The sequence below is a fragment of the Aphelocoma coerulescens genome, chromosome 20 (assembly GCF_041296385.1).
Source record: "Aphelocoma coerulescens isolate FSJ_1873_10779 chromosome 20, UR_Acoe_1.0, whole genome shotgun sequence".
Taxonomy (NCBI): Eukaryota; Metazoa; Chordata; class Aves; order Passeriformes; family Corvidae; genus Aphelocoma; species Aphelocoma coerulescens.
In genome coordinates, this window is record NC_091033.1 from 3,372,834 (window position 1) to 3,432,290 (window position 59,457).

Consider the following 59,457-nt stretch of genomic DNA (forward strand, 5'->3'; position numbering starts at 1 on the left):
ACCCAGACTCAACTCTGGCCATGAAGTTGGGGATACACAGGAAATGCCGTCTGAAGTTTTGCTCTGTGGACACAGGTGAGACAGACTCAGTTTCTCCCCCTTTTTCTTGGGAATGCTTCCACTTCCACCACCTGCCAGGAAGCAGCAGGCTCCTCTGGGATGCATCTCTGCAAGGTCACCATAATTCAGATGTAAAAGAAGTGGGGAGTGGCCTTTTTTAACCCAGCCTGGGTGTCCCAGCCTCCAAGGTACCTGTGAGGATGATGAAAAGAACAAGGAGGAAGAGAAGACCCCCTTCTTGTGATTCCCACTCCCAGGAGAGCAGATGGTTCAGTCAAACAGGAATTCCTTCAGACCCTCACTGCACACACAAGAAATGTATTTTGTGTCCATCCAAACCAATTTCTTTTTTGCATCCTGGCAGCTGAGCTGTAAAGGCAAAACAAACAAATGCCTGAAGTGCAGCCCTGCCATGGCCTTTGTTGGGAAATCAGCTCCTAAATCCCCCGAACGCAGGTGTTTGGGGAAGGCTCTGGGGGCTCTGGAGTTTGCCTCCCTGTGGGACAGAGGGATTGTTGCTTCTAAGGAGAACCTGGGTATGGGCAGCCCGGTGTGCCTCGACCTTCCTAGAAAGAGTGTCCTGCAAGGAGCAGCTCTTCCAGGGGCAGTGGCCGCTTCCCTGGGGAACAGGTGATTTCAGCAAGTGTAGCGATTTCCCAGCTACAAGTGATCCCAGCTCTTGTGATTCGGCTCTTTGTGAAATCACCCACAGAGAACTCGGGGACAGAGAGACAGGAGCCTCGTACAGCAGTTCCCCAGAGGCAGCTTTCATTGTCCAGCAGCCCCTGTGAAGGGGTGGCCGGGGACAAGGCTCCCTAATCAGGGCTAGGGGCAGAGGTTCCATGGGGCAGGCAGGGGGTGGGGTAGAAACCAACAGGCCAGCTGGGTACTGGGTATTACCATACAGAAACAAGGCGTGCTGGGGGTGCTTCACTTTGTCACCATGACCCAGAGGAAGGTTGCTCATCTCTGGGCAAGATCGTCTTGCCCTCAGGCCTCTTCTCCTCCAAGGGAGTGCAGAGGGCTCCTGTGCCAAGGGCTCCTGTGCCAAAGGCTCCCAGCCCTCCACAAGGGATGGAGTTCCCATGCCTGGGCAGGCCAGGGGAGGATGATCCAGAGCCTCATGGCTCTTTTCCAGTCTCTGTGAGAGGCAGGAGAAGATGAGGCAGATTTCCTCTAAGACCTCACTCCAGCCTTCCAAGACACAGATGGTTGTTTTCTCCTCCTCTGCTTCCCAGAACCTGTGTGTCCCTTCAGCTGCTCCACCCTCTGAGTGCACACACAGCCAGGCCCAAAATAATTAGAAGTGTTTTGTGGCTGGGAATTCAAAAACTACAAAAACTCACAGATGTATGTTGTGGGTTTGGGGTTGGTTGGAAAGACAGAGCGAGTTTTGGAGGGGTCTTGGTTCTCTTTGATCTTCCTGTGCCTCTGGTGACCAACCTGGACAAGTGTCCACACGGCAACACCCCCATTTCCCATTACAAGTCCCAGCCAGAGCTCCTGCTAGGGGAAGAAGAATCTCCAGAACCATGAAGTGGAGCACTCCTTTCATTCCAGCAGCAGCTCCTTGAGCAGGAACTCCACAGTTCGCCGTGAGGAAGTTCATAGCCAAATTTCACCATGAGTAGTTTCCTAACCAGAAAAAGGCACACCTGAGACTTCCAAAATGAGTGATGCCTCCTGAATAGTTCATTATCCAAGATACAATGCCTTCTGAATGTACTCCTAGCTGGGAAGCTCCCATGGGAAATACATTTCAAGTGGATACACCAAAATCCTCTCCAGCATTCCCCAGCAAGGAATCCCTCAGCTGGAATCTGCAGAGGGAGGGAGCTCATTGCTCCAACAGCTGAAATTTAATTTGACCTTAATAATTAAACCTCCAAAGAGCAGCTTTCACATGCCAGCTGAACCATTAAATTCCAGGAGTGGATGCAAGCCTTTTTGCACTGAGTGCAGTTTACTCCTGCAGAAATTTCTTGGTGCTCTACTGGACTTGTTATTGATGTAAATTTTGTGGCACTGATTAAAAATGTTTCTCTTCCCTTTCAGACTATGACAGAATCTGTGAGTTGTTTGGTTGGGTTGGTTTTTTTCAATCCATTTGGCACTAAGAAATTCCTCATTGTTTGAGCTGTGCCTCAGCGCTGATGCACAGGACCTTTTCCAGGAACCGGAGTCACTTCACGGCAGCCTCAGCTGGAGTCTGTGGGGCAGGAAAAATGGGACAGTGGTGCCTCCAGAACCCCTCGGAGAGTCTTCTCCAGGGCCTTGTCCTGAGCCTTGTCTGCCAGGATGCACCAGCCAAGAAATGCAGTGGGACCACCATGGCAACTGCACTCCCTGATAGAGTCAACCACAGCAGATGAAACCAGAGGGCCTTAAATATCGGATTTTCTCTAGTTCCTTGCTCTACTCAAATGTCGGTGGTTGTACAACACAGCCAAACACCCGACCCTGAGTTTGGCTCAGGAATCTCTCAGGGCAGCTTTGGATAAAACCACTTTGCCATCACATGTGTCAGGCCAGCAGAAAGGCTTCCCACAAGCAGCTCCTTCTGGTTCCCAACCACAGACCTCTTTGTTAAATGTAAATCATTTAAAAGGCACAACCAAGACCTCTCTAGCTGCTCACACACCCAAATCTGAGTATCTTTACTCATTGAGAAAGTGCACTAATGAAATTGTAATGCATGTGTTAATGAATGTACATATTTTCTCAGTAAATTTTGCACAGCTATAAGTGGTCAAATAAATAATGAATGCCGTGGAATAATTTATGTGAGCTCTGTTTCTTACTGTACATCTTTTAATTACTGATATGAACGCATCTCAATGAATTATTGAAAGTTGAAGAATAAATAATATTAAAATTAAAAAGTACACGAGAAGCAAAGTTCAAATAGATATTTAATTCTACTAACACGCTGTGGCGTAATCCTTGCCCAGTAATTGGCAGCAGGAGAGGAAATGTTCATTTCTTCTGGGTTTTATTTGTGCCTTTTAGTGTTGAAATTCATCAGCTAAAGCTACAGAGATGATGCTCATCATTGGACCTTCAGAAGGAACTATGTTAATTACATTAATTACGTCAATTCTTCCCTGTGAGGGTGCAGAGGCCCTGGCACAGGTTTCCTGTGGCTGCCCCATCCCTGGAAGTGTCCAAGGCCAGGCTGAATGGGGCTTGGAGCAACCTGGGATAGGAGAAGGTGTTCAGGCCCCTTTGTGATGCCCCTTGTATAAAACCAACACCAAGTTGGAGCATTGCCAGCAGCTTTTCACACTCACACAGCTCCTTCAGCAGAGGATTCCACACCACTCGGAGGTTAATTAGCCAAGCTTTACAATTCCCCCGTGGAGCTACCAATTGTCATCCAACTTCTACACAGTCACCCAAAGGACAGGGATGTTCTGGGCCTCTAAATGCAGTGGTTGCACAATGTGAGCTGGTTTTGCAGCTGGGACCAGAGGTGAGAAGCAACTGAGGGGAATGGCCAGTAATTAATGCTGCTGGTCGTTAGCACGCTTGATTGCTTGTTGCTTATGCACTGCAGAGTAATTGTGTGCAGTTTGTTATAAACTGTGGGTTCCTGAAAGGTGCCGCTGTGGCCTTTGGAAGAACTGCCCGGGATGCTTTGCCCAGGGAGATGTTTGCAGACCTTTAGCAGAAGCTGTGCCTAAAGGCCTCCCCCATGAGATGCTGAGTGTGTTTCCTGAATGGGGGGTGCAGCCACTGCCCTCAGCCCAGCAGGAAGCCTCCAGGCACAAGTGCTGCTGGCCTGTTCATCATCCCCTCCCTCCGTGCACCGTGATGGGAACTCTTCATTCCAACCCACTGCCTCTCCCTCCCTCAGCAAACCCATGGCCTGTGTCATGGTTTCACCCCAGTCCCTCTTGGCTGCTCTGGCACTCCCCCACCAGCAGGATCAGGGAGAGAACTGGAAGGGTAAAAGCTGGAAAATTCAAGGGTTGAGATAAAGACAGTTTAAAAGGGGAAGCACAAGCCACGCACACAAGGAAAGCAAAAAAAGGAATTAATTCACTGTGTCCCATGGCTGGGCAGGTGTTCAGCACCTCCAGGAGAGCAGGGCCTCCTCTCACAGTGACTTGGGAAGACAAAAACCATCACTCCAAATGTCCTTCACTTCCACTTTCTTTCCCTCACTTTATACACTGAGCATGATGCCATGAGGGCTGGAATATCCCTGGGGTCAGCTGTGGTCACTTGTCCTGGCCGTGTCCCCCCCCAGCCTCCCGCACACCCCCAGCCCCTCCCCAGCGTGGCTGCACGAGGGGCAGAAGAGGCCTTGGCTCTGTGCAAACTCAGTAACAACACAAACATCTGTATTATCAACACAAACATCTGTATTATCAACACAAACATCTGTGTTATCAACACAAACATCTGTATTATCAACACAAACATCTGTGTTATCAACCCTGTGTTCAGCACAAACCCAAAGCACAGCCCCAAACCAGCTGCTGGGAAGGCACTGGACTCTAGCCCAGCCCAAAGCAGTGCTCCATGGCACCCTGAATGATGGATTCATCCCCAAGATCCATCCTGGGCGGGATGCTGATGGTGACATTGCCTTTGCCACGGTCCAGCCGGGAAATATCGCACTGGACAGCACAGCCAAGGCTCATTTCCCCACGAGGAGCTCCGGTGCTGCATCCCACAGCTCCCCCTGCTCCAAGCTGAGCTTCCAGGCTGAACATGGGCTGCCCCAGGTGCCCACTGGCACAGCTCAGCTCTGCAGAGCAGCTTTTCCTATCAGGAGCTGGGCAGTGGTTTGATCATTTATTAAATTATTAGCACGTGTGGGAAACAGGTCAATGATCAGATCCTGCCTTGGAAATCCCCAGTCCAGATCCCTGCTCTGCACTTGTGGGTGTACCCATGGGGATCAGGAGCTGCTTGCCCAGAACTGGGCACCAAGCCCAGTCTCCAATGAGGGACAAAATTCCCTGTGCCTGCTCATAGAGAGATCCCACCCCGGCCCAGCAAACAAATACCAGGGGAGTGAGACAGACTGGAAGGGACATTCTTAAATGGTGTCACTTCCAATTAGTCTTTGTGCCTGCAGAATGAGAAGAACTATTTTTAAGTTATGTTGGAGATTTATTTTCAAGCTTTTCCAAGGTATATCAAGCATTTTCCTTTCTGAGATGTCACAGCTCGTGCTTTTGATCCTTTTTATGACTTGCTTTTGCTTTTCTGCCTTTTTTCTTTCTCCTGTTGTATCCCAAACATTCACCAATTTTCCCCACTTGTGATTTTTTAGAAAAGATTTTCCTACGGAAATTCTCAGTGAACAATTAATTCTTTGGCCAGCTCTACAAATGGAAAACACTTGAGAGAAGAGCAGTCATGTGTGGACAACTCCAACACAGACACACAAAATATCCTTAAGACAAACTAGTTTTCAAACAAAGATGCAAAAATAAATCTCAATTTGCAAATGCACTGAAGGTAAAATTCACCAAAAGAAAGATTCGGGTTGGAAGGGACCTTAAAGCTCATCCCATTCCATGGGCAGGGACACCTCCCACTATCCCAGGTTGCTCCAAGCCCCGTCCAGCCTGGCCTTGGGCACTGCCAGGGATCCAGGGGCAGCCACAGCTTCTCTGGGCACCCTGTGCCAGGGCCTCCCCACCCTCACAGGGAACAATTCCTTCCTGATATCCAACCTAAATTTCCCCTCTTTCAGTTTGATCCCATCCCCCCTTGTCCTGTCCCCACAGTTCCTGAGGAAGAGTCTCTCTCCTGCTTCCCTGCAGCCCCTTCACACACTGGAAGGTGCTGGGAGGTCTCCACACAACCTTCTCCTTTCCAGCCTCAACTTGCCCAGCCTGTCCCCACAGGGAAGGTGCTCCAGTCCCCTTGCCAACATCTCCACCTGGTTCCTCACAGGACAAAACCCATGGAATTAATTGCTCAAGCTCAGCTCATAGACAAGATCCAAGCAGCCCTGACCAGGACAACCCCAGACACTGCAATTTAGACCCAAAATGCTTGGGATGGTGAGGTTGAACATGATCCAGCACAGCCCATGTCTCAGTCAATATCCATCATTTCATTCTGGGATGGATTCTCCACTGCTGACGTCCCCTTTTTCCCATGTCCACGTGCAGGATTGAGCCAATCTCCCCTCCTGGCTGCACACTGAGGTTTCCTTTGCTTCCCCAGAGGGGAAGGAGATGGAAAACCAGAGCCCTGGAGAAGAGGGAGATGGGAAACCATCCCCTTTTCACCACCTGGAAACAACACAAAATTCTGCTGCTCCCAGCAACATCTGGGGCTCTTTGCTAAAAAGGAGGAGCAGAACTCGGGGACTGTTCAGATCCAGACCAAAAATCAAGTCCAAAAAGCAAGTCCAAGTCCTTGCCAGGCTGTCCCCTGCCCCCTGGCCAGCCAGGTGACTGTCACTGAATACTGAACTAGTGCATCTCATGGGAACTTTGCCTTAGAAATGATAAATCAAGCAGGGTTTTTTAAAGCTACACCTTTATCACAGTCTCTCCTCCAGCACCTCCATGGGAAGGAATAATTATTTTGTGCACATTGCATGTATAATGAATTTTCAGGCATACTTGTTTGATCTATAGCCTTGAAAATAAAAATCCCATTAGTCTAACAAGCTCACCAATTATTTCCTGGGATCGTTGAGCCTATTCCAGCGGAGAAAGTTGCATAAAATTGAAAGTGAACAGGGAACAGTGCAGTATGTTGTTTTACAGGGTAAAACATTTTAAAACAGTGTTTCACATCATGTTTGGGGGCAGAGGAAAGGGAGGTGGAAAGAGCAGAGAGTCTGGGTCTGCTTTAGCTGGGTGGAGGTACCTGGACAGAGAAGTTGAGCTAAAATTAGGGAAGAAACACATTTAAATTTGCCTGAATTTAGATATTAACTACTCAGGTGTCTCTGTCCAAGCTAGCTTTTGGAGGTTCCATGTTGAAAAAAAGGCTTTTCCAGGACACACATTCTCACTCATTTCAGATATCTAAATCCAGGGCAGTGAATGGCACTCCAGGAAAATTCGTTCCTTTCCCTCAGCTCCAAGGGAAGCCTCAGACACTGGACATGTCTGTACTGGAGAAGCACAAAGCTGGATGATGCAGATTTCCCCTCTCCCCCAATTTCCCCCAGTCCCCATGAGCTTCTGGTTGTGGGGGCTGTAGAGACACCCAGAGCTGCCCACGAAGCTCTCTCCAGACACCAACCTCCAAATTAGTCCTGCTGCCCTCTGGAGTGACAACCTCTCTCCACTGCCTTGGCCAATCAAGTAATAACTCAAATTGCTCTCAGGAGCTTCCTCAGCTTCAGCTGGCTGCTGGTGGCAAGCTGAACCCAGCACACAAAGAGATTCATTCACTGAAGGCAGCAAGGGGCCAAATCCAAGGCAAAGATTCCCAGGGAAGTCTGCAGCTTAGAACAAGCTGGTGGTGGGCATGGACAGGACACAACCTCAGTTTGAGCATGTGTGTCAAAGCATCAGTAAAACCCCCAACAAGTAATTTATTGTTGGAGCTGATGGGTTAAAATCAGGATTACACCCAAATCTTGCTCCTACACACATGTGGCAGCTCATGGATCAATACGTTGAGGAAGGCACCAGGAAAGAGGCTCAATGTGGTTGTTCCTCCCTTGGCAGAGGTGGCTCCAGGGCTTCCATCAGCTCTTTCCCTGCCACTCTGAGTGTTGGAAGGAGGAGAACAAATCGAAATTCAAAGCACAACCTAATTCTTGTTTGCTCTGTAGGGATGTTGGGAGATGTTCTTTCTGTGGTTCTGGAGGGGCAGAGGAGTCTTGCTGCAGCAGCAAAGGCAAGCAGTGATTAGAGAAATGCTTAAAATAGACACATATGACACTGGCATTCCTGATTTCCAGCACTTCACTCTGCACCCAGAAAGGTGGAAATGACTGCTCAAACACCCATGAAAAATACAAATTAAACAGGCCATGAAAACAGAACTATTTTGTCCTGTGGGATGGGGTCAGCAGCAAAAATGGACCTTCATGGACAGAAAGGATGATGTGACTTAATCTAACAGGACAACTGCAGCCTGAAGAGTTTGGGGATTGAGCATGAAGAGTTTTGAGGGTTAAAAGGCACCAAACCAAGCCCAGGGCTTGTCCCCCAGATGCCAGCCCAGCCCTGGGAGGAGCAGGCCCAGAGGGTGCAGGTCCCTGGCCCGGCTCACTCAAACTGCTGCCTTCTGCTTTTACCCCCAGCACATCCCCTTTTCCCGTGCTTTGGAGTATCCATCCGTGTTCCTGCCCCTCACCCTGTGCCTCCCAGCAGGTCACAGCTGCTCTTCTGTTCTTTGCAGCATCTGCCTCCTCCCAGCCCTGACACAGAGACCCAACAGAAGGAGAGGTGTCCCCAGCACCTCAGGTGGAGCAGGACGTACTGAACTGCTCTGGCTGAACAGATCCCACCAGGAATCAGGTGGGTTCAGAGCAACACCAGCACCAATGGGCTCTGTGGGGGCTGGAGCCACCCCTGCTCTCCTGTTCCCAGTGAAATGACCCTTCTGTTGGATTGATGCAAATGATCACTGCAGAGTCAGACACGCTCAGTTCCAGTACAAAAGGATAAAAAAACCATCACCAAAAAAAACCCCACACATTTGTTCCCTGTTCCTATCTCTGGAACAAGAACCACAACTCAAAATAGAACATGGGAGTATTACAAACAACTGGGAATGATGAGAGAAAGGGCACAACTTTATTGGGGTTGATTGAGCCATAAAAATGGAGTTTCAGCTTGTCACACTCAGTACTGCCTAGAGGACTCTGGAAATACTTTGCTCACTGAATCCCTTGTCACATACCTAAACTTTAGAGACCCATCCCAACAGGGCCATGAGCCACTTCTGGTTAACCTGAGGTTTGTCAAGCACTCCTCACACACACAGCAGGATGTTAATTAAGGGTTTGAACAGATGGGCACCTGCAGATCACATCTGAGGAGGTGCAGAAACCAGTGCCCCCAGTCCTCCCAGGAGCTGCTGATTCACACCCATCAGCAGCACATCACTTCACAGTTCTGCTGTTGGAGGGCTCATGGTGTGGTTTCACAGGGGAGCAGGGTTTGCTCTGTGGCTGGAGCAGGGTCGGGGTCTGGCTGCTCACATGGAAAGGTTTTTCCCAGCTGCAGGAGACCCCAACCCCAGCCTGTCTGTGTTTCCCAACCCCCCTGGCCGTGAGTGAAGTGCTTTCCCTGGGGGAGCTGGTGCAGTTTGATTCTCTTTCCAGCTTCCTTGGCTGTCTCTTACTGAACCCCTTCAGCTGAAGGGCTTTTCCTGCAGCACGTTCTGTGCAGCAGAATTGTCTCCCCACACCTCCTGGCCAACACTCCTCAAAGACTGCTGTACTAGTCTGAAAGCAAACCAGTGGGAGATCCCAAGTCAGAACTACAATTTAAGAGGAAAGTTAAAAATAAAGGCAGAAAACATTGGCTTAAACTGCCAGAGTCAGGACACAGCCTGGCACCTGCCGGGCAGGGCGCTGGCAGCAGCCCCATTAAATGGTGGCTGCAGCCCTGCTGAAGTGATGGATGTGGCTCTGCTGAAGCAGTGATCCTGTAGAAGGGTCTGGTGTTCCCCTGCAGCTCCAGTGCTGCTTATGGAGCTCTTGTCCTCTGGGAAGCCAGGAGGTCAGGGCTGCCTGTGCTGTTCCAAACCTCAGCTTACAGCCAGGCAGGAACGCTCGGTTCCTGTCCCTGGGCGCAGCAGCTCCCAGTGGGATGATGTCATTTGATGGGCCATGCAGGGAGGCTTGGTGGCCCGTGAGCAGAAGAAATGGCCCGGAGGGAGTTATCAGGGATGTGTCATGGAGGAGATAAAGAACCCTGCCCCAGCTGGTTTCAACAGCTGGTGATAGAATGCTGGATTTTGGTTACATCTTACACTGAGACACCTGGCCACCCAACAGCTCTCCTGTCCTGCAGGACACAGCCTGCTAGGAAACTTCCCTGGTGCTGGCATCACTGGCAGCTTCACCTGCTCACAGGGGATGGTCCAAATGTCACCTGTCCTGAACCCAAATCAGCCCAGGACTTTGCCCACCAGGAAGTTGCAGCTCACTCCTTTCCAAAATAGAAGCACACTGACACTACAGAGAAATTTTTGGCAGCCAACCCTGCTTCCACCAGAAAGTGGCACTGAAAGACCCTCCCTGTGTGGATGGACACCTCCTTCATCCAGTGTCCAGAAGGTCACACACGGACAAACCACTGAAGTGGAAGCAGAAATCCTGGGCACAGCCCTTCCCTGTGGAATCTGGGGGGGGGGGGGGCAGGTGCTGGCTCAGTAAAGCAGAAGGATTTTGGAAAAGTCTGCTATTGTCCCTGAAACTGGGATGACTGGTAAGGCTGGGAGCAGAGCAGTGCACCAAGAAAGGGGGACTGACATGCTCTGAGGCAGGAAACTCCACAGTGCCCAGAGAAGCTGGGACAGAGAGCGGGGACACGGCCTGGCCCAGCCCTGCAGCTCCTCTGCTCCAGCTGTCAGCTACAGCAGGGAATTTGGGAATTGCACACTGTGATCCAACTGTGATGCTCACAGGAGCCTCACTGGGCTCTTAAGGACAACTGCTGCTCCTAAGTAGCTCTTCAGGGATACTCAGCAGTGGATGAAGGAGGCTCAGAGAACAGAGGGCAGCTGAGAGGCAGGGCCAGGGCTGAGGCTCGTGCTACGCCCTAGAAAAAAGAGAGACAAGATCTTCTCTCAGAGCTCAGGGCTACAGGGAGCCTCCAAGGCATCACTTTTTAGGGACATCACACCACAGAGAAGGAAAGGGACAGAGCTCAGGAAATTGATCTGCTTGGTCTCCACTTAAAAAACAGCACTGACGGTAACTGGGGCTGAAGAGGAAAAATTACCACAGAAAGGCTTGGGTTGGAAGAGACCTTAAAGTTCTCATTGTTCCACCCCTGCCATGGGCAGGGACACCTTCCACTATCCCAGGCTGCTCCAAGCCCCGTCCAACCTGGCCTGGAACACTATCAGGGATCCAGGGGCAGCCACAGCTGCTCTGGGCACCCTGTGCCAGGGCCTCCCCACCCTCACAGGGAACAATTCCTTCCCAATATCCCACCTAACCAATATCCCTCCGGCAGTGGGAAGCCATTCCTCCTTGTCCTGTCACTCCATGCCCATTTCCAAAGTCCCTCTCCAGCTCTCTTGAAGCCTCTTTAGACCCTGGCTCTAAGGTTTCCCTGGAGCCTTCTCTTCATTTCTGCTGGCCCTACCAATTGCTCTGCCCACAGAAACTCCAAGAAATACAGCTTTTTGTCTGCCTTTCCCCATTATAAGGCTGTTTATCATTTACTCTCTATTAGGCTGTCTTCCATCATCCAAATTTATTCCTACCTGTGAGTCCAGTTGGGAATCTCTGCATTTACTCTTGCACACCCAAGACCAGAACTGGCCCCACCAAAACCAGAGAGCACAGCCCAGGCCCCTGAGCTCTGCAGCAGACTTGGTTTAAATGCCACGGTGAGGCTGCTGAATTCTGCCTCAGTTTCAGATCTATTATCCCACGCCCAAAAACTTTCTTGAATAAAACATGAAAATCCAGAATACCATCTGTGCACTATCATTGGGCTAATTAAGTTGATATTAAATACAATTTGTTTTACCCAACTCTTACATTTTCAATTTTAAGTGAGCTACAGAACATTCTGGGTGAAATAAGTGTTAGAAAAACTATTCCTGGAAGCTCCAGCAGCTGAGCTGGAAACACCTGGGCTGCACATGAGGGGGGAGTCTCAGCAGAAACCTCCTGGAGCTCTTGTTAGCAAAAGAAAAATGACAAAGCATCCCTGGTAAAAGTGACCCTGCACCCATGGGGCTCTGTGTGGGAAGAGCCCTTTGTAGCCAAAAGAAAATGATGTTTTTCCAGGAGCAGCCCCGGGGTCTGCCTGTGGGAAATCTGCCTCTCTGCATCTCCACGAGCCTGTCCAGCCTCTGCCACTTTCTTGGGAGAAAAAAAAAAGTCTAAAAAATCTTGTAATGCACTCCAGAGACAGAGCAAGGAGCCCTGAGGGTGTCCTGGGCAGGTCACCGCAGCAGCTCTTGCCCTGTGCCTTGCAAAGCTTCCTGAGAAACATCTCCATGGGCTGCCCACCCCTCAGCCCAACAGGGAAAGGTGCCAATCCCACCCCCTCACCACGCTGCCCCCAAATCCATGCTGAGCAGGGGGAACTTCCTCCCAGGAGGGCACCAAGAGATGGGGAGGAGCTGCTGAGAGGGGACAGGACTGGTGGAACAAGCTGTTGATTTAAGGACTTCCACACATACCCAGAGCCATGCAATGGCAATTCCTGCAGCCTGGCCCAGCAGCTGGAGGTGTGAGTGCCCCCAGGTCACCTTGCCAAGGCCATCCAGCCCATCCAGACACCAGCTGCCCTCTCAGTACAGGGAGTGTGTCAAGAATCCCCTTTATTCTGACACAGGGCAGGTGACACTCCTGCAAAGCACTCGCAGGTGAAAGGACTCTGGAAGCAAAAGGCTGGAAAATCCTGCTTTTCCAGAGGCACCAGCCCCAAAGGGAGTGTGAGTGAGGGGCTTTCCTGCCCCTCTCACAGCTCTCTGGGAGAGAGTGGTCTGCAACTCTCTGTCAGCAGGGAACAGCTGCCCTACCAGTCTTCATCTTCCCACTTCCCAGCCTGCATCCATCAGACTTATTTCCAGCACTTGCAGGAGATGCAGCAGCTGAGCACAGAGCAGTGTAACTGCCTGCTGCTTAATTTGAGGCAACCAATGGGATTTTCATCAAAATATATCCCAGCAAACTCCTGTAAGAGGCTTGTGAAAGACTGCAGGCAGCCTTGAGCAGATGGGGATTTTCCTGGCCCAAAACTTTTCAGTGTCACCTGCGTGTCCCAAGGGACCAAGTAACCCAGTGAACGTGCTCTGTGCAGGGAATGCCTGTAAGATGCAGTTCCCAGGCCAGGGACAACCTCATGCTAAAATTTAGGACAGCTCTAGAAAATATTGGACAAGTCAGAGGAGTGCTGCCCTCTCCCAACTTTATGGGAGGATGGAATTTTCCATGTTTTTGACCAAACAATGGAAATGCTGAGAACTCAATATTCCCCACCTCAAAAAAACCAAAACACCAAAAAAACAAAATAAAACCCAAACCCAACCAGAACAAAAAATTCAGCTCTGAAGAACAAGTTTATCTGTTACACCAATGGCAATTGTTGGTACACACTCCTGTGCACAGGCAGCAGGTTCTGACCAGGAAGAGCTTCTCCTCCAAAGCTGAAGGACCTGCAGGAAAAGCCTCCCTGGTTTTGCAGGTCTGGGAGACATTTCACCTTTTCCTTGTGCCATTGATTTAGTGGGATTCAGGCTCGCTGCTGCCATCCCACCCCTGGTCTGTGTGCTGACCCCATCCCCCCTGCTCCATGCCAAGGATCCAGCTGGGATGTGATGGAAGCCAGCAGAGCCAGGAGGCAGCAGAACCTCTGGAGATGGTGCCAGCCCTGCTGCCCTGCACATGGGCACAGCCTCTGCACGCTGCAGGAGCTGCAGGGCACATGAAGCCACCACATGTCCGTGGTCACTGGTGTCTGCCCGGCTCTGTCAGGACAGCAGGAAGGGTCCCTGCTCTTTGGCCACCACCCCTGCAGTGCTCCAGGCTGGGGCAGAATGGCTGGGAAGGGACCTGGAGGTGCTGGTGAGAGCAGCTGAACACCAGCCCAGGTGGGCAAGGAGAACAATCCTGGCTTGTATCCAAAACAGAGTGGCCAGCAGGATTAGGGGAGTGATTGTCCCCTGTGCTGGCACTGCTGAGGAACCTCGAGTGCTGTGGTGTGTCCCCAGGAAAAAGGGAGACAAGATTCAGTTCTGGGCCCCTCACAAGAAAGGCATTGAGAGGCTGGAGTGTGTCCAGGGAAGGGAACAGAGCTGGGAAGGGGCTGGAGCCCCAGGAGTGGCTGAGGGAGCTGGAAAGGGGCTCAGCCTGGAGCAAAGGAGGCTCAGGGGGGACCTTGTGGCTCTGCACAAGTCCCTGACAGGAGGGGGCAGCCGGGGGGGTCGGGCTCTGCTCGCAGGGAACAGGGACAGGAGGAGAGGGAACGGCCTCAGGCTGGGCCAGGGGAGGCTCAGGGTGGGTATTGGGGAAAATTTCTTCCCAGAAAGGGTGGTCATGCCTTGGCAGGGGCTGCCCAGGGAGGTTTGGAATTCCCATCCCTGGAGGTGTCCAAGGAAGGTCTGGATGTGGCACTCAGTGCTCTGGGCTGGTGACAAGGTGGGCATCGGGCACAGCTGGGACTCCATGACCTTTTCCAACCCCAATGTTTCTGGGATTCTGTGAAGGGGGGCTCACATCAGGTACCTCAAACATAACCAGTGTTGGTTTCACCTGTGCTTTCCCTCCCAACACACCTCTGCTCCCTGTGGCCTCTGGGAACAGCAGGGCTGTGCACAAACTTCAGCAAATCCCAGCTGTTAAATGGATCTGGGGTACCAGAGAGGTGACACAAAGACAATCCCAAGTCCAGCCACTCCCACCCGGGTCTGCCAAGACTCCAGCTGGTGAGATGGGCACTCCTGGACACACACCAGCCAGAGGGACACTCCTCACCCCCTCCATCCTACACATAACTCCAAGTTCTTAGTGTCAAAGAGCTTTCTTTGCAATGGATAGTGGGGAAAAAAGCAGGAGAAATAGTAAAAAAAAAGTGCCAACCCATGATTCCTCCCCAAACCTGTTAAGCTTGGAAAAGGACACTGAAATAGGCTTAATTTTGTGCAAAAGTCTCTCACAGCCTCTCCAGCACCAAGTTTTAATGGATCAGCCATCAGGATCCCCCATCAGGCTGAGTGAGAGCTCCTGCATTCCCTGGTACCCCGAATTCCAAGGCCAAAGGCACGCAAAACAAGCAGAGCAAACCCTGCTCCTTCCCCTTCCCACTGCTGCCCATGTGGGCAAGGGAAACCATTCCTGCTGAAATTCATTTCTGAACTGGAAAGGGCTCAAAGACTGATGTGTCCCCTGGATGAGACCACTGACAAGAGGGGGAAAATATCATTAAAATTAAAAATAAAATACATCAATCACTCCACAAATTGTACTCCAGTACGTCCTTCAGGCAGGAAGGTCCCCTGCTGGGTGCCACATTCTCTTTCTTTAGGGTTCTCTTTCTTCAGGGAACACACGGACTGCAGCAGCTGAGGGTGTTCATTGAAGTGGATCCTGCACATAACAGACAGAAAACCTGTGTGGGGCATTGCTGTGGGGTATTCTGGGAGGGATGGCAGCCATGAGCTCATCCCAGAGCATCTCTGGGCTCATCCCTGCAGCACAACACACAGAGAAAACCAGCATGGGCCGGTGGTGGGCTGGGAAGCACTGGGAGAAACTCCTGAACCACTTCTGTTCCTCCTCCCTCCCTGCAGAGGATGCACTTCCCTTCATCCCCTCAGTCACAGGGCTGTTCCCTCCATTGTCCTTCCTTCTCTGCAGCTGCATCCCAACGCTGGTGTCTGTATTTGATGTCAGGAATGAAAAATCAAAGCTTTCCTGGGCTGCTTGCAAACCCCTCACGGGGATCAGCCCGGTCTTACAAGCGGGTGCCTGGCACAGCACTCTCGAGTTAAGGATACAAACAAGCTCTGTTGTCACCTCTGCTCTTCACATCCAGGTAACTTTTCCAGCTCTTCACTATTTAAAGGTGAAACTTTCTGTATTTCGTGTCTGCCTGAACCCTTTGAGAGGGAAAATGGTTTGAAGAACATATTGTCTTTCTTGGGGAGGGAATTGAAAGATGCTTTCCCCAGTGGTTAAAAAGAAAATAACCATAGGTGCCCTTTTCAGAACTGGAATAACACCAAAAAACCACAGAAAAGTTTGAAGCTGGTTCAGTTTCAAGCAAAAAACACTTGAAAATCAGATGAATAAATCAGGTCACTTCCAAGCAGGAGCAGCTGATCTCTGTCCCTTCAGTTGGCTTCTGTGTGATGGTTTTCTTTGCTTCTTTTTGTAGAGGAGCCAAACTAAATCCTTCCCCCCTCCATTCCTCCTCTGGCACTAGTGGAAAATCTTCTCACATCCCTGCTGCTGGAGTGTTTTGCAGGAGGCTGGTGTGCCTTTGTCAGGAGCAAAAGCAGCCTGAGGAAGCTGAAAGCCTGGGAGAGGAAGGAAGGTCTGCAGCCTCAGCCCTGGTGTTGTGAAAACACTGCAAAAACTGCCAGAAAGACTGGTCATCCCTGTCCTCTCCACTGTTAAACACAGCAGGTTGCCTTCAGGAACGAGGGCTCTGCCCTCAGCTCAGCACCTGGGGACTCTCATCACCCATGGAGGGCACTCGGAGTCCATGGGATGAGGTTTGTGTTGGTACAGACCCCAATATCAACCAGAGCTGCCTTGCTGGGTTCAATAAAGCAGATTTAGCTCCAAACCCATCTCTAATATGTCTGTTCCTCATAGCCAGATGAATAATGAACAAATATAAATCACGAGGAATTTATCTGATGATGGCAAGGAGAGAAAGGGATGAATAATTTATTTGATGGATATTATCCATCCATCCATGGAGCCAGCCAAGTAATGAAAACATTTATTCACAAATCACTCTGTTGACAATTGAAAACTTTGTACAAGTAATTCATATGTATGATTTGACTCCCTAAAAACCCAAAATAGAGAGCTGACCTTGCAGAGGAGCAAGAAGTGAGTAAGCTGTGCTTATCTTAGACCCACCTCATGCTTTCCATCTCTTTTCCATCTCTGGGATAGAGATTTCCAGCTCTGAACTATGGCAAACATGATTTTCACCCACAGGGGAACCTCAGAGCTGGACAGTCACCTCCAAAAATCATTAAAACATAGCACGTGACTTTCCCACGAAGGCAGAGATGTTCCAGAGTGCAGGAGCTCCTTCCATAAATAAACCACTAGAAAGACCTAAAAATAACATTTTTTTTCTTCCAGAGGACATTCAGCTGCTTTCCAAGTCTTGTGCAGTTGATTCCATTATCAGAACTCCTTTCTCCATCCCGTCTTGGAACTTCCAGACTGTTTAAACAACCCAAACGTGTCCATATTCCCTCTAAATAACACGAGCAACAGTCAAGCAAGGTTACAGCTGCCACAGATAAAAATGTGCTATTTATGTCCCCTGAATTCCAGTCACCATTTTATGGCCTCAGCTCCTCTAAAAAGGATCACAAATCTACACGAAGTCCCCAAGCACAGCTCTGTGCATTTAGGTCCTCCAAGATATTTAAAATCACATGAAGATGGACTGCTCCCTATTGACCATCCAGACACAGAGGCACAGGAACACACATTATTCCACCATGACTATGGAATCAATTGCCATCTGCTTTCAAGTAGGAGAAGAGGGAGAATTCCTACGGCCACAGCTCTGGAGCTGCTGAGCCAGAAAACTTGTCATGGTTCAATTAATCTCACAAAAGGAATCAAAATCACGGCTGCCTCTCTGAAATAGATGCAAATCTCCATTCCCCTCTGGTGAGTGAAGCAGGGCTGGCAATCATGTCCAAGCAGGTTGCTTATGAGATTTTAGTGCTTGTGGGAAAGCACAACGGCACAAGCCTGGGCATATGGCATTTGCAAGGTACTCTCTCCTCCCAGCTGAGATCGTTAGTGCAGGAGACGTGGGAAGGAGAATGAACAGCAAAGTTCAGGCAGGCTGAGCAGATGGCTGGGGGTGCTTTGCAACAAAGACCCTGAAGAAGACCTGCATTTGTGAGGAGAAAGGTGGGAGGGATTAGAGGAGCCTGGGATGCCTTAGGACACAGGGTTGGGCTTCACAGCCAATTCCCAGCAAAAGCCCAATAAAGGCAGATGTGTTCACAGGTACGAAACTGCTCTTAGAATCCCACACTGGTTTGGGTTGGAAGAGATCTTCCCTGAAAGACCATCCAGTCCCACCCCTCTGCCATGGGACACCTCCCACTATCCCAGGTTGCTCCAAGCCCCGTCCAGCCTGGCCTTGGACACTTCCAGGGATCCAGGGGCAGCCACAGCTGCTCTGGGGACCCTGTGCCAGGGCCTCACGACCAAGAGTAAAAAATTTCTTCCCAATATCCCATTTAAACTTGTCCTCTTTCAGTTTAAAACCGTTCCCCTTGTCCTGTCACTGTCTGCCTGTATGAAAAGCCCCTCTCCCTCTTCTTCATAAGCCACTTCAGGCATGGGAAGGGGCTCTAAGGACTCCCCAGAACCTTCTCTTCTCCAGGGCTGAACACCCTCAGCTCTCCCAGTCTGTCTCTAGAGATCAGAGGTGCTCCAACCCTCCCCATCCCTACCTCCACCTGCAGCAGGACAGGATCTGAGCAGCAGGACCTCAACCAAACTCCCAGCCCAGGCACAGGCACTTGGATTTTGGTCCAAATTTAAAAACCCCTCTGGTTCCTACTCCCCAGCACCCAAATGGAGATCACCCAGTGGGACCATCCCCAGCTCCAGGGGTGACCAGCCCTCACCCCAAGGAGGAGATCCTTCCTCCCCCACCCTTAGCCAGGGCACAGCTCCCATGTTTCCATGAAAGTTTTCAGCAGCACACAAAAATGGCCACAAAATTAGCAAAGTTTCATGCAAAAAAATAACACAGAGCCAGACTTGGAGCCTTCCCCAGAAGCAGAGCTTTGGCTGAGACACAGTTCCCTGCTGCTCACAGGAACAGCTGATCTCTTCGATGGCAAATCCTGCTTTACCCAGTCCTACTCTCCTCCTGAGGGCCACACTGAACACCAGACACTCCTCAAGCAAGAGAGATACCCCATTCCAACAGCAGATACCTGGGGAGCCTCTGCACAGCCCAACACCACCTTCATTTAATAGACAATGCTTCGATTTCCAGAGCCCCTCAGTAGCACTGTACTCAGAAGGCCTACAAAAAGAATCACAGTCATTCTTTTGGAGTCTTCACAGAGGCTTTAGTACCATTTTTAAGTGGAATTTCTTGTAAAACCACTCCTGCCTGGAGAGAAGGATCTCACTGAGAGCCCAAGAACTTTGGAAATATTGAAAAGCTCCACCACAACCATTCACCTGCTGCATTTCTATTCATTTCCCCTTAATTCCCAAACCCAGAACTTCCTATTAGCTACAATTAAACCTCCAGAGGTGCCTGCCGAGCCAGATTTAAGGGAAATTTGAACCACAAGACCTGCGGGCAAGTTTTATTTAAAGAAGCAGACAAATCTGTACCCTCAAGTAAATTCCTCCAGATTCAGCCAGCAGCAGGTGAGCTGAGGGCAAGATCTACCAGCACTTCCCTGTCCTGATTCCCAGCAGGATGGGATGCTCCTGCCTCCAGCAAGGAGCTGACCAAAGGGATGGAAGAGGGAAGGAGGAGCTGGTATTTCACATTTTTGGGATTTTTTTTTTTTCCTTCTGCAGGCAGCCAAACCAGCCTGGAGGCACCAAACAACATCAGCTAAAGGCATCCTGGGGGCTTTGCTGGGAGGGGCAGGGTGGCCACTGATGTCCCCGTGCAGGTCACCTCCAGCAGCTCCCTGTGTCCAGGCACCTTCCAGTGCTGGGCAGGAGCAGGAGCTGGGCACTGAGGAGAGGCAGCTGTCCTGGAGCTCCATCTAGTGCAACGCACCCTGGGTTTATTCCTGTCTCCACATTTTGGGATGCTCTGGCTCTTGGAGTCACAGGATTTCCAGAGACTTGTGCTTCACAGTTCCCCCCATCAGTAAATCCGTGCAGCTGTTGCTGCTGCAGGTGACACCATAAAAACACAGCTCAGGTGCATTTCCAACCAGGGAGGAAGCAAATGGACAGGGATTCCCTATTTTTTTTTTTTTTTTAATCCTCTTGTTAGTTTTCCAGTTGGAGGGGCTGCAAAAGGTGTTGCTCGCAAGCACTGCAACCTCTGAAAGAGCAGAGCAGGCACCAGGGCTCAGGTGACGGAAACACAGCTCTGGTTTTCAAAAGGATTCACACTTTTCAGGTCTTGGCACCTGCTCCATTGTCCTTGAAAGTCTCCACCACACCAGAGCTGCTCAGAGCTCCAGAAAATGGTGATTTCCCCTGAAATTCTTGCTGGAAGCTGTCAGCAAACAGGGAACTGCACCATGAGTGTGAGAGGGTGAGCTCCTGGTGTTGTTTTAAATGCCACTGTCAAAAGAGGGGGAAAAAAGAAAAATAAGGAAGCCTTTTTGGAAAAAGGGCAAGGTTAATTTCCAAAGGGATGAAGGAAAAAGTGGGATAAGATCCTTCTCATTGCTGTTTCCCCAAATACACTCAGGTGGACACAGAGACCAGGGATGTCTCTCCCCACTTCTCTGTGCAAATCCTTTTCCTAAAGCCCCTCTGCCACCCATGCCCACCACAACAGCCCTGGATCCCAGTGTTTTCCCCTCCTCCTCCTGCACGGTTGCTCCTCAGGGAAGCCAAGACTTTGTTCACGGCATTGTATTTTTTAACCACACCCAATATTCAGGGCGTTTCAACTCCTGAGAGGGAGAGGAGATTTAAACAAAGGGAGATGTGTAAACACCTGAATAAAGACACGAATGATGAACAGAAGTAACTGTTAATAACTGTGAATGGTTTCCATGCCAATTGCCATGATGCAATTAAGAGGCTACAAGGGATTTCCAGCTATTAACAGGTGAGGCAGTGGCGTTAAATGAAGGTCACAGAGTGACTTATACATTGTGCTACAACACTTTTGCTCAATTTTGTCAGGAAAATTAATCCACAAACACCAGAGGTTTATGTCCAAAAAGGAGACAGAGGAGTCCTGTTACTTTATGCAAATAAAAGGAAAGGTCATGGGCATTTCCCATGGGGTGTCTCAGATTGTTAGAGGATGCAGCCTCCTTTTTATCCTAACTTCCCAGCCACATTTCCCTCTCTCTTTCCCTATTGACTGAGGTACTTGAGAGGTACAGACTTCCCGAATCACCTAATAGAGACCTCCTTCTAATGTGTACCCCCCACCCTTTTTCTTTTCCTATGGAATTTATGGTTCTTCCCATTGCTTCTTTCATCTCTCAGTATCTGGCTTTACCTATCAGCAGACCCACAGTTTGTTTGTACAGACAAATCCCTCTCACTCCTTTCACTTTTTTATTAAATATCTCTGCAGTGCTATTCCCTGGGAACTCCTGCTTTACACACCTTACAACTGCTCAGCTTTCCATGGAATCACGGCATCATTAAGGTTGGAAAAGACCTCCGAGATCATCAAGTCCAACTTTTACCCAAACACCACCATTCCCACTAAACTATATTGCCAAGTGCCACGTCCACTTGTTTTTTGAACACTTCCAGGGATGGTGACAACAAAATGTGGGGCTGTGCAGCAAACAGTGGGATATCCCCCAAGGCACAATTCCTGCTGGAGAAATATCAGGGAAATTCCATGCTGCCAGGCTTGGGAGTTTAAAAAAGCTCAAAAACAACAACAACAAAAAGAAATCAAAGCACAAACGTGCTCATTCCTTGGAATAAAGCGTGTGTGGTTTCCCGTCCTGGCTCCAGGGCTGTGGGGTGCCCTGCAGAGATGGGCTCCAGCCAGACACAGCCCCCCATCCCAAGGGGATGCTCCATCTTTGTGTGGGCCCATCAGCTACTGGTTTAAATTGGCCTTGAGTTCCATATGTCTTATAAAACAACTTCCAGAAATGCTTTTATTCTGAGGATGTTCTGACTTGAATGCATCTGATCCAACCCCCCCCAAAAAATGACCCTTTTACAGCATAGCCTGAGCAGCCGAAGGGAAGCAGAGTTGTTTTCTCCCTGCTATCACAATCAAGTTGTTTGGTATAAAATGTGGCTGAGAAGTGAATCCATAATGTTCCTGGCCATGCAAGGAAACTGCTGTTACCAGGAGGAAAACGCAGGTAGTAACTCTGTGGGTTTTTCTCCACTGGAACTGTAATTAATGTGGATGCTGTGCACTAAGTGCAGGGAGAAATACAGACTTCACAGCAGTGAAAATGCATCTCATTAACACTGGAACTACTGTATCGTCCAAATGCATTATGTTCAGCAAGGAAAAGCTGTGTAATTGAATTCCCACCAAAGCACAGTTCATCTGCATCAAATGGCACCGTGCTCATCCTGCAGCTCCTTCGGGCTGCTGCTGGAAATGAGGATTAATTAGGATACCTGCTCGTTACTCAGGGAGCAGGCAGACACGCTGTGGTCAGGCTGGGGGCTGCAGCAAGAGGCCAAGAGGCTCAAACCCCAACCAGGCAGAGCAGGGGGACTCCCAAGATTTGGATCTTCTTGCACTCAGGATGCACCAAGGAGTCAACAGTTTTTTGTTCCTGCAGAAAATGCTGGTAAAAAAACCCCAACAATTCACAGGAAGGCACTTCTGCTGCATAAATACTTCAGTAATAATTAATAAGTGATTTATGGAATTGGTTTTGAATTATTCTAGGCTGGATTGGCTTGAGTGGCAGGGATGTGTATAAATCATTCTGTGCACAGCACCTCCCAATCCTAACACGCAGCTAATGAACCCTCCGGAGCCAAACACGCTCCTCCTTCAGGAAGAACCCACTGATCTGCAGCATTTTAATGGGTAAATTATTATTAATTTAAATAAATACATTAAAAACTCCCAAATACAGCACAGGGGAGAGTTTGGGAAGGGGTAGGAGGAATCCAGACAGAACAGCAGAGAGGTTTTGGAGATTTGAGTGGGAAATCTGTGCTTTCACTATGTAGTCTTTCCATCAGATCCAAGTGGGACTAATCCATCTCTTTGCTACAGAATCCCCCATCCATAAGCCCCGGCACTGGGGTGTGTAAGGGCAGCAGGAGCTCATTAAACGCATTTTAACTCATCATTATCATGTATTCTCCCTTTCCTTCCCCCGTCACATGTTCACCGGAGCCCCCAGCACACGGCTCTCCAGCATCCCACTGGCACAACTTCCAGGCTGAGAAACCCCTGCAAACCCAAACCCCAGAGTTATTCTGGGCAGAGGCATCTTGGGGCAAAGCAGCACACAGGGAGGAGCTCACCCCATCTCATGTTGGGGTCCTGGGAGGATTTTGCTCCATGTTCACCCCAGACCCTGACTCCCAAAGTGTCCCCACAGTGAGAACGGATCAGCCCCCTCAGGGTGTCATTTTTGACATTTTGATCAGCCCCCTTTGGGTGTCATTTTGGGCTGTAGGGGAGGCAGTGGGAGCAATCCATCACCTCCAACCTTTGGAAAAGCAGGTACTGCTGGGATGTCGTTTTAAGCTGCCACTTGGGTGAATTTTACTCACTGGAGGTGCGAGGGATGCTGAGCCCTGGCTCATTCTGGCTCCCCAAACATGTGGGACATGATCCCATCACTCCCAGGACCTCACTGTGCTCACCAGTGCCCGGGCTCCCATGCAGCCTGACACACCCCGTTACTTCTCTGCTTCAAATCCCATTATTCAGCTCTAACGAGGAAATAATTTTAATTAAGGAAATTAAAAATGTATTTGCGTTGGAATTTTAAGTAGGTGTTAATTTGAAGGCATGAAAAGGAGCCCTCAGGCCGCCTCAGGATCTGTTTGTGTCAGGAGCAGCAGGGGATGGGGAGGGAGGAGGGGAAGGGCCCTCTGCATCCCCTGGGGACAGCAAAGGGTCCCTGGGGAGCAGGGGCAGGGCAAAAAGGCAGGACCAGCAAAAGGCAGAGCAAACCTCCAGCTAAGGAGGGCTCCTGCTCATTCCATTCCTGCAGGAGGGTGGAGCAGCCTGGGAGTTGGTCTCTTCTCCCAACAAGCGACAGGGCAAAAGGAGTAGGCCTCAAGTTGCACCAGGGGAGGTTTAGGTTGGATATTAGGGAAAATTCCTTCATGGAAAGGGCTGTCAAACATTGGAACGGCTGCCCAAGGCAGTGGTGGAGTCTCCATCCCTGGAGGAATTTAAAACCCCTGTGGATGTGGCACCTGGGGACGTGGTTTAGTGGTGGGCCTGGCCGTGCTGGGAGAACAGTTGGTAGTCACTGATCATAGAGGGCTTTTCCAACCTTAATGATTCTACAGGTCTATGAAAAGCAGCAAAAAAGAAAGGTGTTGGAAAATCCTTCAGAGAAGCTCTGAAGCCATGAGGCCGCAAGGAGGGATGAGAATGTTCCCAAGCTGGCCCAGGTCCCCATGGGCTGCAGTGGCCTCTCGTGTCCCTCCCACGGGCAGCCCCCGAGGGCTGAGCTGGACCTGGAGATGCCAGGTCCTGGTTCCATTCCCTCCTTCAGTTGTTGCTGGTCTCCAAGACCCCAGGACTCCACCAGCAGTGTCCCAGGCTTTCCACAGGTGCCACCAAGCCACCGGGAGCTCAGCTGAGTGACAGTGCCACGGGGAGTTGGCTTTTGGCCAGAAGGAAGGAGATGCTTCTCATTCTGTGTCCTTGTAGCACAGACAGCCCAGGCTCAGCTTAATGCAGCTGGGTAAGAGTCCTATCAAAAACAGCAGCTAATTAGTTAAGTAATACCCAGCATTATTAATGCTGCAGTTCTGCCATCACCCATGTATTTATAATAATGTGTTCCCACTGTAATAGCATTAATCATAATGGATTTACTAAGAAATTAAGGGGGAAGGGATATTATCTCCCTCAGGAACAGCACTTGATAGCAGCCCTGCTTAGTGTGTGGATTTGGATTGGTTTAATTCTCAATGTCTCGCTCGTTAATCTGCTCTTCCAACGGCCCCTCACAATCACCTCTCTGGGAGTGCAACCACACGAGGATGGAAGCAGGACAAGCACAGCCAGGTGTGGGGGGGTTCAGGCAGAGCAGCCCCAGGGAATCCTGGCAGAGGGTCAGCACAGCCACCAGGGTTTCTCAGGGGGTGGGAGGGCATGGTCCTCTCCTGCCTTGGTGGGCAGTGTCCACTTCTGGGCATCATCCTCTTCTCCAGCCAGTTGGCTCATTCTCAACTCCATGCTTAAAAGACTCTTCTGGTTTTACCTGGGGAGCAAGGAATATTCAGCATCTCTTCCCAACATTTATAACAAGCACTGAAAGGTTTCATTGAAACTTGTTTTCCCATAAACCTTTCTCCTCATCAGGCTTCTGGTCCAGGACACTTGGACTGACAGTAGCTTGTCCGAGCCAGGGAATGCAGTGAGACACCCACAAGGTCCACCACCTTCACCATGATCAGTGCATCAAGCTTTCACCAGCAGCTCCTGTCTGATAAAAATGAAAGCTTGATGTATCTCCTAAAAGTTAGATGTTCTGAATAAAATTAAATCCTGATGAAAATTAAAGCTTGATAAAAATTAAAGCCTGAAGTCCAAAGTGTTCCAATGATTTTTACCAGGAGTTCAGCTTTCCTTGATTAGTTTATGGCTGTGCACAAAGACAGAGAAGTTTTAACACAACTTGCATTAAACCCCTCTGATGCCTTGCTTGGGAGAGCAGAGATGCCCTGGAAGCCGTTCACCTGCCAGCAGGAAAACAAGCTGGAGAAAAAATGCTTCCAAACCTCAGAAACCACCAGAGCCTTCTGGGATGGTGTCCCCAGCATGGGCAGCTGGCTGTCCCCAGTGCTGGCCTCCAAAGAAATATGGGGATTCCACAGCTGATAAGTACCTGCATTTATTGTCCCTGTCCTTTGAATCACCCAAAGGACCTGAGGACACCTGGTTCATTTTTTAACCCCAAATTCTCGATACACAAATAAACACATTTTCCCCTTTTCTTTGCCCATTTAGTATTTTTTTTCCTTTTCCTTTACTAGTTAAGGAGAGGGCTGGGCTGAGGTTCCTGCGTGCCGAGGGACGCTCCCATGCCCAGCCCGCAGCCACAGCGGCCGCAGCGAGGCCTCCCCGGGGCCTTCCCTCCTCCCGGCTGAGCAACCCCAGCTGTCTCAGCCTTTCCTCAGAGCAGAGGGGCTCCAGCCCTCGCAGCATCTCCGGGGCCTCCTCTGCACTCCCTGCAGCAGCTCCAGGTGCTTCCTGTGCTCAGGACCCCAGAGCTGGGGACAGGGATGAGCCCTGGAGGGGCTGCAGCTTCATGGGCAACAGCGGGGAATTTTGTGTTATCCCTGGGGAGGAGCTAAATGTGCTCTGGTGCAGAGGGATAAAATCAAAGGAATAAAGCCTGCGCCGGGCAGAGTCGTGCTGCCAGCGGCGGTTCCTTGTGGAGTCTGCAGGGATCCATCAGGAGCAGATCCCGGGAGATCCCTCAGCAGGGGAGAATAATGTCAGGTGAGGGATGGAAGAGGCGGGCGAGGGAAGATTTGTCACGTTCTCTTATAGCAAACATGCCCTGGAGGACTTTGCAGTGGGATCAGGACACTGGAGTCCCGTGGCACAGGGGGATGCCCCCAGAGCCACCCAGCCCTGACAGCCGTGGTCTGCACATGGGAAGAGCATCCCTGGTCCCCAAAAGGCCTCCCAGCAAACCACACACACACACACACACAGCCCCTCTGCCCTCTGTGCTGTTGCTCTTCCAATTTAACTTTGTGCTCGTGTCCCTTGGCTCCTGGCCAGGGGATATGGATGGTAGCAAGCTCCCTGCAAACAAAAGGAACTTCTCAAGGACTGTACTGGTGGGATTATATGAGATTTGTCAATATTTGCTCTTGCTCAGGACTGAGGTGAAACTGAACTGAATGCGGCTGAAAAATAATGTCAGTTATTGGATTGGGAAGTGCTGTGACAGCCTGTGGAGGTGGCTACTGAGGCATCACCAGCTGTTCAACTAAAAATGCTTGGTTTTTTTTCCTTTTCCTCCCTCTTCTTTGTATTTTAACTTTGTGTTTTAACTTATGCTCCAGGCAGAGCTGCTCCATGTTGCAATAAATAAGGGTGTTTTGTGGTTTATCTCCATGTCATTACTGGTCAGGTGGAGCAGAGACCAAACCCCCCCTGACACGGGTGAGGACAGGAGCCAGGAGAGGCTGTGCCTGATCCCAGGGACTCTGGCACCAGGAATCACGGAATCCCTTAGGCTGGAAAACACCCCCACGATCATCGAATCCAACCATTAACCCGGCACTGCCAAACCCAGCACTAAACAAAAAGCTCGGGCCTTGATCCGTGTGAGCTGTCCCAACACTCAGCATCTTCCAGGATCTGGCCCACCCTGGTTTGGGATACCCCAACCCCGCTGAGAGGGAGGCAGCTCCCAGTGTCACCTCCAGCCCTCCCTGCCGGGACAGGGACGTGCTGGGCAGGTCCCCTCCTGCCGGGGCTGAGCACTTTGGGGGGGCTGCGATGCCAGCATCTGTCGCCTTCCTCCTCCCACTCCGGCGCTGGTTCAACACCCTGAGCGGCGCAGGGAGGGAAACCCATCCCGGCATTGCCCTCTGCTGGCAAATCCCTCTCGGATAAGCCTTTACTCGGCTGCGTTCTCCCAAAATATCCGGGGGAGCAGCTGCGCTGTCTCTGGATGCTCACCTGGGCATCCCCAGCATCTCCAAATCCCGGTGGCACCGGCGGCTTCGGCCGGAGGGATTGGGCGAGGAGGACCTTCCTTGAGATTTGGTGCAGGCTCTGGGTGCCCAGGAAAGCAGCTGAGCGCCTGGAAACAGGGACTGGAGCCGGGCTTTCCCTTGGGGCAAAAGGGAGCTGAAAGTTAAAGTGGTGACAAATGTTTTTCATTAAAAGCCGGCAGCCAGTGACCCCATCACAGCGGGGAAATATTGGCCTGGAATTTACAGGAGTTTAACGGGGCTCAGGAGAGAGACACAGGAAGTGTTTTGTTGGGAGATGGTTTTCCAGAGAAGGGGGATGTTGCAGCGGGGATACTGCAACACGCATATATCAAACCAGGAGTCCCGTGAAAAAGAAATAAATATATACGGACGGATTCTTGCTAGATGTTTCAGAGATGTTTATTTCCCCAGCCGCATGGCCGGGCTCTGCTGAGGGACTCTTACAGTCGGGGCCCGAGCTGCTTTGCCCGCGCAGGGGAACACAAACCAACCCATGGGGAACGAGGCTGAGCAGGGGCAGGGAAACCCCGTGCCTCCCTCAGGGCTACATGGCGCGGGGGAGGGACCCCAACATCTCACCCGTTTTATTTTAATAAAAGGAGAATGAAGACAATTGGATAAACATAACAAGAACAGTTTCAAAACAAAACAAGCCACCCTCCTGAGTCTTCAAATGTCCAAACAAATTCTGTGGAACATCTCAGGGCTGACAGAAGGGAGACAGAACTCTCTGGACATGCCTGTGGGGAAACTGAGGCAGGAGAGGGTTTAATTTCTTTCCTCCCCCTTTTCATCCCCCCATCGGCATCGGAGAGGAATTGTAGGGGAAACAATTGGCAAAGGCAGGGGTTTGTGAGGGAAACCATGGATGAAAAAACGGATTGGGAATAAACTGGGGATAGGGTAAACTTAGGAAAGGGTTCATATTGGGTATAGGGTAAAAGGGGAAATTAGGCTGTGGGTAGGGAAATTGCTGGAATGGATATTGTTTATAATTTTGTGCATAACGGCTGCCTTTGACGGGAATACCTCCAGGCCCAGTAACATTCGCTGCTTGTAAACCCTTCTTTCCTTGCACTATATCAAATTGAACAACTTCCCCATCTCCTACACTTTGCAGGTAATTTTTAGGGTTATTCCTTTTAATGGCAGTTCTATGGATGAATAAATCTTCCCCTGTATCATCTCGTGTTATAAATCCATAGTTGTTTTTCACATTGTACCATTTCACAGTTCCTGTGACTTTCGTTGCTAGAACGTCTCCTATCACGTGCTTGCGTGTCTGTCGTGGCTGCCGGTCCCGCGTGGCCGCCGCCTCGCCGACTCCGACGTCTCGGTCAGGCCCCCGCGCCGCGGCCGCTCTGCGCTCTCTGCACGGCCCCGCTCCAGCGCCTGTCTGGGCTCTGCATGGCTCCGCTCCGCAAACTCCACGCTGCTTTGAGAGCGGCCCCGTTTCGGCTCGGCGCTGCACTGCACAGCTTCTCGTGTCGCTGTGGAAACCGCCGCTTCTCCCTGCATAGGGCTCTCTGAGCCGTATGCACAGAGCGGGCTTCCACGCTGACCTCCGCTTCCTGGCTGCTCGTGGCCCACGGCACCCATGGCGCCTGCGGCATCGCTCCCTCACTCGCGGCCGCGTAGCCGGGGACCCCGAGACAGGGATGGGGTCCGCAGTAAGGCGCGCGCTCCCGAGGGGGCCGGGCGCATCCAGCGCAGGCACCTCCGCTGGCACAGCTGCAGTCATACACTCCTGGGGTGGCCGCCACGCGGTCTCGGCCACGGGAGAAGTATGATCTTCTGCTTTAGGGGTAATGGGATCATACAGATGCTCCTGAAGAGCGTCACTGATTATAAAGGATCCACGGAGAGCTTCTATCGCTAGTCCATCCCTTAGCTTATCACAGATCTCGTTCCAGAAACACTCCTGAGAATATCCAGGAGGTTTGATATCAAAAAGTAAGTCTCGAGAAATATAGGGGAACTCTTTGAAAAGCCAGATAAAAAAGTGTTCAAGATCTCCCGGTTCCAATACTTTTTTGTTTTGTTGTTCAAGGATCCCTTTTACTTCTAGATACATTTTTTTCTGTGGCTCAGAGAGCCCCATTTCCCACGATTCTTCCATAGTCCAGATATGCAATAGCAAAACAAAACCAAGAAGAGGAATCCAAAGTTTCCAGGGTTTACTCACACAAATCAGTCACGGGGATCGTTCTGCTCGCAATCTTCCACCATATGTTACAGCGGGGATACTGCAACACGCATATATCAAACCAGGAGTCCCGTGAAAAAGAAACAAATATATACGGACGGATTCTTGCTAGATGTTTAAGAGATGTTTATTTCCCCAGCCGCATGGCCGGGCTCTGCTGAGGGACTCTTACAGTCGGGGCCCGAGCTGCTTTGCCCGCGCAGGGGAACACAAACCAACCAATGGGGAACGAGGCTGAGCAGGGGCAGGGAAACCCCGTGCCTCCCTCAGGGCTACATGGCGCGGGGGAGGGACCCCAACAGGGGGATGCTGGGTGATGAGCCACTGCTACTTTTGGGTGTGGGGTGATCTTGTCACAGGGCCCTCGGCAGCGTCACCTGTGCCCCATCACCTTCTGCCCCCCGGGTGAAGGTCGGGGGCTGGCGGAGCGCCCCGGGGCAAGTGGCTTTGTGCCCAGGAGATGGGGTTAGTGGCCCCCGAATCTCAGGGGAAGAGTCAGGAAGGATGGGCAGGAGCCGCTGCCATGCTACCAGCTGTGCCAGCTGTGCCGGCACCCCCACAGCAGGGAGACATCCCGGTGTCCCACGTCTGTCTGTCCAGAAAGGCAGTTTTGCCTCCAAGTGTTCGAGTGGGAAATTGCAGGGACCGTCCCGTGCTCCGGCATGGCTTGGAAAGGTGCTCGTGTGTCCCTGCAGCGGCTGAGCCGGCTCGGAGAGGGGGAATATTGGGAAGGAATTGCTCCCTGTGAGGGTGGGGAGGCCCTGGCACAGGGTGCCCAGAGAAGCTGTGGCTGCCCCTGGATCCCTGGAAGTGTCCAAGGCCAGGCTGGACAGGGCTTGGAGCAGCCTGGGATAGTGGGAGGTGTCCCTGCCCATGGCAGGGGTGGAATGAGATGGGCTTTAAGGCCCCTTCCAACCCTGAGGATTCTGCAAGCACAGCAGAGATGATGGACCAAGGCAGGACAAGCTTTTAGGCTGTGTCTCTGCAAGGCAGCCCAGCCTAAACCCCACTGGTGCCTGGGACATTTGGGATCCTGAAGCCAGGGCACTGCCAACCCAGCACCCTAGAAAGCTCTAGAAGCCTCAGTTCTACCTAATCCCAAAGCCACTTGGAGAACTCGCTGTGGATGGGGAAGATCTGCCCAAGCCCTGCACACACCATGTGCCTGTTCCCTGCTGACCAAATCCCTCTGCAGAACCTCCTCCCATCACCCACAGGGAGCTGGTTATGGAGGAGGATGGAATTCAAGTGCAGGTGAACAGTTCAGCAAAGGGCAGGAGCACCCCAAGGACAGCAGGAGGGTGACATGAGCCAGCCCCAGCCAGGTCCGTCCCTCCTTCACTCCCAAGGGACAGCCAGCGAGAGAAGCTCTCGGCCACAGCTCTGAGGTGACACATCGGAGAAGGTCACCAGGCTCCCACAGCGCAGACAAGGACAGGGAAACCTCTGATAATGCCCTAAAATGTGGCCTCAAAATCCTGAGCTGAGCAGTGTGGGAGATGTCCAGCAGAGCTAAAGGCCTGGAGGCAGAGGAGGGAAGGATGGATGGGGCTGGGCTGCTGAGAGCCACAAGATTTGGAAAGCATCACTTTGATTTAATGGACCTTGATGTTTGAAAATGAAGTTGAGAGCTCTTTTCTTTGCCACAGGGCTGAGCAGCAAGCAGGATTTAGAAGGGCAAGAGCTTTCCAGATGAGCAGTGCAATTTTGTCGTAAGAACCAAAATAATGATAAAAATAACAAGCAGGGGAGAGGAGGAGTGTTGGGCTCACATACAAGTGTTAACTCTCAGCAGGGCCCTAATAAAGGGATTCACCTGTTCTATGAATTAGCGGTGTTACACCTCTGGAGTGGGAATAAACTCATCCTTACAGGTTAATTCTATAAACATGCTGCATTCAGGGCCTTCAATGAGCTGAGCTTTTTTAATGAATGAGATTTAAACACACGTCTGCAAAGGGATTACAGAGTGGCCTCTGGTGCTGGCATCGGTGGGGCTGGAGCCACATTGCCATAATAACCCAACAGGCTGGGACACGCTGGGGACACCCCCAGAGTGGGGAGTGCATCCCAGGGGAGCTGTGGAGGGGTGGAACCACCCTGGGAGGACCCACAGCCAGGCAGCCCTGGTGCAGCCAAAGGGGTCCCCAGCCCTCCCTGCTGTTTGGATGCCCTGAGCTGTCAAACACTCACCTGGCACCAGCCACCCAGAGCGACAGCGGTGTCCCCAGGAGCCCAGGATGTGGCACTGGGGTTGTGCCTGGGGATGGAGGAGCTGCAGCATCACGGGAGTGCCCAGTGGGATTCTGTGGTGGGGTTTAGCAGAGGGGCCAGGTCCGAGGTAGGGAGAGGAGGAAGAGAGAAGCATGAGCAGCTTAGCCCAGGCTGTGACCTCCAGGCCACCAGTTCTGTCCCTCAAGCTCCCTCCAGAGCAAGCAAGGCTGGGGCTCCCAGCTGCAGCCTGGGGCACAGCACAGCCCACAGCACCCACACCAGCACCGTGGCACCCATCAGCCCTGCAGGACAGCCCAGCACTGAGACACCTGCAGGACTCCAGAGCCTGAGGGTCCAGTTAGGGCTGGGAAAACTGGGGGCAGGTGCAGCCAGGCAGTGACTTGGGTGAGACAAGGTGGGGGCAGAGCCAGGGAGCTGCGATGTGCTGCTGTGAGAGCTGCAGCAGGGCTGGTTTGGCAGTGAAACAAGGTCAGCTGGTCCCAGAGCATGACCAGGTGCCCAAGAGTGAGGTGTCACAGGAAGGGGGGATGTGGCACAGGGGGAAGGCACCTGCGTGGCGCCAGGGGACCCTTCCCTGCAGGCAGAGCAGACAAGGACCTGATGGCATTTTTTGGAGAAGTTGTGCTTTCCCTCGAATGCTTCAAGTACCAAATGGTAGATGATAGATTTTAGTGAGGACATTCCTCTCAGTGCATCCTGAGAGGCCCCCTGGCATGCCCTGTACCCACCTGCTTCCGTGTGAGGCCAAAGGCTCTGCAGAGAGCTCTCAGCACCAAGCACCTCCTCAGAACCCACTACTAACCCAAACATGCAGTAACAACTCACCAGTGAAGCAACTGGAGAGCAATTTGCCTCCTCAGTGGCTGATGGAGCCCCCCATTCCCTGCCTCTTTAACACTGCCCCAAAGTTAAATGTCTGTGTCTTAGAACAGTCCCAGAAGAGCATCTCTTGGAGAGAAGAGCAGGAAAGGCACCCAGGAGAGCCATTTATACACCTGGAAAGGTAAAGATCCAGCTGGAGATAATCTGAGAGAGAGCAGCACTGGGCAGAGCTGTGGATTTCCATCCTTCATGGAGGGAACAGTCCCCCAGCTGCTGCACAACACGAGGGCTCTCCAGCCCCAGGAGTGATGTCTGCTCAGGTTTGTTTATCCACCTCACCTCAGCCTCTCTGGCCCAGCTTTTCCAAGTGCTCTGTGAGTGTTCACCCTGTTCCAAAGGTACAAACACAGATCCTCGGTGTCAGTGGACTTTGAGCCTTGAGCAGCCACCAAGGAGGGATCTCCTTCCTGATTCCCCTGACCCCAACGTGCAGCACAAATACAAAATGCTTCCCTGCCCCTCCCGGCGTTGTGCTTCCCTTGGATCTGAGTACAAATGCCATGTCCTGGCTCCTCCACCTGCACAACAGCCACTCCCCTCTGTGCTCAAAGTATTCCAAGGGAGAAGCAGGGATGAGGCCCTTCAGCCCAGTCTGTTTTTATAGAATCCCAGAATGGGTTGGGTTGGGAGGGATCTTGAAGCCCATCCAGTGCCACCCCCTCTGCCATGGGTAGAGACACCTTCCACTGTCCCAGGCTGCTCCAAGCTCCATCCAGCCTGGCCTTGGACACTTCCACAGATCCAGGAGCAGCCACAACTTTTCACCCTGCTTTAAATGAATCACTCTCACACACACACATACAACAGAGACAATGCTTTCCACCTTCCTCAGAGGAAAGAAACAAGGATTATCCATAAACTGAAAACACCTGGATCCCAGATTTTGCCTCCTTTAACAGCTCCACGAGACAACACCATCACAGCTGCAACTTGAGTTGTCTGATGAAGGCAAGTTAAACGAGAAGAGTTTCCCAGCAGGAACTGGAGTGGCTTTCCCAGGGAAGGGAAACCCTGGGCCCCTGAGCAGCAGCTCCAGGAACTGCTGGCAGGCACAGCAGCTTCCTCCTGCACTGCCCTGTGGTGCTCTGGACAGGGAAGTTCTGCCCTCACCACCAGTCAGAGCGAGGCAGCAAAATGTTTACTGCAAACGTTTCAGCTGTTCACTGGTGTTAAGCAACAGCTAAGGAACTCAGTGATACCCACAGCAGAAAGGTGATGAGTCCTCAGACATATTGATAAACTGAAGGCTTAAGGCACCAGCCCATCCTGGATTAAAAGGATGAAGGAAGAAGAGGTTCTAAGGGCCGAGGCTGTCGTTGCTGTCTGGCTCAGTAACCAGGAAGCACAGCACACACTCGCTGCTGTGCTTCCCCTGCTCTGTGCTCAGGTACAGCTGAGTGAACAGCAAAGCCCAGCTATCCCAGGGACCAGCTGCACTGCCAGGTGCTGCCTCTGCCGCTCCCACTTTCTGAGCTCCCACATCAGGAGCCTGAACAGCATTAATGGTTCTGATAGGATTGGGTTTTCCCCTCCCAGCTCCACCTGAATGCTCCTGTTGGGACCCTTCACTGCGTTTGAGATGCTCCCCTGTAATTCCTGGAATAAAATACAGCTGCTTTAATAACATCTGTTAGCACAGTGCACAGCAGAGATCATTGCCATGATGAAAAACAAAGCCAGGGCCCCAGCTCTGTCCCTAAACCTGTTGTTTCAAAATTAATTCAGCTGATTTCTCCTTAGTGTGGGGGATTTTACACAGAACAGAATCCCAGGATCATTGAGGTTGGAAAAGACCTCCAAGGTCATCGAGTCCAGCCTGTGACTGATGCCCACCTTGTCACCAGCCCAGAGCACTGAGTGCCATGTCCAGTTGCTCCTTGAATATCTCCAGGGATGGGGATTCCAACACTTTCCTGGACAGCGCCTGACAATGCCTGACAACTGCTTCAGTGAAGAAATTCCTCCTGATGTCCAACCTGACCTCCCCTGGCACAGCTTGAGGTTCTTTCCTCTTGTCCTGTGCCTTGTTCCCTGGGAGCAGAGCTCAACCAAAGCTCAGCAGGCTTTAGAGTGGATGTCCCTCATCTAGAAAGAGGCCAAACTACACCTAAACCACAGCCAGATCACTTAAACAGGACAGAACTGACAACAGCAGCCACAGGTGAAAATTAATCGAGATATTTAATACAGTGCAATCCATAGTAGTTTCTTAATTAAAATAATTGTGTGCATGTATCTGAATGGGTTATCAATTATCACAAAAAAGCAATAAACATTGTAGTGCTATGTAGAAAAATGTACAACTGAACTTGAAACCATCCCTACTTTCAAGAGAGTGTGGATCAACTGCAATCATTCTCACCAATTAAAATGGGCACAGTGACTACGTCGTTGCAGTGACAGACACAGGGCTGGCCACACAGCAGTCAAGGGATATAAATAGAACTGGCAAAGAACTAAAAACCTAAAGCATTCTTGCACCTAAAACACAATAAAGAAGCCGATGGTGGCTTACGACTTTTCCTGGATTTTAAATGCCTTACAAGACTCCTAGACACACTTAAACTGACTTAAAATTACAGAGTGTTTTTTTCAGCTTATTTCAATTCAATATATGGCCCAAATTGAAGATGAAGATCCAGCAGTGGCAGGAGCACAGTCCAAAAGCTGAGTGTTGGATTTTGCACATACCTTTTCTACAGAAATTCAACCGTATCGACAGCAGGCAATTCCCCCTGCTCCCCCTTCTCTCCTCTGGGCAGACCATGCTATGCAGAAAACAGCAATGCAGTTCCCACTGCTCTGGGTTAAAATTAAAGATAAAGACATTTTGCTTATGCTTTCTCCCCAACAAAACACAATTGCACCCAGAATAGGTAACCAAAGTCTTTTTTCCAGCCAGGTGCTGCTGTGGTTACATGGTTCCTGCCCAAGCTTCCAGCTCTTTCATGTCATCATCCTCTTCTTCCTCTTTCTTCTTGGCTGCAAAAGCACAAAAGAGAACAAGTGAGTGGGAATCTTGACAGAAGCCAGTGGCCTCTGTGCCACTGACCAACCTGTAAATAAAGCACCTAAGGCCAGCTGTGGACAGAAAAGAAACAAAACCTTTTTGACCTGAAGTAAAAGGTGCTTTGCTGAAAGAGCAAAACTTCCTGATGTTCCCACTTTGAGGGGAAAAAGACAACAGCTCACACAGTCGAGGAAGGCAGTGGGCATGGAAGTTAAGGTGGGATATTTTTCCATAATTCCCAAGCCTCTAAGCCCCTTTGAGAGGGATGCAGCTTCTTACAGAAACTCATCTGATGTCTCCAGTATTAATCTCTTCCCCATCAAAAGTAAATTCCTTATTCCATCACTGAGTACTGCAAATGCAAGAAATGAGGTGTTTGGGTCAGGCAGGTACAGAATTTGGAGGGGCTGAAGAGCCCTGGGAACATCCCACTCTCCTTCTCCTGTGCTCCCTGGCAGCTGGGTGGATGTGGATGGCAGGGAGCAGCCTGGACACTGCCCTCTCCTCATTCCTGGTTGTTCCAGGGCAGAAAATGCTGCTCTTTGTCATAACACGACAAGTCCAGTTTCCATGAACTCAACAAAAAAATGTTTGAACCCACAAATAGCTGCAATAATTTTGGAAAATGCCAAAAAAAAAAAAAAAAAAAAGTCAAACAATTCCTGGTCCAAGTGGTTTGTGGTTTGTGTCATTCCAAATGAAACGTTGACGTGAGGAGAACTGAGTCAGCTCCAAGCTCCAGACCCCTCATTTGTACAAGGCCAGAATTTGGTTTTCTATATTAAGCTCCTCCAGCCTCCATTAAACAAAAACAGCTCCTGCCTGAATTTCTCCTGACACCAGCAGCAACAGAATTCCTCATTCAGACTGATTCAAGCCAAAATCCAGACAGATCCTGAGAACCAGAAAAGCAGGAAAGCTCATGGTCATTTTCCCTTCAATGGATGGAAAAGGAGGTAACAGAGTCAGCTCTACCTCAAAAGACACATTATTATTCCCAAAAGGACAATTACACATGAACCTGAACCATTAGCTACAGCATTCCTTTTGGAAGTCTGACCCATGGTAATCACAAGCAAACTTTTAATCCCAGTTTTAAGTCAATTTTAAGTGAAAAACAATTTAGGTTAAAAAAATAAACCCACACAAAATCCCCACCCAACGTCACTCCAGAATCCCAATTTTTCCCAAGTGCCAGCCTTGGAGGCAGCTTTATTGAAGCAAAAAGTAGCCTGCCACTTAAATACATTAATGGAATTAATGGAATTCTCATTTCCATCCAAAAGCAGCTTAGCATAAATCCTGTGAAACACTGAGCTTTATGCTCATAGTTTTTACTATCAAAACTGTGCACAGTTTTTATGATTTCAGGAAGTTTCCCTAAGTTTTATGCTGTGTAGCTCCTTCAATCTGTCCACAATTACAACACCTCTTACTTGTGTGCAGTCACAAAATGCTGAGAGTAGATTTGGGTCCAAGACATTGTGTTTGAAATCTATTTAGAGAACAAACCTCATTAAATCAGCCAGGGAATAAAAAGGCAATGCACTGGTTCATTTAATCTGTTTTTCCTGAATCAGATAAAGGCTCAGACTTCACATATTCTGACAGAGCTCTCTCCCCAACTCTGGTCAGCAGTTCTGCCTCACAGAACACAACAAGCAACACACAAAGTCAGTGGTGTCAGAATAAAAGCAGTGTAACACACGAGGAGCAGTGGCACAAAGCAGAACCTCGGTGTCCGGGCAGTGCCTGCTGCTTCCCACGTCCATCCAAGCCTGGAAAGGCAGCAGGATAATTATAGATACACTGACCACTTGGGATTATTTTCATCCACTGTTTTTTTGGACTTGTTTTCTCTAAGTAAGGACATGGACTAGAGCTGCAAAGTTGACAGCTTATTCATCGTTTTCAGGCAGATTTAGCAAAATGGGCTGGTAAAGTTTCATACCCTCCCATCAGTGCTGCCAGGAGTGTCCCAACTCAGCTGAATTCCATGGGGAATGTTCATACAAGAGGGATCAGTTCAGATTTAAGAGCAGCTTTGAACCATCTGTGTAAATACAAACATTTCTTGTCCATCCTCCATGTAAAATCCTGTAATTCCCTGGATATGTGTGCTCTAGGACTGGGATGACCCTCGCTTTGGGTACCGCAGAGGAGGCCACAGACTTCCCAAAGAGGGCACCCCAAGGAAGATCCTCCCAAAGGCCAGAAAAGCAGGGATCAAATTAAAACCCAAAGCAGCAGCAAGGATCCATGGGGGAATCTGAACCTGCCTGGCACTGGATGACCCCAGAGGTCTTTTCCAGCTTTAAGGATTTTATGAGTTAATTTACTCCGTCCTCCCTTTTACAGCCTCAGGGTGTCTGTCAAGATTTCTTCCTTGTTGGCCCAGCAGCACCTGGAAAAGGGCTCCCTTCTCCCACACCTCCACTGCACCCTGAGCATCATCCAGGCTGCAGAGAACCTGGATGAGCTGGAGCAGAAAACAACTGCTCCTGTGACAGGGAATGATTTTTGTGCTTTTTGTGAAAGGCAGGTGCCCCTCACAGAGAAATGGCGCTGGGTGTGATTTGGGATCCAGGAAGCAATTCCTGCAGCCAGATCTCCCAGATCTGAGGAGCTGGCAGATAAATAAGCACACTTTAAATGATCCAGGATGTTTCAGTAAAGGTTGATCCATACCTGGCTTGGAGGGTATTGATATTGAGGGCACATTTGGTAGTGGTACTGTCTCCGGACCACTGATTTCCAGCAAGTTTTTGTCTAGTTCTTCTTGTTCTAGTTCCTCTAGTTCTGCCATGAGTTCATCCTAGGTTTTCAAGGAGAAAAAAGAAAAAAGAAGGAAGTTTAAGTCATATTTATTAACAAGCAGATTTAGCTGATCATATTATTATGGAAAATAGCACAAATGAACAGGATCAGAGCAAAGGGAGGAGATGAGGAGTCTGATTCTGATGTGATTCCTGTACTTGATCTCTTGGAGGGTGAGGAGGGTGGGGAAAGCAGAGGACAGAAGGAGAAATCCAAGTCCAAATATTCTCAGGTCAGGCCATCCAGACCATTCTGAGCATAAAATCCAGGTCACAGCCACCAACAGTTCCAGGAGAGATTTCACACCCCAGTACTGCACCCAGGCACACACAGCATGCAGAGCTCCAGAGAAACATCTCCTAGGAGTCACAATTCCTGGAGGGATTTAAAAGCCATGCAGATGTGGTGCTCAGGGTTAGTGATGGGGCTGGCAGTGCTGGCTTAGTGGCTGGACTCCCTGATCCCAAGGCTTCCCAAGCCAAAGGATTCCACGACTCACTGATAAAAACACAAGCAAACAAAGCCATACCTCATCAAATTCCTCCCCAAATCCTACTGGTTTGGAGATGGCTGTAGAGATCTCATCTGCCAGCTCTTGCTGTTCTGCGATGTCCTGCATTAATTCATCTACTTTATCAATGTCCCTAGAAAAGAAAGGAAAGAATTTGGTACCAGCAGGCACGTTCCCAATCCACACTGTACTTCCTGGGTTCTGTAGAAATGCCACACCATGGTGATATTTCCAAAGCCCTTTCCCAAAACACACTTTGCATGCAAGTCTGGATTTTATCCCCCTGCTCTCAACACAATTATAGATGTATTTTTAACTTTTCCCTGCAAGCTTAGCTCCCAGCAGTTATACAGACACCAAGGAGAGGTTTTGTTCTGCACCACTGATATTAATAATAATCTGCTCTCTTCCCTGATTCAGCATTATTACATCCACAGTATTTGCTTCTGGAGCAAGCACAACATTCCCATAATGCAGTTTTACCTTTAATTATTGCTACATACACCAACTCCACTGCACAGAAAAAAGTTTTAAGTCTCCCCTTGAGGCTTAAAATTCTTGCTGCTACGAGATGGATCTGTAACTGCTGCAGGCTCCCATTTTCTTTAGACCACACTGATGCTACCCAGCTTTTGGATAAACACAGAAAATAAAACAGTAGTAAACTGAAGAAGCATCAATATTTTTGTATTTTGTTCAATTTTAGTTCAAGTTCGAGCCTTTCAAAAGAAAGTTTTGCTACTCCAGCTCCACCTTTGGTTTGAAACACCTGGCATTCAGCAGACCTAACAAACACCAAACTACAGATCCCATGGAAAGATGCAGGAGGGAATAACTTACATGTTGTCATGAGCAGCTTTCATAGCCTTAGCAGCAAAACCCATGTTCTTAAGCACTTCAGTGTTGGTGTTGGCATTCTCCAGGGCTTCCCTCTGGAATTCAATTGTTGATAACGTGCCATCTATCTGTGCCAGCTGCTTCTCGTACCTCTTCTTGCGCTTCAGGGCCTGCAGGGCAGCTGCACAGCAAAGGAAAGGGTAGGACTGATGAGATTTAACCAATGTGCACCAAGTGCCACTCAGCCCAGAGAAGTATTTAGCATGTTCTAGTGTTTGTTGCCCATTCCTCCCAGATCAACTATGTTGCCCCACCCTTGCATTTGCTTCCTTCAACAAAGTTGTTTAGAGGTGGCTGCTTACACACCCCACAGACCATGCTACAACAAACAGAAGGCTTCAACATCCAAGCTCACCCACTTAAAAACACCCTTGTTCACCCTCATCCCATCAAGGAAGGCAGCATTGCTGGTGCAGCTCCTGCCAGATGAGGTCTTTGTGCTGCTGCAGGTCCCCCCTCCTGCTGAATGCCTGGGAGAAGCAACTTGTGCAAATCCCAGGAGAAATGTTCCCTCAGCTTTGCACTTAATGCTGGGAAATATACCTTCTAGAAATGATTGTATTTATGTATATTTTGTATTACTTCTCCTAGAAGGTGCTGTCCACACAACAGCCTGAGCTGAGAGAAGCCCTCACTGAAGGTGGTTTGAGCAATTTGCTGCTTGTGAGCACTTGTAGAACTCCTGCACTCTGCAGGAGGAGCCCACCCAGGACAGCTCCCACCTGTGGGATGAGTGTGGGAGGACTGGTCCAACCTGCTCTACCCACCCCACCCACACAGGGGAGCACCCAGCAGCTGACAACAGCCCACAGCCAGCTCTTCCCAAGACACCTGGACAGAAATCATGGGCACGGCCATTCCTGAAACACTGACAGGGAACACCAACTACATTTACACGTAGCTGTACGAGACGTGGTCGATGCCACATCCCTGGAAGTGTCCAAGGCCAGGCTGGACAGGGCTTGGAGCAACAAACACCAAGAGTTACACAGAGTAAGATGCAAGTACAGCTTCCCTTTGTGGCACTGCCACTTCCCCTCCTGCTCTGGACTGACCTGTCCTCTCCATGACAGTCCTGGCCATATAATACCCCGTGTACTTTAAAACCTCCCCTCGGCCCCAAGCTGCTGCTCCAACAGCCGTCACCCTCAGCTCCTGAACCCAGCCACACACACACTTCATTTCTTCAGTGCTCTGATCTCTGGGAGTCTCACAGCAGAAACCACTTCATGTGACACAGGATCAGCTCTGCTAAAAACCAGTCTTGGCCCACCCAAAAGCTCAGTCACGCACACCAGGAACGGCGGCAAATAATAGCTTTAAATCTTTAAATCTCTATGAGATTTATTTCCAAGATGTTATTTCCAAGCAGAATTTTTTGAGGAGAGCAGAAAACAAGGAGTAGGAACTCCTGACAAGAGACAGGTTCCCTATCTCCCCTTCTAGAGGGCTGATAACTCAGTGATGTGATCAATATGTTTCTGCAGCACACATGGAATCGCTGCTCTCCTAAAAGCTGATCAAGCCCACAGGCACCCCGGGTGTTTTGGCAGGTGCCATCCTGAGATGCTGTCAGTCCTGCAAGATAAAGTCCTGCTACCTGAAAGTCCTAAACAGAGCTTCAGCTCTGCAACTGGTTATAAATATGCTGTATTTGGCTAATTTCAAATTAACTAACGTGTTAGAGAATAAAAAAGCACTTTTTTATGGGAAGGCCCAGCTAAGGATGCCAAACACACAAAGTAGCTCAGGATGATTTAACAGAAGCCAGCAAAAACACCTCAGCTATTCCAACAGAAGCCCAGGACCCAAACAAGCCTCTGCACTGACTTTCACTCCAGTTGCCAGTAAATCTCCCTGGTTTTGGGGCCAGTCTAACATCCACTTGTTTGACAGGAGTGAGAACAGGGGGTTTTCAAAGGACAATGTTTGCTCTGCAGAATGAGGCACGACACAAATATCCCAAACATTCCAGCTTTATGCCAGATCATAAAGTGATGAGCAACACATTACTGGGATATTTCAGCTGGTTCATTCTGCACTAATGGTTTAATTAAGGATATACAAAGTTTCCTTACTCAGAAAGATAAAAACTGTTTAATAGAGTGTTTATAGAGTGACAGGTGCTGGGGAAATGCCCAACAACAAGGGGACATCCTTTACTTAGAATTTTGTGCCTCGTGGAGATTTACTGGCAAAACCAGAGATTTTATAGCATTATAAAACATTATATAAAGCCAAGTCAAGTGCTATGATTTATGTGCAGCTCCCCACTACAGCTTTCTCTGAGAACAATTACAGTTTGTCTACTTTTCATGCTCATGTACTTTAAAACAAGCTGCTCAGACACCAAACATTGCAAGAATCACCGTGAATGATCAGAAGTTCTTATCAGGATTGTTAGGTAACCCTGTCCCTCCCATTCCCACCCACACTTCTGTACCAGAACTGCACTGCCCTTAAACTTCACATGGATTTGGGGTATTTTCTGCAAACATTTCCTACCCCTTAAGACCAAGGAAGATACTTATTTTCCTCTCTCCTTCCTAAAGCCAAAGCAAGGACAAAGATCAGGAACCTAATGAAATCTTATGAACTGCCAGAGTAACACATTTTTATTAAGTTTTTATTAAGTCAAACCTATAAAAACTTAATCTGAAGGGAATTATCTCAGCTCTTTTCCTCAAAAAAATGTTTTACCAGAATTTAAAAGTGAATAAGAACCAGAGACAGTGGGGTACAGATGTCCTGTGGCATTGTGCACATCCAAGAATCGAGTGTGTCTGAAATGAGAGCAGCACAGGGCCTCTCTCTGCCCTGCTCAAAGGCTGCTATCACATCAAACAGCCATGGAAGAGGCTCTCCTCAGCACCCACACCCTGAATTTTGCCTTTACTGCTTCCAAGACAGTAATTACATTAATTACAATGCAATTCATACCCAGCTTTAATTGCTGTGGAACTGCTTCAGCAGGACCTGTGACCATACACTGAGTTTAAAGCATTTATCCTCTGGCCAGCCAGAGCTCACCCATGCCCTAGAACGTGTTGCTAGAGAGATCCCCAGGACATTTTTCTAGAAACAGCTGATCTCAGCTTTCCAGCAGTGGGACAAACTCCTTATCTCAGAGCCAAAAGCCACACAAGATTTCCAGGTGGCCGGGCCAGCCTCTCACAGCAGCTGCTGCACAGGGCCTGATATCCAGAGGTTCAACTGCAGAAGTGGCTGAACTTACTCTGGAATATCCCTATTACAAAAAAAAAAAAACCCAGCAGTACCAGTTCACATCACCAGCTGCTTCAAGAGGGGATTTAACATTTCATACAACCCTCAACGACAGCAAAAATATTTGATCATTCCACGGGCAGTTTTCACAAGACAACAGCAAGAACCTGCCAATGAAGGGTGTTTTAGACAACCTTTACAACCCACACCATCTCCTTAACAGGCCCAGTGGGTGTTTTAACTTGTAAGTGCAATGTGCAGCATGAATTGCAAGCACTTAAAAGATCCTCTAAAGAAACAAACAGCAGATAACAAACCTTAGCTGCATTTTATTTGAATCGTAATAAAGCTTTCAGAGAATACACATGACTGAGGGAAAAGCAGTTATATATACTTATTATTGTTGTTGTTGTTACTATTATATTAAAGGTAATACATTTAAAACTACCTGGGTGACTCCTGACCTCCATGAGAAGACAGTGAGTAGGCTCAAAATGCCCTCCTCCATATGACATTTTGATACATTAATTGCCTTTATTATCAGCTATGACGAGGATGTTGGAGGCAATTTTTGTTTGTGAAGATTGCCCCACAGAGCTCTGACCAGTTAAATGGCTATCAATGGTTTATTACCTCTTTTCCATTGGCAATGCAGTGTCAAATTTCTCTCTGTCAATGAGCACCAGACTGGGATCTCTGCAGTTCCTTTTTTACAGAGGAATTCTCACAAAGAAAACACCAGATTCCAGGGAGGGATAAAACTGCAGCTGAGTCCAGTGAGATCTGGGCTGGCTGCTTCAGTTTCCTGAATGTAAAACATGCCTAAAACTACATTCAAAGAACATTTTTCACACATTTTAGCACATAAAAAGCTATTCCTTCTTCTGTATTTTGTTTTGGTTTGGGGTTTTTGGGGGGGATGAGATTTGTCATTGGTTGTTGGTTGGTTGGGTTTTTTATTTCCAGTCTTTGAACTGCGAAATTCTATTTTAATTTTCTATTTATTTGAATTTCTGGGGTAACCCTTACTGCTAGAAATTCCAGCAGAAGTTCTACACCTTCTGTTTGACCATGGTGATTCCCAAGAATCCCAGGGTTTCACTGGGATACCACCACAGCACGACCCAGCCCTCCAACAGAAGTGAGAAGCAGGAACTCATGTGACGGTTTTCAGTCGCTACTCCTGACTAATGAACACCCAAAAATGGAAAGAGCAGAGTCATTCAGCCAGCCTCTCCTCCTCAGTCAGCAGATCAGTCAGACAAACATGACTGCACACTCAGATAATTTCACTTTGTCCTCCAGAAATGCCATCTGTAGAATCTGATGTATTTTGAATTATTTTAACCTGTGTATAGGCAAATTATTATTATTAAATGAGCTGTTGTAAGTCTAATCTTTTTTTTTTTTTCTGGCAATATTAACAGCAGTTTGGAATGTTCACTGTGATAAGCAGCTGGCAGGATAATAAAAATACAATTTTACTACCTGGTACTGCATTCAGAGAGGAAAAATTGACTATGAATGTCAGTGGTTTTTGTTAAAAATCAACAGCCCTGCTGCAAATAAATATTCCTTACACACTGGTAGGACAGGCAGTGTTCCTGAGATATTTATGCACACAGCAATCCTGTGGAATTAATGCTTTTAAATATCATTAGTAGGAAAGTGTAGATCAGCAGATAAAAACCTGGAAGAACAAGGCTTTGCTCTCTGCATAATTGGAACTTCAAGTTTTGCTGGCAAAAACACATTTCAGCTTGAGAGGACCAAAGAGCACTGGGAATAAACTCAGAGGTTTCACTGAATTCAGAAATACACCTGACCAAGGTCGAAGTGTTGGTGATGCCAGAGGATTTGTCCCCACATAGTGCAGGTGTCTCCTGCCCCTGCAAAATCCTCCCAAAACTCACACTGACACCTCAAACAGAGAGGCTTCTCCTCCAGAGGAAGACTCTGGAGTTAATAGCTTCTGATTACTCCAGCTGAGAGGAAAAGTAACTTAATCTCACATCTAATTCTTGCTTTCTCTCTGGCAGAAATGGCAGCAGCAGAGATGCCACTGCACAGGGCCAGCAGCGATATTAATATGGCAGGAGAAAGCTCCAGAGCAGCCTCAGAAAATAACGTGCACCAAATGTCAGCCACGCCAAAATAATAAAGAGTGCAAGAGCTGCAGAGGAGCTTCCCAAACTGGGGTGCCTTGGCCCCTCGAGCTGCAAGCCCAGGCACTAAATAGGATTGAGATAATCAACTTAATAGTGGAAGAGCATTTTGCACGTTACCCTGTGCATCCAGCTATCATTTGCTCCACGGACAGAAGCGTCATTATTTTTTGCTGCTTCTGAAAATACCATTCCATCTTCCTGGCACTTGCCTCGGCAGCAAATTTAATCAGGAACAACATCCTCGCTGTCCTTGGAACGGGATGAACAAGGGGCACTGGGAGGTGGAAGGAGTAATTGCCTGCCTTGCCTGCAGTGGGGAGCTTTATCTTAGGCAGCAACTCCTCATCTCTCATTCTACTGAGAGCCAGAAAACTGCCTTCAAGATCTCCAAAAAAACCCTAAGAAGGGAATTTAAAGCAATTGACAAATTATCCCCCAATGCTACGAGCAGATAAAAAGGTGGATATAAACCCCACTACAGACTGACCAAACTTTGAGTTTTGCCTTGAGTAAGAATCTTTCTGCAGAGGTTTGATAGCTCCAGGAACTGTTAAACCAGGATTGTCCATGCTGGTTCAATACAAAGGCATCCAGGCCACACCAAGGAATGCTCATCCCAGGCCAGGTGAGCCTCAGAACACAAAAAGTCAGGTGTGATTTTAAGCATCATGATCTCCAAGTGGTTGGGACACAGAGGTACCGAAGCCTGGTTATAAATAAATCCTCATTGCTTCCAACGCTGATCCTGTGCACAGCAGCAGTGATGCCATGAAGATTTTTGCCCTTTCCTTTATACCCCTGTTATACCTTTTTACAACTTCTGTATTCTCAGTGCTTTTTGCCTACATTCTTGGACTTGTTTGTTAAGCTAAGAGATTAAACATTTTAGAAGCTTCGTAGCCAGAGATCAGTGTGCCCCAGAGCCCAAGGTCCTCTCCAGAACACATTCTGTAAACCAAGATAGAACCATCCAGGGGAAGGTTCCCTGGGGAGGGGGGCTCACTTGAGCCTCTCATTGGGGAATCTTTGATAGATCTGCTAATTAGTAAAACCTATAATGTTATACCCAATGTTGGGGAAGGGGTCAGAGGTGGAGACAGAAGACAAAGAGAGAGATAGACTCCGTGGGGTACATCTTGATCCATATGACCTGGACATGTACACCTAAGGATCCTTAAATAAATACCAGGGTAAAATCCCTTTTCCCCTTCTAACCGTGTGTGACTCTTGATTTTAAGACCAGGAAAAGGCATCAGCAGGAGTTCCTCTCCCGTGAGGATCACCTCTGGAGAGCTCTGCTGTCTCAGGGATGTATTCAGGTCTAAAAGTCACTTCATGTCTGAAGTCATGATCACACATTTCTGCCCATGCCAGGGCCTGTCTCCAGTGCCTGCAGCAGCCTCCTGTGCCTTTCTTTTGGGAAATGTGCACTTTTAGCAGGGAATCGTGGGCAGAGTTCAGGCTTGGTCCTCCCCATGTCTTTCTATGCCTGTTTATTCAATCTCTAATACAGTTTCCAAACCCTACCCTCAAAGGAAGGCAACTATTCCCAGCTCAGAGATTGTGACTGATTAAAACTACTTCAATAAAGCACCCAAACCCAGGCAGAGAATGCAAGAAGGTTTCTGCCTAATCTTTTAAAATACAAGATTACAACTGCCTCTTGAGCCCAGCACTGCCAGCACACTCAGTCTATTGTGCAAGAGAGGAAACAAAACAATCAACGCTCCTGCTCTAAAAATCTATGAATGTACAAAAGAGAAAAAAAAAGAGATAAAGAAAAAAGCATCTGTAGAGCAGCAGTCAGGGCTGTGAGACAGCAACACCCAAACACAGGAGGAACCACCACCTTCACACCAGCCCTGGCTCTGCTCAGAGCATCAGCCTCTGCACCAGGGATTGCAGATGTTGTCCCACATCACAGCTCAGAGGGGGTTCCTTCAGCCTTGGAAGGTGATTCCTCTGTCCCTTGAATGTCAAGGTAACACTGCTCTGGTCAATAACCCTCTATAAAATAATCTCCAGGCAACTCTGGGACAGTTTTGTCGAAAAAAGGGGGAAAAAAATGTCATCTACAGTGAGCCTTGAAGTTCAAATGAGAAAACCAGAAAAGAGAAATCCCAGTTACAGAGACAGCTTTGTTCCACCCAGGAGCTGGAATGAGTCTAAAAAATGCTGGTTCAGCCAAAAATATCCAGGCTTGAAGCTTCAAACCATTACTTGAAATCTGATCCACCCTCTGGAAGCAGAGCTTGCACTGCATTTCCCAATTTTCAGTGCCTCACTCCTTAGGGTCCTGCATACCTTTGGATGACAGCAGGGGATTGCAAGGCATCTGCAAAGCTGATCTACCCAAAACATTTCTTCTTTCCAAATTAAATTAGGTATTTTCCAAGGCTGCCTGAGTAAATTATCCTCTCTTACCCTTTCCAACTGCCACTAACTTTGCTGGTTAAAAATCTGCACCTTCTTTGATGCACACATAAAATTCTGATGTGAAATGAGATAATTATTCAATATTCAACCAAATATTTAAACTTTTAGGATGAGAATTGCATGCTCCCTAAGGTGTCCCTGAGATTCTCACAGCCTGCAAATACTCTTCCTGGGTTTTCTTCTTCATTTTGTGGTTGCTGAAGGTAGTTTGTTAAATAGAATTCCAGTGAAAACTCAGAATCTTCCTTTGAATCCCTGCCAGAAATGCATCAGGTTTGGCTTTGCAGGAATAGAAGTAGCTCTTAAGTATCTCAAAATGCTGTTTTCTCATAGGAAAAAAAAAAACAACCAACCAACCCAGTTCCCTAAGCTGAATAGTGGTTTTGTAATTAATTCTCAAAACTCAGAAGATCCTACCCTGAAGTGGCACATTTCAAGACCTTTTCTTCCTGGGGAATTAAAAGAGTGGCTGCCTGGGAATCCAGCAGGCATTTTCCAGCCTTGAACCATTATTATTAGAGCATTGCCAAGTCGAAGAATTTCACTGATGCTGTCATAATATTTAGCATTCTCTCAACAGCCTAACTTCCCCAGATGAGATATTTTGGGATGTGAAAAATTACTTTTTTCATGAATGCTGAGATTCCAACACTGACGACTACGGGGAAAAGCTGAGAACACAAACCTTTAGAAAGCCAAAAGTTATAAGGCAAGTAAGACAAACCATATTTATTTTTAAGAAGTTTGTACTTCTTGACTCAACCTCCAAACACTCCAGTGGCAATGCTGCAGTACTTCTCTCGAGGTGAACTGCAGTTTTTAATGGCAATCCCCATGCTCTGAGGCTGGGATCAGCTCCAGAGCCAGCAATAAACTCTGTTCCTGCTGATGGGGCTGCCAGGGAAGCACTCACAAAAAAGCCTTTCTGCCTCTCACTGTTCTCCCAGGACAGGGCACGTGCAGAGCCCACCATGGAGAGCCTGCCAAGGCATTTTAAGGAGGTACCACCCTCACTGGAGATGCAGTGACTGGGCACAGTTCCCAGGGAGCCCACTATGAAGTTTGCTTTGTATTACCTTGTTTTATTTCATAACCAATCAAAATCACCTCCAAATTTTTGAATACCACTGATGTTCCTGCCACTCTGGCATTTCTCTTTTCAGTTCAGCTGTATCTGAGCAACCCCTGTGCACTCACCTGAAGTAAACACAGAGTCCCTAAATCTGGATGAAATCCTGCCAAGCCATGAGGAGCACACACAATGTGGATGTTTGGTAACACTTACACCCCACCACAGGAGTGAAACAGCCCTGGCTTGCTGCACACGTGGATCACCATGCACATCTCATTATCACAGAGAAACACAGAATAAACTAGGTTGGAAAAGACCTTTGAGATCATCGAGTCCAGTAAACACAAGAGAGATGGGGATACTGGTTATCTGGAAAACTCCAAACTGCCATCGGTCCAGAGCTGCAAGACAACAGCTGCCCACATAATTATCCTGTAATTGTGTTAGCTCCTGGACACTGGCTATTGACAAGGCTTCATCTCAGCAGTGAACCCAGGGGAAGCCACAGCAGAGCTTTTCCAACTGGGCTTCCAACTGGAAAGACATCATGGACAGAACTGTTACTGCCTTTGCCACAGCCTGGCACTGAGCTTCACCCAGGGGAAACTTCTGCTCTTCTGTGTCCCACCAGTGCTGGGTCACTGTGGCCACTCCACTGCCCTTGGTAGTGGCCACGAGGAAGGTTCCCATGGAATTACAGTGGTTTGGGTTGAGAAGGACCTTAAAGATCAGCCAGTCCCACCCCCTGCCATGGGCAGGGACACCTTTCCACTATCCCAGGTTGCTCCAAGCCACAGCTTCTCTGGGCACCCTGTGCCAGGGCCTCCCCACCCTCCCAGGGAACAATTCCTTCCCAATATCCCACTCTGTCACAGTGAAGCCATTCCCCCTTACTCTGTCATCCTGACCCTTGTCCCAGGTCCCTCTCCAGCTCTCCTGGAGCCCCTTTAGGCACTGGAAGGGGCTCTGAGGTCTCCTCAGAGCCTTCACATCTCCAGGTGAACACCCTCAGCTCTCCCAGCCTGGCTCCTTCCTTCAGGAACTGTGTCCCTACTCCTGCTCACAGGGATGACTCAGAGCAGAACAAATCTTATCACCAGCTCTGCTGTGGCCTTGGGCTGTCTCAGGGTAAGGCAAAAGTCTGTCAACATCGATGCCTGGCCTATTTAGGATTCTCCAACTGTATCCTGTTTGTTTCAGGTACTTTGTGCCAGGAGGTCCAGTTTGCTGGACACCTGGCAGCAAACTTGATGGAAAGTCAGGGATGAGAGCTGCTCCAGCTTTTAGTTTTGCAAAATCATCCATTTTTAAGCGGTGTGAGTAAATGACAAGATTTTACTTTAAACCCCACTCACACCCACACTTTGCTGGCTGCAAAAGTCAGGGCACATCCTGCTGCTCACACCACAGCCCAAAGTCTCTGGGACAAGCATCACATACTGCCCCAAAAACCAGAAAGGGCAATGCAGTTTTGGGTTTTTGGGAGCAAGAAGGGTTGACAGAGGGACCTGAATGATACAAGTGCAGAGGCCAGCAATGTCCCAGTCCAGATAAACACTCCACAACTCAGCACAAGTCCAAGTAAAAAGAGGGTTAAACCAAATTGACAATTTGCATCACCTGAAAATTATAATTTTTGAACTAGCCTAAGAGCCCTGGAGCAGGATTCAGTAATTAGGCCTGGAGTTTAATGAGATACTAGACTCCAACATCTAATACATTTTGAGAGAAAAAGTGATAAACACAAAGTCAGTGGCTGCAAACTTGCCCAGCTTCCCTCCTGACAGAGAACAGGAACAGAGGAAGGATATATTGCATCAAATACAGTTACCAAAGCTGGCAATATCTGGCAGAACCACAGAGGTTTGGGTTTTGTTTATGTCACTTTTAAAAGCAGTTTTTAAAAAGGTGTTTGTGAATCCTGCCAGTGCTCCCAAACCATTTTATACCAGAGAGTCTTGTCTCCAAAAGGCTCTGCTGATCATAGGTAGGGTAGAATCCAAAGGAGAAGTTTCCTCTAGTTTTTTAAGATCTAATTTAAAAGAGCAATTATCACTTCTCCCAAAGCAGGTGTTGAATGTCCATCAACCTTAGGGGAAGATGAAGGACTCGAGCCTGCACTGCCATCAACATTCCTGCACTGAAGCCCTGGGTTATGGATAAGCACCTGGAACTCAAACATCAATTTTGCATTACACTGTGACTTAAAACACAGAGAAGGCAGGCTGAGGGCCTAAAGATGGGCTGGAAATGCTGCAGGATTCCTGCTTCCCCTACATCGGCATCTGACGATTCATGGAAACAAAAGCAGGGTCTCACGATTGGATTCTGGGAGAAGAATCACTTCTCTTGCCGAGAGGCAAGCAGGATCTTTAAACCACGCTCACAAGCAATGCCTGAGGCCTCGCACACACAGTCACAGGCCCTTTGAGGCGATGCCCATGCCCAGAGCTGAGGCTGCAGCTTTCCCCTCCCTCAGCCAGATCGTTGCCACACTTGGAAGCACTCAGCGTCCTAAACAAAACCATCACAGCCATCCTGCAGGCACTGCTGCCCTGATGTAATTAATGATCCCTGTGTCCCTTGCTGGGAGAGCCCACGTCACCCTCAGATGCTATCACAGTTAGTGCCTCTGAGCACGGACTGCTGCCAGGAGAGGCAGAACTGCCCTCCCTCCTCCTTCCCGTCACATTCCTGCCTCCCTCCCCCAGCCAGCGCCAGCATTTGTGTGGTTAAGTGTAGAAAACAACTTTTCCTTCCTTTTTTTTTTTAGGAGTTGGGTTTTGTCTAGCTCAGCAAACTAATCCAAGTCATGCCCTGCCCACACAAACACCAAGAGCAGCACAGAGGAACAGGCAGGACCAGGCAGGGCTGCTCCTGGAGCAGCCTCACTCAGCCAGTCCCAGCTGGACATTCCAGGCAGGTTCACTGACAGGGGCAGGTCTGACACCAGAACCCTCCAGCTGCAGGGAAATCAGATCAACAGACTGATGGGACAGCTTAAAAAAGGTAAAGGCATGTAACCAGATAATTTCCATTACACACCATCACCAGAGGCAGCACTGAGAGCCCCAAGTGGGCTGAAAGTCAGGACTTCAGCCTATGACCAACCTCCTGGTTTGTTTAGTTTTAGTGCTGGGTGGAGAAGAGGAGTGTTCTTTTTCCAGGAAAAGCCTGAATTATACAGCAGGAATCCAGGAGTGGGTTTGCATCTATTTTGTGTTCTCAGTGCTGGATAAAAAACCCCAACACTGTATTTATGTACAGTGAAAAGAGAAACTTTAGGATCAGAAAAGAAAAACCACTTGCTAACAGAAACCAGAGTGGAGGGAAAATCCATGAAATGTCCACTCTCCTGCTAAAGTCTGATTATATTTTGGACAATATTGGCTTTTCACCCATCTATTAACACCGTGGTGTTAATTAATAGAAAGGTCAGATCAGTGGCAGGCAGGCTCATAACTGCATCCGCTCATCCTGGACCTGAGCTCAAGCGAGCTGCTTTTAACACTGGCACTCTAAAGCAGCACTGAGTTTCTCTCCCTGCTGTAATCTTCACACTGAGACATCACTTGAGCTTTGGGTTCCAGGAGAAACAGACCCTGGCATTGTTACACCCAAGGTAGTCAGAGCTCAAGGAATTAACCCCTTGCTCCTCTGTGTGCCTGTGCTATTCCTCTGGCAGCTCAGCTTTGCGTGATCAGGCACAGCCACAGAAAAGCACAAACACCAGAGCAGCAGTGATTAGGATCAGCTTAAACTGCCCTGAAGCTGAACACGGAACCCTAGAGCTCCAGAACCCTTGGAATAGATGGAGCAGCTTAGTTTGTACCACGAGGTTTGAGCGCTGAGAAAACATCCCAGATGAAACAACGCCACGGACAAACTGGAGCGGAATAAAAGGAGGCAGCAGCAGCACAGGGCTCCCAGACAGGCTCACAGCTGCACTCTGCTTTTGTTAGAGCAAAGTTTATTTTCAGGGCAGATGTAAAATGCAGTGAGACACTGCAGCCAATGAGACACTGGCTGATCAGTGCTCAAATCAGTCGGTACTGCTGCTGCTCCTATAAATTCACTGAGAGGAATAAATCCACTACTTGTGAGGTAGAGCAAAAGTGTGGGAGAGCCTCTCGGAGGGGTGGGGTTTTCAAAAGATTGAACATTCCCATGAGAACACAAAAGAAAGCACAAGCATAACCCAAGTTCCTCCGAAGAGGGAAGAGTAACTCACCTGTTTTCAAAAAACCCTCCACTGATGATTAATCTTGATAGCTTTTCATCCCATGGACAAAACATGGCAAGCACATTAAAGCCGTCACTGCTGGTCTCCCCAGCACACTCAGAACTTTTCATGCAAGTTGAAAGCCTCCCGTGCCAAGAAACAACACAGACTGAGGAAATTTCTACTACAAAGTTCCTTATTATAACCTCAGAATTTCCTGAGTTGTCTGGTTACACAGCGTGGATACCCTAAATGCAGATCACGAAAATACACATGTAAAATGAGTTGATAAATTAACAAACCCCTGCATAAGCCTGGGGCAGGCATGGGAACCAGAAGCCTCTAAGTTTCTTAGACTTAAGCTTTCCTTAGACTCCAGAAGTGCTGCAGGAATGAGTGAATGAGCCTTTGGAAAGCAGCTCACTTGGCACCTGAACAATCACTCAGTGTGCTGGGGAGCAGAGAATGTTTCCTCAAGTGTGCCAGACACCCATCTTTCCTCTGGGACAACAAAAACGCCATTCCAAAGTTTTCCCAAGGTGGCTTTAAGCTTCCAGGTAAGCTCCCTGCCCCACTGTATCATCTTCTTTTGGCTTTTCCACAGCAGTTTCCAGGAGCATCAGCAGCACTGCCCAGCTGAGATCACAAATGTGCACCATCCACAGGAGATCCTCAAGGAACAGGGACACGCAGCATCTCCAGAGGGAAGTGATTACATCTTGGAGAACTAAGCCTAGGGATTCTTCATATTTAATTTTTTAAAGGTTGATCCAACACTTAAACAAAATAATCTCTAGCTAATTATCTTTTGTTCAGGTTTACTTGAAAGCATTCCAACTATATCAAAGTATTTCCATTAAAATGACAGACTTTCACATCTAAAACCAATACATTTTTATTTTCAGTTAAAATATGGATTTAAGTGACCTTGCATCAAAATCACATCGATTTTGGATTATAAACCAGCCTGAAGTCAGACAGGGAAAAATCCAGTAACTGCATATAAAAAAATGCAATTTGTAGGAGCTCAACTGATGACTGACAACTTGAACTCAGGAAAACTGAGTGTGTCCTGAAGGGAATTCACTTCCCAGCAAGGCACAGACAATCAGCTGCCTTAACTCACAGCCCAGTAAGAACAGTTGGCCTCTCAGCCCCAGAAATGGAAAAAGAGAAATCCATCCCTACCCTCCTCCTATTCACAGCTCCTTAATTACTCCTCAGGATCCTGTGCTGCTGCAAGCCCTCAATTAGTCTGACCCAGAATCCTGCCGGTGAATGGGCATGTTTTTCTCCTTCCTCCACCTCCGAGGAAATTTAATCCCTCCCCTACCCGAGGTTCTGAAGGGCAGCAGAGAGGGATGGCATTACAGTGGAGCGAGACAAAGACCTGAACAGAAAGTTTAGAAGTTCGAGAGGCCCAGTGTAACCCAGATGAAGAAAATGCAGAGACATATTTCAGTTCTCCTCTCGAGCTCATTACCAAACTAGGCCAAAAAGCACAGCACAGACTCACTTACTAGAACTGTTGCAATGTATTTGATTTAGAACTGACTTGGTTAAGCACGAAGTCAGGTTCTGCTGAGGTCCTCTGACACATCCTTGAGCCCTTGTACACTGGCTCCATCCACGTCACACAGGGAAGTTCCGGAGTGTGGAAGGAGGCTTAAAGTGCTGACTAAAGTAGTGACATGAAACTCCTAAGGGTAATTACTGCCAATTAACCCTTGCCAGACGTGTGCTTGCAGCTCCCTGTGCTACAGGCAGAGCCACTCCTGCTCCTGCACAGAGAGGGCGACATCCACACAGAAATCAGGATGTGCTTTCCTGAAAACTTTTGATGACCGTGCTAAAAAACACAAGAAGTTTGTTTTCAGAGCACTGGAATACATAACCTGACAAGTGCTTTATCTCCAGGCACACAGACACACCAAGCACTGCCTGGAAAACACAGCCAGACCCGCCCAGGGAAGCCAAGTTCCACCTGGGAAACATCAATTTCATCCATAAGCTTTAGGAGTGTGTGTGGAAGAGCCTCTTGGAGGGGACTGAGGAGTGGGAATAAACCCCAGAACAAACACTGTTTCTAAAAGAATGAATATTTCCTTGAGAACACAAAACGAAGCGTAAGTACAACCCAAGCTCTTCCCAGAAGAGGGAATGTTAACTTGCCTGTTTTCAAGAAAGCCTTTTAATGCTGGCCAATTTTCTCCCTGGAAGTTCTTCATCCCATGGACAACAAACAACACACACATCAAAGCTGTAACTCCTGCTCTCCCGCTCAGAACTTTTGGTAAGAGCTAACAAAAATAAACATAGATCTAACTAAACCCTTACATTAAGCAGGGTTTTGGTAAAGAGTTTTGTTGGTTGGAATTAAAAACCACCACCAGAGCAAATCAAGGCCTGATTCCACGGTGCTGCCCTGCTTTTCCAGCTGCACCCAGTGCCGGGATATGCTCCTGACCTCTCCCCAAAGTGAGATGGGCAGGGGCCGGGAAGGGAACACCACGGAGGAGCCGAGCACTATCGCGACATCGGAATCACGAGGGAGTGACGCGACACCCACACGGGGCTTTCCCCACGAGGAAGGGGAGGTGTCCCTCCCTTCCAGAGTGAGGAAACACGGCTGGGGCGTAAATCCCGCCGGGAAGGGCGCTGAGGCATAAAATAATGGCAATAGGTACAACAGAAAGGCACGAAAGTATAAACTAAAGGCTCCAGGTATAAAATACAGCCGCGCAGACGAGTCCGCGCCGCCCAGGGCCCTCCCGACCTGTTGCCCGCGTTCGGGGCGGCGCGGCCCGGCCCCCGCCCCGCTCACCGCGCTTGTTTTTGGTGCCGTGCTTGCGGGCGGCCGCCAGCTCCTGCTCGATCTTCTTTTCCAGGAACTCCTGCTTCTTGCTGAGCATCTCCTCCGTGTCGCGGAGCCGCTGGATCGCCTCCTGCGGGGACGGGCCCTTCCCGCCGCCCTTCCCGCCGGCGCCCGTCCCGAACAGCTTCCCCAAGAGCCCCGACATGGCTGCGCGGGGCCGGGCCGGGCCGAGGCCGTGCAGCTGCGGTGCCTGCTCCCCTCGCTCCGCTCCCCGCACACACCGACCCGAGGCCCGAGGCCGCCGCCGCCGCCCGACTCCGCCCGCCCGCCTCGCCCCGCCGCCCCCGCTCCGCCTACAACTCCCGTCGTGCCTTGCGCCGCCGCGCCGCGCGCGCCGGAGGGCTCCGTGCGCGAGGGCTGCTGGGAGATGGAGGCGCGGCCGCAGGGAGGCGCGGGGCACGCCGGGAAGGCGGTGTCTCCCGAGCGGAACCCGGCAGTGGCGCTGGGGCGCGCTGACGTCACGGGACCCGGCTGACGTCACGGAGCGGTTTGACGTCACGGGGCGGGCGCCGGGCAGGGAAGGAGGGGCTGGGGGGGCACGGCCGGGAAGGGTCCGGGAGGAGCGGCTGCTGCCTGAGCCCTGCCCCAGCATGCTCCCCCCACTCCCGCACACCGTGCGAGATGAAGAAGGTGGGGCTGACACCGTGGTTCAGGCGGGCAGGGGTCGGGCAGGGGGCCCGGGGGGAAAGGGTCACAGAGTCACTAAGGGTGGAAAAGACCGCCAAAGTCATCGAGGGGTTAACCTGTGACTGATCCCCACCGTGTCACCCAGCCCAGAGCAGTGAGTGCCCCGTCGTCCTTCCTTGGACACCTCCAGGGATGGGGACCCTGGGCAGCCCCTGCCAAGGCCTGACCCCTTTTCTGGGAAGAAATTTTCCCAAATACCCACCCTGAGCCTCCCCTGGCCCAGCCTGAGGCCGTTCCCTCTCCTCCTGTCCCTGTTCCCTGGGAGCAGAGCCCGACCCCCCCGGCTGCCCCCTCCTGTCAGGGACTTGTGCAGAGCCACAAGGTCCCCCCTGAGCCTCCTTTGCTCCAGCCTGAGCCCCTTTCCAGCTCCTTCAGCCACTCCTGGGGCCCTTTCCCCAGCTCTGTTCCCTTCTCTGGACACACCTGAAGTGGCCAAGAAGTGACCACGGGAGCCTGCCCAGGACCAGAGCTGGGCACGGAGCCTGGAGCAGGCTGGGTGTGAATCCCAGCCAGTCGCCTCCTCCTCCAGTACCCATGCCCACTGCTAGGGTGACCCCCCTTTCTGTACCCCTCAAGCCTGCTCCAGGCTCCTGTTGAGATAACGTGTTGGAGAATTTATTCTTTTAACCTTCCCTTTCTAACTTGCCAACTGTACAAAAGCGAGTTTTTAAACCCATGGTTGTTTAATTGGTGGTGACTCGCTGTGAACTCATTTCCTGGACTTTTGAGTCATGTGCTCAGAGCTGTGGGGGCAGCATGGACATAATTCCATGCTGTGATCCGTAATTTCACAGTACCTATGTACAAAATTCCATGAGGAAATGGAGTCTGTACCTCAGCCTGGTGCCAGCCTTTCCTGGATACTTTGGACTTCTGTTTCTTTGTGCTTGGCCTCAACCACCTGTAAAAGGGATAAACCCCCATCTCTAGTCACAGCAGGGTTGTGACAACATTAATGAACAGGACACTTGGACAATAATAATGTTTGTCACTGGAAATCACCCAAGAAAATTAATCACTGCTTTGGAGCAGAGCTGGGATATCACACACCACATGGAAAAGAGGAAAAATGACCCAAATAAATGCTTGTTGGATAAGAGAACATTTTTGTGCCCTGAGTAAGAGGGAAAAGCACTGCTCTGGGAAACACAAAGAACATCCCACGTAGCAGGTGGGAGTTCAGCAACAGAGCCCTGTAATGGCTCCTGCCTTGTTCCATCTCCCTAACATGCAGATAAGTGGGAAAGGCAAATACACAGGAACAATCCACTGAGGCTGATGGAAACACTGCCAGGGCCGGAAAGCTCTCAGCTGACAGCACAGGAGGCTGAGGAGAACAGGAGGAGGGAGAGCTTTTACCTGCCCTTCCTCCCACACAAGTGTCTGCTGTCACCAAGCACCACAGAGCTTTGCTCTCATCCAGTTCTCCCAGGGCATGGCTCTGGCTCTGGGCTTCTCCTGGGAACTTCAGAAAATGCCAAGATGCTCCTGGAGGTGGGTTTGTAAAGAAAACAGCTGTGCCCAGGACACAGAATGGAACCAGTCCTGGGAGAAAATCCCTGAGCACCTTCAATCTACCCTGGCCAGCGGGCAGGGCTCTGCTGCGGTAACAGAAACAGCAAATTTGGGCAGAAATCTTCCCTGCAGGAAATGGAAGAGTTTGAAGACATCCGAGTTTGCAGGAGCTGAAGCAGCTGGACAAGAGCGGGGCAGGGAGGACGATCACTCAAGGTTTCCTCTAAGAGAACAGTCATTTTGCTCAAGATAAAACTTGTTTTGGTTCAACACCACCCCATATGCAAACACCTATCAAGCATCCAGGGTGGCACCTCTGAGCCCTCCTGTCCCAGTTATGTTCAGGAAAGTCCTCAGCCTTGTATCCCTCAACAGTCACACACAAGGCAGCAGTGTGGCTCTGCTCCCACTCCCTGAATTACACCCAGTGTAGCCAGTGGAAGCTGGGTTCCAGCATCCTGCTGAGCTGGGGGAAAGCAGGATTTGGGAAGGGCAGGCCATGTCTCCAGACGGTGCTTCTGAGCTGAAGGAGCTGCACCCACACATCATCACCCCAAAACAGACCCGACTGCAGAGACCACATAATGACACATACAGTGTGGTACAGAGGGGAGGGAAAGAGGAAAAGTATATTTAGCCAACTATTTCCTGATTCTGTTCCCCTCCTGGGAGAGCAGAGTAAAACAAACACTGTGGCTAAATAAGCTCTGCCCTTCAAAGCAGACAAGAGCTTGCACAGAAGCACAGACACACCTAAGGAGGAAGGACCACCTGGATGTCCCCGGCCCAGTCAGCTCATCCCAAGCACATCTGCTCAGGGCAGGATGCTCTGTCCAAATTGGTACTGAGCTCTCAGGACCTCTCTGCAGCCTCCTTCCTTATACTGAGTTAGAATCATGAAATCAGAGAGTGGTTTGGGTTGGAAGGGACAACAAAAATCATCGTTTCATCCCCTGCCATGGGCAGAGACACCTTCCACTAGCCCAGCTTGCTCCAAACCCCATCCAACCTGGCCTTGGGCACTGCCAGGGATCCAGGGGCAGCCACAGCTTCTCTGGGCACCCTGTGCCAGGGCCTCAGCACTGTCACAGGGAAGGATTTCTTCCTAATATCACATTTAAATTTTCCATCACCTTGAGGCCATCCCCCCTTGTCCTGTCACTCCAGGCCCTTGTGAAAAGTCCCTCTCCAGCCTTCTCGTAAGCCCCTTTAAGTACTGGAAGTTGCCACGTTCCAACATGTCCC

General features: G+C 49.5%; 1 protein-coding gene across 1 annotated transcript; it reads right to left on the reverse strand.

Annotated features, from left to right (window-relative positions):
* Positions 1 to 34,939: 34,939 nt before the first annotated feature.
* Positions 34,940 to 56,275, reverse strand: CHMP4B (charged multivesicular body protein 4B). The gene is made up of 5 exons (XM_069034193.1): positions 55,960 to 56,275; positions 39,956 to 40,133; positions 39,134 to 39,248; positions 38,476 to 38,602; positions 34,940 to 35,759 (listed from the first exon to the last, which is right to left on the reverse strand). The coding sequence occupies exons 1-5, from the start codon at positions 56,153 to 56,155 to the stop codon at positions 35,692 to 35,694; spliced, it is 684 nt and encodes a 227-aa protein (XP_068890294.1). The 5' UTR covers positions 56,156 to 56,275; the 3' UTR covers positions 34,940 to 35,691.
* Between the last annotated feature and the right edge of the window lie 3,182 nt (positions 56,276 to 59,457).

What these genes read in the sequence shown, in the direction of transcription:
- CHMP4B (XM_069034193.1), bottom strand. Translation starts at nt 56,155, where the DNA reads ATGTCGGGGCTCTTGGGGAAGCTGTTCGGGACGGGCGCCGGCGGGAAG. An exon ending in CGGCACCAAAAACAAGCGCG is followed by an intron (nt 40,134 to 55,959) that starts GTGAGCGGGGCG and finishes TTTGCTGTGCAG; the next exon opens with CTGCCCTGCAGGCCCTGAAG. An exon ending in AAAGCTGCTCATGACAACAT is followed by an intron (nt 39,249 to 39,955) that starts GTAAGTTATTCC and finishes TTTCTTTTCTAG; the next exon opens with GGACATTGATAAAGTAGATG.